Source organism: Pimephales promelas, chromosome 4 (genome assembly GCF_988280905.1).
Source record: "Pimephales promelas chromosome 4, fPimPro1.hap1.1, whole genome shotgun sequence".
Classification (NCBI taxonomy): domain Eukaryota; kingdom Metazoa; phylum Chordata; class Actinopteri; order Cypriniformes; family Leuciscidae; genus Pimephales; species Pimephales promelas.
The window spans coordinates 48,000,485-48,071,707 of record NC_142772.1 but is presented as its reverse complement, the minus strand read 5'-3'; the positions used below and the strand labels follow the sequence as shown (position 1 = coordinate 48,071,707).

Below are 71,223 nucleotides of genomic sequence, written 5' to 3'. Positions count from 1 at the left end.
GACCCGTGTGTCACTTTAATAACTCCAGATCGGCGAGTAATTGTGTGTCGCTTGATTTGTGTGCAGGAGAGACGGTGGACCTCAGTGAGAACGAGGCCGTCGCTCTGGCTGAGCCTGTGATTCGTCCGCTGAGAGAGAAGATGGTCTACATGTCTGTGGGAGACGGTCATCATACACAGACTGATGGTGAGAGACTCGCACTGATTATCTAACGCATCTGGGTGTATACAACTGTATATACAATTGAACAGTAGAAATGTGGCATCAGGTCTGACGTCTATACCGAGGCTGATATAATTGCAAGCATTGAATATATGAGGTGTTGTTAAAGGCACACTATGCAGGATTTCCGTTTTTGTCAAACTGTGACCCCTAGAGTCGCTGTGGAGTACTTGTACTGTCGTAAATAGCACTCACGCAGAGATGTCTCTGCACTCACGGCCTGATCCCCTCTATTTTACTATTTTACTAGTTTTTTTTTTTTTTTTAATTTTTATTTCAGTTTTAGTAACTCAACAAACTGAAACAAAAAAACTGACATCACTTTTTGTTTATTATTTCAGTATTTTTTTTTTCACTGATTTATCCAAAAATAGGCATTTATACATGATTATTTAATACAATTTTGTATTAAAATCTATTTTATTTAAAGGTGCCATATACAATAATTGAGGTAACAATATACGAAAAATGAGCTACACGCATCAAAAGAATGAGAAGAAATAAGTGCAAAGATGTCATTAAAAAACTGACAAGTTATAGTGCTGCCGAGATATTAACCTGAATTAGCATGCTAAATTACTAGCCCCGGCCCGGCAGGTATCGTAATACCAGTTCCGGCCATGGGAGGCGGTATGCGGACGGGCAACGTTAGCACCAGCCAAACTGCAATACGCGAGTGAGTCGCGCTCGCGCCGGCTTGTGTGTGTACTTGAACCTGATGTCAGTCGAGTGGAAATACAGCCAATTACTACATTTCAGTTCAGGGAAGAGTTCAAAAAATGATTGGTCGACATTATGCATGAGGAATACATTTTGGTAAGTTGTAGCATACTGTATCTTTCACCAGTGTTCGTGTTCTTTTTCCAGCTAGTAGAGACGATCGGTTCACGTGCGCTAGGGATCTGTAGTGTAACATGTACAAGCGCCAAAACGGTATTTATTCTTTGAATTGCGTAATATAATTGACAGAATCTGAGAGCTTAACTAACCTGCTTGCTAAGTGTCAATTGCGTGTGTCTCACGGTGAATTCACGGCGCTAGCTTGATCAACATCAGCGAATGCTGTCTGTCAAATTAATTCACTAACAATAAAAGTGTAATATGAACAAAATGAATACCATAAACTTCAAATAATTGCCCAAGCTTTTATTTTCCCATACCGTCGAAATGCACCAGCTTGTTTTTGAGATCTATGAGGCGGTCTTCATCATTTAGTGTTGAGATTCATAGTGTTTAGTTTAGTTCACTCTAGTGTTTAGTTCATTGAGTCTCTGATCTCTAAAAATCTCCAAATGTTCCACGTGAAACTGCGGTCTTCCAACCTTTTACTATCATGTCAAATGATTTGAATAACATGCGCGATGGTAGGAGCACAAGTCATTTTTTGGAGGTATACTGCCCCCATCTGTTATGGAATATGGAGTAGGATTTGATTTATGATGTTAGATGGCACCTTTAAAGGCACACTATGTAGAAATTCCGTTTTTGTCAAACAGTGACCCATAGAGGCGTTGTGGAGTACTTGTACTGTTGTAAATAACTTGTGTAACTTTTGGCTAAAAGTTACACGGTGTGCCTTTAATATAATATTTTAAGTACTTACATTTCCAGCATAAATAACTATATTGTGATGTTTAGCATTACTGGTGTAAAGTAATTCACACTGAGCTTTAAGATTTTAGCTATGCCGCCCATCTCTTCATGTGTGCAAAAGCTCAAATAGCCTCTTAGTTTCATCTCAAAACGCTTCGTTCTTTCTGTTCTGCAAATGTCAAATTATGCAACTTTCTGGGAACTTGTCGAACCCGTCATTATTGTCCCTGTTTGATTTACTAAGCTACAAATTCAATATGTTTTCAATGATGAAACTTTGATTTGAAAGATTGAATTGGCGTGAAACATTCTACTTATATGGATGATGTCTCTGCCAACATTATGATTTAAATTTTGACACTGTTATTGAATATTTCGGTGTGTTTTTGTTTGGTTGTGTGTGTGTGTGTGTGCAGGAGGCTCTAAGCTCTCGGATGAGGTGTACATGGAGGTGGTGGTTGGAGGAGAGGAGCCGGTTCCTCATGACCGGCCGTATGATGGCACCGCCCTGAGCAAGGACTTCATGCCTGTGGCGTGGGCAGCGGCATACGGTCAGGACACGCGACGCTTCCTCATTTCACAAACACAGATCATGTAGGAAAACAGGAACTTAAACAAGCCAGTGTCTGTTGACTACCAACAACACCAGGAATTATGAAATGTAGGGCTGGCTATTGACTCATGATTTAAATATATATCAGGTACAGAACATGTAAATTTTTCAATCTTTGGTATAATTCTATAATATTAAAGTTTAAAATGAACAACACAAGTCGAAACTACTAAATTCAATTGCCATGTATTTTTAGATATTATAATAATAAGAAAGAGTCAAATAAAAAAGTCAAAAGTCATTTAAATTGCATATTTACAACAATATTTATATTGTCTTTATGATAATAACTTTTTTATGATATATTCTATTTTTTTTTAAATATATATCAGGTACAGAACATGCCAATTTTTCAATCTTTGGTATAATTCTATAATATTAAAGTTTAAAATGGACAACACAAGTCGAAACTACTAAATTCAATTGCCATTTATTTTTAGATATTATAATAATAAGAAAGAGTCAAATAAAAAAGTCAAAGTCATTTAAATTGCATATTTACAACAATATTTATATTGTCTTTATAATAATCACTTTTTTATGATATATTCTATTTTTTAAATATATATCAGGTACAGAACATGTTCATTTTTCTCTATGGAAAATAATCTCGACTAATGCTGTAAACTATACATATATTTGGGATAATTCTATAATATTAAAGTTTAAAATGGACAACACAAGTCCAAACTACTAAATTCAATTGCCATTTATTTTTAGATTTAATAATAATAATAAGAAGAAGAAATAAGAAAGTAATTTAAATTGCATATTTACAACAAAATTTATATTGTCTTTATAATAATATTTTTTTCTGATATATTCTTCTAATTTTTAAATATAAACATTTAAACATTAACTTTCATGACATTTATTCAAACATACATTAAATAAAGAGGATAATAAACAGGTAAAGTGTCACACCACCAATACGTCATTTATTGTTTGGATTTTGTAATAAAACTGATGGAATTTGCAATACTTTTTTCATATCAACAAAGCAACAAGAATATTTTGATTTATTGGGTGGCATGCGCTTAGAAATAATGTTTTCGGAAGTTATGTTCGCACATAAAGATTAATTAAAATTTGAAATTGATATTGTCAACCCAGCAGTGATGAAATGTCAAAATAGCCTTTCTTTAATGTGCTGGACAAACACTAGAAACCTTCATGTCAAATGTGATGGAAGTGCTGGTTAATCTGAGTTTAATTATGCATTTCATGTTTGAAAGTAGAAACCGTGTTGCAGAAACACACTTCCTGTGCTCTCATGTTGTGTTTGATTATAGTGGTTGACTGATATGAGCATTTAACGTTGTGATCTTGCATTCATTAGGATGTCATCGAGTCATAAATCATTTTTGGATATGCTGATGTCATAAGCAGGTGCGGACGAGGGCTGTGAGAACCGTAACGGTGCAGCGAGCGCGTTATTGCACATCGACGAGTCGGACGCACTGGACAAACTCAACCGGCAACACGGCAAGAAGAGACGAGCCGAACCCCGACAGGTCCAGACAGGTATTAGCGCACACACACACACCTGCCACTGGACTGCTTACAGGAGGAGTTCACATCAGAATGAAAATATACTGATATGACTGATATACAGAATGAAAATATACTTAAAAAGTCTAAAATTTCAAAATCACAATTTAAGGCCTTAAAAAGTCTTAAATTTGCTGAAGTATTGTGTCCTAGGTCTTAAATCTTTTTAAATGGGTCTTAATTTTCCTATGTCCATGTAAATCTCATTGAAATGCTCCTGCAGCGCTTTGGAATGATTTTTAAAAAAAATTATATTACGTAGTTGTAGTTCTTAATTTGCTGTATTATGACTACAAAATAGACCAACATGCAACAGCCAATCAGTTTTCAGTTTTGTGTTATTGGTGGGTATCTCAGATACCACAGACAGACATAATACGGATTTTATTCGGCTATGGGGACGTGGAAGTTTAGCCATAATTTACAAAAATGTACAAAATCACGGGACCGTTTGTACTGATTTTTGCTGAATGTTCAGTTTGAATAAATTAAATTACTTTGCAAATAATTTTGAGACTCGTTACATGTTTCCTTTGTACGTTTTTTTTTTTTGTCATGATATAGGTCTTAAATTTCATTCATAATGGTCTTAAGTCTTAAATTTGACTTTGTGAAACCTGCAGAAACCCTGTAACTGTACACTACGGATGGGTAACGATTAATCGCGATTAATCGCATCCAAAATAAAAGTCTGTGTTTACATAATATATGTGTGTGTAGTGTGTATAATTAATTTGTATATATAAATACCCACACATGCATGTATATATTTAAGAAAAATGTGTTATTAATATATCAAATATTTATATTTGTATATAATATTAATTGTGAATAAATATATATAAAATATATACATGCACATATTTCTTAAATGTGTTATTAATATATCAAATATTTATATTTATATATAATATTAATTGTGAATAAATATATATAAAATATATGCACATATTTCTTAAATATATACATGCATGTGTGGATATTTATATATACAAATTAATTATACACACTACACACACATATATTATGTAAACACACACTTATTTTGGATGCGATTAATCTTTGCGCATCCCAACTGTACACTTGAAAATACATCGAAGTAACCTCTGATAACAGATCACTCTATGTAAAGCTGCTTTGAAACGATGCGAATTGTGAAAACCGCTATACAAATAAATGTGAATTGAATTGAATTTAATATATTTGATTTCAATTAACATAAATGCTTCTTTTTATAGTTTTAGTTCAATCTGCATAATGTGAGCTACAAAACAAATTTTCCTTCATCCTCTCACTGTCCGCATCTCTCGTTCCTCCCCAGCGATCATCATCGGCCCGTACGGACAGCCTCTGACGGTCTACCCCTGCATGCTGTGCGGTAAGAAGTTCAAATCGCGCGGCTTCCTGAAGCGACACACTCGCAACCACCACCAGGACGTGTTGAGTCGCAAAAAGTACCAGTGCACGGACTGCGACTTCACCACCAACAAAAAAGCCAGTCTGCACAACCACATGGAGGTCCACGCGCTCAGCAACAAAGCGCCGTTCGAATGCGAGACCTGCGGGAAAGAGTTTCACCAGCAGGCGGCGCTGTTCTCGCACCGTCTCCAGCACCACCACCGCGAACAGAAAACGCCCACGGCGATCGCGTCGCCTTCTCCTCCTGCCGCCACGGCCAAGACGCACAAGTGCAAGTTTTGCGATTACGAGACTGCCGAGCAAGGGCTGCTCAATCGCCACCTGCTGGCCGTTCACAGTAAGAGCTTCCCGCACATATGCGTGGAATGCGGGAAAGGTTTCCGCCACCCGTCGGAGCTCAAAAAACACATGCGCACGCACACCGGCGAGAAGCCGTACTCGTGCATGTACTGCGATTACAAATCCGCCGATTCGTCCAACCTAAAAACGCACGTGAAAACGAAGCACAGCCGCGAGCTTCCGTTTCGCTGCGAGCGCTGCGGTCAGACGTTCGCCGAGGAGGACGAGCTGACGCAACACGCCGCGACGCACGAGGACGCCCGCGGACACCAGTGCAACCACTGCGACCATCGCAGCTCCAACTCCAGCGACCTGAAACGGCACGTCATTTCCGTGCACACTAAAGACTACCCGCACAAGTGCGCCATCTGCGGGAAAGGCTTCCACCGGCCGTCCGAGCTTAAGAAACACTCCGCGTCGCACAAAGCCAAGAAACTGCACCAGTGCCGCCACTGCAACTTTAAGATCGCGGACCCGTTCGTACTCAGCCGGCACATCTTATCCGTTCACACGAAGGAGCAGCAGCAACAACAGACGTCGCAACAACCGACTCCGCCCACTTCCGAGTCGTCGCCACCACCACAAGCCCCGCCCACAGAAAAGAGCCCCCCCAAGAGGACTATAGGGGCGGCGCAGTTAGCGGCGCCCTCGGTAAAGAAAGCCATCGGCTCCAAGGGTCCGCGGGAAAGGCGTGTGTATCAGTGTCAGTATTGCGACTACAGCACGGGAGACGCGTCTGGCTTCAAAAGACACGTTATTTCCATCCACACGAAAGACTATCCTCACCGCTGTCAGTACTGCTCCAAGGGCTTCCGGAGGCCTTCGGAGAAAAACCAGCACATTATGAGACACCATAAAGACATGGTGCCGGGAGAATGAACACCTTCCTCCGCTCACTTCCGTAAAGACACTAAACAACCATTGATTTGAAATCCCTCATGCTAGAAACTCTTGCAAAGACCTTTCATGCATAGCAGCGCGCGCACGTGTGTGTGTGTTGTGTCTGTATGCGAGAGCGTGCATATGAACATGCTTTATGCTAAATGATCACATGGTTTGCAGTCTTAAAGGAATAGTTCACCTGAAAATCGAAGGGGTCGTCATTCACTCGCCCTCATGTTGTGCAAAACCGTTTTTTTAGCTAATTAAAAAAAGAGAATATATTTTTTTGCATTTTATATTGGCCTAATATTTAATTTAGTACATTATTATGATATTTTATTTATGCTTTTCGGTAACACTTTACAATAACGTTCGTTAGTTAAAGAGTAACTAAACACCAGTGTTGTAGTCGAGACCACCTCACTCGGTCCGAGTCGAGGCAAGACCAGAGAGAGTCGAGTCCGAGTCGAGACCGAGTCCATAGAGAGTCGAGTCCGAGACCAGAGACGGTCGAGTCCGAGTCGAGACCGAGACCAGTGAGGGTTGATTACCTAATTTACTTTTATTTACTTAGAGAAACCCTTTTTTTTACTGAATTTACTTAGAGTTTAACAAATATGATCAGTTTCGGGTAAAAAGGCCGCATAGTAGGTGGTGTTAAAAGTAATTTTATTACAATTTGTCATGCGCAGTTGCGCACTAGAAAATCACCAATCACTGGGCGTGTCAATCAATTTAAATAAATATTTTATTAACATACATTAATAATCATGAAAAATATTTTGAATTGAACTCGAGTGGACTCGGGAATAAGTCCGAGTCCTAAAAAAAAAATGTTCGAGTACGAGTCAATTCCGAGTCCAAATGCACACGAGTCCATGACAAGACCAAGACCATTAAAATATGGTCTCGAGGCTACAACACTGCTAAACACTAAACCAACTTTTTTTAGTTAATGATCTGTAAGAATGGATCTTTATTAAAACCAGTCATTGATTCGAGTAACTTTTTTGACATTTGTTTATAAAGTGTTCTATTTCTACAATATATGGCGTAAAAACGTCTTTGCTCAGTGCTGCCCTCTTCAGGTTGAACGTGGCTACTGCAGTTGAATTTTCCTATTGGATGTTCCGCACTTCGTGACGCACGCAGGTTTCAGCTCACCACGCCCTTGGCAGTATAAAAACTATCTTGTGTCGTCAAAACCACTTTAGGGAGTCAGGAATTGGAATTGTGAGTATTGAAAACGATCAGGATAGAGTATTTTAGCGTCTATTTCGTCCCCTCCATCTCCGCTTTTCAAATATTGCCAGTGGGTGGAGCCAGGCTCTGACCAGGGGTTTAGTTACCCTTTAACTAACCATGAGCAATACTGTATTTGTTAATCTTTGTTAATGTTAGTTAATACAAATAAAGCTGCTCATTGTTAGTTCACAGTGCATTAACTAATGTTAACAAGATTTTAATAGTGTTAGTAAATGTTTAAATTAACATGAACAAAGATTAAAGGAGAACTCCGGCGAACAATGAACATTTGGTCTAACAAAACATCGGTACCTAGTCAATCGTTATCTGATATTTGTTTTCATGATAATCGAATTTAAAGAGTTTTATCTCTAAAAACTGTTTAGCGTATAATGCTAGCAATGGGGGTTTTGACTAAGTAAAAAGAAATCGCTAGTTTATACCACTAACAAGGCTCAAAATAGCCCCACACTAACACAGTAACATAATGAGGGTCCATACACGCAAAACGAAGCATTGAGAACTTTGTAAGACAGTTCACTTCGCTATCTAACGTAGTTAATGTTAACTAATGAACCTTATTGTAAAGTGTTACCAATGTTTCTTATCATAAATGCTCTAAAAAGCACCATAATAATAGTCTTTATGCACTATATTCCAGATCTTGTCAAGTCGTGAAACATTTTTTGTGAGGACAACCCCAAATTTAAGGTGTTATACACTTACATTTTCCTCTCTTCTCTAGGAAATAAAACCGCATGCGATTTGAGGGTGAGTATTAGTAAATAATGACATTTTTGTTTTGGGTGGACTATTCCTTTAACTTTAACCGTTTTATGTTTGATGAAACTAATGTGTACGTCCAGCCTCTGGGATCAGGTGCATATTCCTGAAGCATTTTTGAGTCTTGCGTTCACGCTGAAATCGAAATGCTTTTTGAGTATAGGACCATGTGATGGATTTCTCACTCAATCTTGCACTTTACTAGCATGTCCGTCTGCTTGATACCTGCTTAAAAACGTGGACACCAGGAAATGTTTTTAATGTTCGGAAAAACGTTGGAAATTACCAGGCACTCTTATTTTGCAATGTTAGTATGATCAGGACAGGGTAATGGGGAATGTGTGGTCTCACAAATCTGTAATGATAGCAGGAAGCGTTCATCATGATTGATCTGGTGGAGAATCAAACGACTACATCTGTAACAACTAATGTGTTTGAAAGGAATAGTTCACCCTAAAAGTGAAGTCGTCATTTACTCACAATCACTTTCATGTTTTTCCCATTTTCATTATAGTCACAAGCTCATAAAAAGGCACCGTTGGATGTATACGCATTGGCAAAAGCGTCAGTATATGATGACCTGGGATGAGAATGCGTTGAGTATTTGCTAAAAAATGGAGGCTTTCATGTGATTTAAAGGGACAGTTCAACCAAAAAATTTAAATTGTTGTCATTTACTAAAGTTGTTCCACACCCGCATTAAGTTCTTTCTTCTATTTAACATAAAAAATGGTATTTTGAAGAATTTTTGTAATAAAGTAGTTTTTGGTCCCCATTGACTTCTATAGTGTAGAAAAAAAATACAATAGAAGTCAATGGGGACCAAAAAAAAAAGTCTCTTAATACAGAAAAATGTTATTAATACAGACATTAAAACAGGTTTGGAACAAGTTGGGAGTGAGTAAATGACAATATTTTAGTTTTTTTTTGTGAACTATCCCTTTAACTTTTGCTCTGTTTCTTAGAAGTCACATATATTGGAATAATTGTAACAACATAAGTCATATTTACGACTTTTATTGCTTTTTTTTTGTCCGTTTGGAGCTTTTCAGTTACTATATATATATATGGTAGGAAAATCTTGACATTTTCAAATCGTTTTAAATCTCTTTGAAAATACACGGTAATATAATTTTTCTTTTAGGTGAACTATTCCTTTAAGGTTTATGCAGAACTAGTTGTCTACTGCTGCATTTCTTTTTAATTTAGTTTTAACTTGCTGGATCAAGTCTATTCACCTCCAGAACAAAGTTGTTTTAAACACAGTTCTCTGCCTTCACTTTGCTATCATTGTTGGTCATTTTGAGCGCATGCTGAACTCGCGTCAGAACAGCGCGAGACTGCAGCAATGCATTTTGGGTATGTGAGACCATATACTCCCTTTTTGATTTAAAGAAAGCTTGAATTCTATGGTAACAGAGGACAGATTTTAATCATGCAAGGGTAAATGTTTTCTCATGTTGTGAGTTGATTTAAATGCATTTCATTTGGATGTATGGGACCACAGAACTTACTAAACATGTTGACTTAATGGGACGCTTGGGTCATTTTTAACCCAACAATCAAGAGATAAACAAAACACAATGGTAGTATTTTCTGATTTGTGTTTAAATTAGCACAAAAGTATTGTATTTCAGTAAGTATTTTTAGATTACAGTTATGATATCACCATTAAAATGCATTATAAGCATAGGAATTAAATAAGAATAAATGTTGAAAATGGTGTTTTCATTACTGTACAATAAAATATAAAAGTATTTTACTGCAATGCCATTACTACCGTTATATAATATATGAGTACAAATATTTTCAAGTGTCTCAATGCAAAACTTAATAGATTGGAAATATAATTTATTATTTTAATCTCTTGTTTTTGGGGTGAAATTTGACTTGAGAATTTGTGTATTTTACTTTTTTTATTTTTTAGAGAGAGATATTCAGCCATATGAATTCTGATCACTATATAAGGTTCAGTTTGCCAATCATGTCTTGCAAAAGCATTTTTAATGACCGTATATCGGGCCAAGCGTTCCCTCATCAGTGTACACAACATGCAGTAAAGATTAGAAATGATCATATTTCTGTGTGTGTGTGTATTATAGAGGGATAGCAGAGTTTCCTGGTTTATTCTCAAAGCAATGCATCAGATATGTTTGCGGTCGTCATTAATAACCTCTCACCTTTAACCCTTCGAGTGACCGTTCCAAGTCGTGTTCATGTGCGGTCAATGCAAATACACACAGTATAGCCTCCTGATACCTACTAATAGTCTTAATAGTCGACGTCAGACCTCTCTCAAGCTGGCGTCCCCTTACAGTTACTAAGGCAAACTAAAAACTGGAATTGACAAGGCAAATCATGTTGGAAATGCTCTGTTTTGTGTGTGTATGTGACGTTAATTGAAACAAGAATTTGGATCAAAATTCCACCAACCTGTGATGGATGATGTCATACCCAGCTTTGCATGTGATTGGCTAGAGGTTTCCAAAGGAACTCGAAAAAGCCTCTGTTTGTGTCCGAACCGCACCATTAGTAACGACGAGGGCCACACCTTCTTCTCGCTCAAACGATGCCATTGGTCGGGAAGGGAATCGGTCGCTGCGCTCGCTGACCGAAGCACTTCCTCCTAACGTTCCCGGGCCTCTTCCTCTCCCTGTGATCATTTTTATACTGCAGATATTTATTTGGTCACCGTTTAAACTTTGTTGTATAGTTAAATGTAAGTAGGAATCTATGGGACTATAACTTATTGTTTTGTACACAGATCTGTAAAGAGAGAGTGTAGATGTAAACACTTTGGAAAGAGGAGTTCAGAACTTTGTGTTGTCATGGATGTATCTTCACATTTGTTTAAAAATGATAAAAAAAAAGGAAATAAAAGGCAAAGTATTTTCCTGCATTCTCTGTTTATTGTGGAAGTGTGATTCAGGGTCTTTTTATAAATGCTTCCCATTTACATTTATTCATGTGGGAGATGGTTTTAGTCAAAGCTATTTACTGTGAAGTGATTTATTATTTATGCATTAATATGAATTTGGTACCAGTCAAATATTTTGGACACACCATGACGAGACGAGCTGGTATAGACAACTTTGAAAAACAAAAATGATGTGCATTTTTGTTCATTATATAATTTTCATACTTCCATATGTAATTATTTTTTTTCAGTATTTCATTCGATTAGATTTTTTTAAGTCGGTTTAATGTCATTTAATTTGAAATGACTTAAAAATCCAAGTTAATTGTACTTAATTTTTTTTTTACAGTATCATAATATCACACGCTCTTAAAAATAAAGGGTCCAAATGGGTGTTTTTAATTTTCATACTTCCATGTGTAATTATTTTTTTCAGTATTTCATTCGAGTAGATTTTTTAAGTCAGTTTAATGTCATTTAATTTGAAATGACTTAAAAGTTGCTTTAAATTAAGTACAGTCAACTTAGATGTTTAAGTCATTTCAAATTAAATGACATTAAACTGACAAAAAAATGAGTAACACTGTAAAACTGGCTAAAAAACTGACTAAAAAAATCAGTAACATTGTAAAAAAAACCAAATAAAAAATATCTAGGTTGAGTGTACTTAATTTAAGGCAGCTTTTTAAAAATAATTTAAATTTTTTTCCCAGTGTAACTTATTTTAAAAGTAATCATAATATCACACGCTCTTAAAAATAAAGGTTCTAAATGGGTGTTTTTAATTTTCACACTTTCATGTGTTATTTCATTTTTTCAGTATTTCATTTAGTTTGAATGAGTAGAATCAGACTGCTCTTGTTTTTGATCTTCTCTACCCTTTTCTTCAGTTTATGCCTCAACAGTTTTAAGAGCACCCGTACATATGCTGTTTTTACTGTGCCATTGCAATTTCCTTATATAATCAATAAGTTATGAAAAAGTATGTTTTTACATTGCTTTAACTCAACAAGATTCAACTAATTTTTTTAGTCAGTTTAATGTCATTTAATTTGAAATGACGTAAAAATCCAAGTTGATTGTACTTAATTTAAGACAACTTTTTATTATTATTTTTTATACAGTGTAACTGATTTTAAAAGTAATCATAATATCACACGCTCTTAAAAATAAAGGCTCCAAATGGTGTTTTTTCGCAGTGATTTCATAGAAGCATTTTAGGCTCCAATAAATAACCTTTTATAGTGAATTTTCTTAAAAAAAAACATTTTTTTTTTTTTAAAGTGAAGAACATTAAAAAAGCCACATTACAGAGATTCAAAAAAGATTTTATTGGTCCAAACTCATGAAGAAAAGACCTTTAAGAAGGATAAAGGGACGAGTGTAACACTAGAGGGCACACTAAATGTTTCACTACAGTCATGAGTCTGTCAGGAATCAGGATCTTCAATTCAGCAGATCAAGGGCACTCATCTAGAGAGAAAAGATGGTCAGGTCAGGTCTGAAGAGGTTATTCATCTGATGCATGCTTTCTAAACACACAATGTTTTACCATTCTTAGGCAGGATGGAGATGTTCTCCGGCAGAATGCCTTGCTCCAGAGAAAACGCATTGAACTTGTCCAAGATATCCTGTCTCAGGTCGGATGTTCGGCCTACAAAAACAGTACAAGCACATCGAGATGTCAAAAACTGTATTAACTAAAGCCAGAATCAATGCAAAACTTGGTAAATAGTTTTCGTTTTTTGATCTTGTTTTTTTTACAGTAGCCTACACATTACAGGCTAAAATTTAAGTTAGATTAGAAAGGGCATTCATAATCCATTTACCTCTGTAACATGATGTTCAACAACAAACATTTTACAATAATACTTTTAAGGCATATGATTTATTAATCTTAGTTCATGTTAATTTCAGTATTTACCAATATAAAATCAAGTTATACCTGTTAAATTGTCTTGAGCTAACATGAACTAACAAAAAAAAAAAGGACAACTAAATGTTAAAAGATAAGAAATAAGCCGGTAAGAAATGTATTGCTCATTGTTAGTTAATGCACTATGATGGGACCTTGTTTAGAGTTATTACATTTTTAAATAAATTGATGAAAGAATAACATAGCCAATTGACAGTAGAGGAATGGGGAAGTAAAGAGATTCAGTTTACTGCAAGTGTGTTGCTCAAGGGCACAATGGTTCAGGAAATGTATTTTACTTCTGTACACCACGTGAGTCACAATACCTTTTTTTTTTTTAAATCTCATATCAGAAGGGCTTTTCACACTCGATCCAGTTAACCCTGGGTCATTATGTATGTAATTGTAAACCACATGTAAACAGGGTTATCCATCTTGCTTCTCGTTTCACAAAGCTCATAATTTACCCAGTGTTAACAATTAATGGGTATTAATAGGGTGACGTACAATAGGGTTGTGCCGATAGACGATAGTATCGTGTATCGACGATAGTCTGACATATCGCCGATGGCAGATGCCTTTGACGATATCAATACGATAATTGGCTCGTTTTTTACCATAATGTATTAAATTATTATTATTAGGCCTATTATTATTATTATAAAGCTAGTATTGTTATTAAATTAATATTAGGAACTACAATTAATTTGCCTTGCCTAAATTTGCAACGACATCACCTCATAACAATTGCAACAACACACGCACTAATGAGGACTCCTCTAAGAGAATGTTTTTAAAACAGACTAAAAAACATCCCACATCAAAATATAATTGCAAGGTGATCCATTCACAAGTTATCAAGTGCTCGTTTTAACAGACGCAAAATTCAATTTCCTACAGATCCAAGATGAAAACGGCATCGTTGTTCGTCAGTAGGCTATTTGTTTCCGTAACACATTAACAAAACGTTTAATGACACCAACACTAAAAACAATACAATTACTAAATAGTATTAATTATAATATCACTAAAATAGTATTATTAGTTACCGTTATCATCGTCGTCTCTGAGGGAACGCGGCGTTAATGCAGATGCCGAAAGCAGTCCGTTTTTACTTTCACTTTCAGAGATAGAGCGCGTTTACATGCGACGACGTTCTTAACCTGATTATGTTGAATAAACTTGACAATGCATGTGATCATGTAAACGTTTCCTTAATTATCTGAGTCAAGTCATAAGTATAAGTATAAACCGATCGACTCAGCTAGACGTTTGGCCCTTGCTCTTGTTTCTCCCGGCATTTAAAACACATTAACCCGCGTACTTCGTGCTTAATGAAGTGCGCATGTGAAGTGCGCAGAGAGCGCACTGGTAGGGGGACACATATCGCAAACTCCGACTTTTTCTGACCCAAGAAATTATTAAAACGTGTTTTCATCTCGTGCAGAAATAGGCCCTAGTCAAAATGCTGCATGTAACGGCATGAGAATAGGCTAATGTGTCCGTAAATTTCCCGTTGACAAACAAAAGGATTAGGATCTCTTTTTTTTTACCTCACTATACCAGGAAATAACCTGATCCTATTAATAAACACTCCACCTTTGCTAGCAAAATAGAAAAAAAGATTCTCGTATATAAAACGAAGTAGGCTAATAAAACAAGCAAATGAATGAGTAGGCTAAATAATCAAGTTAATAATCAAATAAGTTAGCCCCGCCCCCTCACGATAATATCGTGTATCGCCGATCTCACAGGCTGACGATAGGACGATATGAAAATGGAGCATATCGCCCAACACTAACGTACAATCCTAAACTCAGGGTTAACGACCTCATTTACTTATTTGCGTTTTCAGTCAGTGTGTCATTGATTGGAAGAGAGAGCACGCGACCTGCACTGACAATGCGCGTTCTCAATATTATTACACACTTTGTCGATCAAGTGTCTTTTCTGAATGGACTTCTGGAACTACAAAGGTAAGAACGAAGCGGTCTGTTCGTGTTTTCCACCACCGTTTTATATTTTCCCCTTTCAAGCACTGATACGAATCGTTTATTCACCAGAGAAACAAGCGCGCCGCCATCTTTAGTATTTTGTTAATTTCCGTTAACTTCCGTTTTTGGTAGCATCGCCGTTGAAGAGTAATTCGCTTGTAAAGTGGATTTAATTAAAGATATAATGAGCATTGCTAGCTATAGTTTGAAGTGGATGTCACATTAAATGTCAGTAGACCAGGGAGATTTGAAAATGTGCGGTTCATTCACAAATCCGTAAGATCTTAACGACATGTTGTGGAAATACAAACCGGAAGACAGAACACGACGAGTAACGTTACAGTGATGGAAAAGTGGCGGGGCTACATATCTACTATGTTTCATTGACTTTCTAAAGAATGTGATGTGAATATGATCATATCGCACTGCACACATTTGCCATCTAGATGCAGGGTTAACACTACAAAAGCGACACTAAACCTGGGGTTTTATAAACAGAACATGGTTTCATAATCTTTTACCCAAGGTTTAAAGTGGGGTACCTGAGATTAAGCACAGTGTGAAAAGCCCAAGAAAAAAATCTGAATTCACAGCTTGCAACAAATTCAAGTTAATGTGAATGTGTGTTACCGTAGAGCTTGTTGAGCACTGTGGAGGATCCAGCCTTGGTCTTCACAGTGTGGATCAAAGCAAACTCATCATACTTCACATCAACAATGGTCATTTGATTTTCAGTCTCCCAACCTGTGGAAGAAACATCATTTCTCATTTGAGTCCTGTATAAACCACTACACTGTGTTTCATCATGTCTATCAGGTCTTCCTTACGGTCACTGCGGAAGCTGAATATTCCAGGAACATCAGACTTCTGAGCGAGATGGTTCATCTTCCAGCATGTGCCATCAGATCTGGGAAGACAGGACAAGAGGGTAAAATATTTACATGTGCAAGCAAGAGAAAGTTTTGTTAATAGTTTCTTATTTTTAGTGATCAGTTCGTCTTACTTGAGACTGGAATAAGCCATCTCCAGATCTCCTTCATTGGTCGGTGTCAGCATGGCGATGCCCATCTTCATGTGCGCCTTACGGGTGACAAACCACTCTGCATTGGTGGCAAACCCAATCAGGTACCATTTCCCAGCCACCTATATGAAGGACACACACGCATCAACAACATTTCCCTTTTGGTGCAGTTTTGACTGAAAAATTTTACATTTGTTTTTTCTTCTTCATTGGAATGGGACAAATGTTGGACACTTGCTATATGAACACACTCACACACACAAAATCATGGGCGTGATTTGAACAGGTTAAATGGTCCTTAATGAAATAGTCACATTTGTGCTCTTCATGGTTAAAAATATCAGGCTCAAATTTTGAAAACAACTTTGATTTTCTCACAATTTAAGAAAGTTGTGATAAAATAAATTTCATATAAATATTTAAGATAGTATTTATTTCACATTTTTCATAACAATAAACGTAAAATTCTGTATTTTTTCAAAACTTGTGTTGTCTTTGAAAAGAGATCAAACTTAAGTCTGCGCTCTAAACATTCAAGATTTACGACAGTTTAAGTTTCATTTTCTGGTATATGCTCAAAAAGTGAATTAATGGATTATAAATACAGCGTAAATATAATTTAGTACCACAAAATCCACCAAAAATACCAAATATTAAATAAAAAAACATTATGGAACTAAAATATAGCAGATTAATTCCATTGAAATAAAATTAATGCAACATGCAAAGAGCACTAGAGGGTTAAGGATATTCTGGTCTCTTAATCATTCCAAATCTGCGGGATACATGTTCTAGATACATTCCTCAGTCTTACCCTCTCGATGTCGAAATCTGTCTGTGGTGTGACCTCAGAACTAACAGCAAGGGCGCAGAGCAAAACTCCCAGCAATCCCAGTACGGTGGTTGGCATGGCTACGGCAGAGCTCAGTCCGGAGTGTGTGTGTGTGTGTGAATCTGGGCCTCGAGGAGCGAATTCTGAGCGGAGTCCCTCGACACACTCTTATATAGCGCAGCCCCCCGTTATATAAACACACGCCCCTTACACACACACTCGCTTCCGGTTGGCTATCTTTGTGGAGACTCTCCAAACTGTATATTCTGCCCCCTTACACTAAACCGACCCATAAACTTTCGCATTTTTACAACAAAAAAAAAACAAAAAAACAACTAATTTTGTGTGACTTATAAGCTTGTTTCCTCAGTTTAGGTCCATTTGTCCCCATGAGTCTGTGTGCATTCAGGTTTAAGTCCCCACCGGGATAGAAAACATGTACAAACACACACACACACACCAGAATGCACTTCAAAATATGGTACATAACACAAAACGCACACATCTAAATGAGCACATACCCTTTTATTAATATTATTTGTAGAGTACAGATATCCCAGAGTACAGATATGCTGACCCACAATACACTTGTAGGTCTGTGCCGTTCACCAAGCACACACACACACACACACACACACACACACATAAATCTCAATGTCATCCATTCAGTTCTCACTTTTCAGTGCACACAAACACACACACAGAGGCATATATAATGTTGAGTTTAGGGCCCTTTCTTGTAAACAGACACACACACACACACACAGATGCGTATATAATGTTGCGTTTAGGGCCCCTTCTCTTTTAACAGCTTTGTTATATAACAGTTGGCACAGAGGTTTGCAAGGGGGTGTGCTGCTTACTTTCTTAACCAGAGGCTACACACACACACACACACACACACACTCACTCACACTATACATGAAGAGTTCAGATGCAAAAGCCTCTAAATGCCATTTGAAATTTTCTTCTTTAGTGATGATTTTTATCAAACTTGTATATTTTATTTCATTAATTTCACTTAAATAACAATTAATAGGTAATTATCATTGCCATTTAAGTGAAGTTACTGAACTTAAATATACAAGCTTGATAAAAATCATCATTAAAGAAGAAAATTTCAAATGGCATTTAGAGGCTTTTGCATCTGAACTCTTCACATACAGTGGGGTCCAAATGAGATTACTATTGAAAATCTTTCTTTTCTTTGTTTCCTTTCTTTCTTTTCTTTGTTTCCTTTCTTTCTTTTCTTTCTTTCTTTCTTTCTTTCTTTCTTTCTTTCTTTCTTTCTTTCTTTCTTTCTTTCTTTCTTTCTTTCTTTCTTTCTTTCTTTCTTTCTTTCTTTCTTTCTTTCTTTCTTTCTTTCTTTCTTTCTTTCTTTCTTTCTTTCTTTCTTTCTTTCTTTCTTTCTTTCTTTCTTTCTTTCTTTCTTTCTTTCTTTCTTTCTTTCTTTCTTTTCTTTTCTTTTCTTTTCTTTTCTTCCTGATGATCAGGTTCTCCAGCATATTTTGGGATGTTTCAAAGTATCTTCAGTGTACAACATTATAAATGTCTTCACTGTCATTTTTATCATTTAATATGTTCCATGCGTAGTTCAAAGGTAGAAAACAGCCGCCAATAATTAGAAGAAAATAAAAAAAAAAACATCACAGCAAAACACACAAACAGGGTGATAAAACACAAAGAGCTTCTGTATCTCTCTCTCTCTCTCTCTGGGCCGTTCTGGAACAGGGAACAATGTCAGCATTTTACATTGAAAACACAATGTTTACAGTGTATACCTCGGAGTCACTCACTTGCACGACAGAAACACACATTTAATAACACACTATCAACTCTATCAGCTGCAAAAGCATTTGGACTGTTGTTTTTGCAGTAATTATGAAGTTAATAGTGCAATTAGTGTGAGTTTTAAATGAATGGTATTTACATCCTTAACTATGAAAATCCCAGCAGGAGACTTTATAGGTTTACCCCGTATAAAGAGACCTGGGGGATTTGTTCTTTACAGCTGTTTGTTATTATAGACGTGAGATACGCCTATACGTTTAGCCTATAGGAGACGGAAACGCCTTCGCTACGAACTATCACAACATTTTTCTAAGAAACTGCAATTACCAAACAGTGCGTGTCTGTAACTGTTTTTAATATACTGACACATTCAGCTTGAGATGGAGATAAACCAGAACAAGTGACTGTTTGTTTGCAGGTATTAAAGGGTTAGTTCACCCAAAAAATGAAAATGATGTCATTAATGACTCTCCCTCATGTCGTCCCAAGCCTGTTCATCTTCATAACACAGTTTAAGATATTTTAGATTTAGTCCGAGAGCTTTCTGTCCCTCCGTTGGTACCGTATACTGTCCTTGTCCAGAAAGGAAATAAAGACATCATCAAAGTAGTCATGTGACATCAGTGGGTTAGTTACAGTGTTTTGAAGCATCGGAAATACATTTCGTTCCAAAAATAACAAAAACTACGACTTTATTCTGCATTGTATTCGTTTGGACTTCCACCGGTCCATCCGAAAACAAGGATAATATCAGGAGCGCATTACATGTAGTCACGCAGCGCTGATGTTGTTAACATTAACAATTTGAGAACAAAGTATAATTTGCACAGTTCTGCATGACGATAAGCGATCGTTAGATTTAATCAGCACGATTTAAGGCCATTGCACACTTTGAGTCCAAAAATAGTTTTTTTGGTGGCTCTGAATTGTCAAAACATCATTCAAACTGCCTGCTACGAATGCGAAAAACGCAGAAAATCGAATCCGAATCGTGTTTGTTTTTTATTTTTTATGACGGACGAAAGTTTCGTAGGCAGTGTGCAAGCGTGATTGACATAACGTGAGGTCGTATTTATTTTTTAACGTACAAAAATTTCTGATGCGAATTTCGTACTCGGTGTACAAGGGCCTTTACTGCAATGTTTTTGTTCCCTTAGTCGGTCATAACAAAAGTGGATGTTTTTTTGATTATATTTTTCCGGTGAAAACAATTATATTGGTCATACTTCCAAAAAGACTAATCTGTGATTTGTGAATGCCAGTATCCACACCGGCGGCGACTGACACACACACTCTCCTCAAACATTGTGCCGAGGCACAACTCACGTAAAGTTGATAATTGCGTAAATGACTGCAATTGCAGATTTCGAACAGAGATGGCGACAAAGAGCAAAAACTACAGACTGCAGCTTTAACGTTAATTTTAGCATTTACTAATACATTTTTAAAATCAATAGTTGTATCAGTTACACTTGATGTATAATGCATTATAAAGGTATTAATAATGCAAGTTCAAATGCATTATTTATTTCCATAAATAATTGTAACCAAAGTTAAAATTCACTATAGTATTTGCAGATGCCAGTTGTCATGTGTTTTAATGCATTGTAGCAATGAATAGACAAGTATATAATGTATTACAATTATTCATGAGACCATGCATTACGAATTAATGCATTAAAATACTTTTATAATGCATTTTATATAAAAAGGCTTCAAGTTAAGTTTTATCGGATTTAATATATTTGAGCTGACAATGAATATCTTTGCTTTTACTAACTAACCTTAAGAAAGATTAATGAATACTGTAGCAAGTGTGCTCTCATGTATTAAGTTAGCGCATGTGTATTGTTTTCAGTATATAAATTTCACATGGGATCATTTTTATATTAAACTAAAAAGAGCTTGAGTCTTTAAAACCATCCTGTTGCCTTTCCCGATTACCAAAGGAGAGGTCAGATGTTAGTGTTGGTAGTTTGCATGAGACTGGCTCCTGATGGCAAGCATGCATATATATCACAGTCCACTGACACACATTGAAAGCCATGAGTTTCCCACAGCCTCGAGAATGTGACGCTGGTACATAGCCTTTTTCAGATCATCTAGAGAAAGAACAACATACCACATTTTTCGGCAACACTTCACATTACAACCCGCAAACAACTGCGTAAGTAATCCGAGATTACAGTGTATGTCTATGTAATTATAGTGTACTTCCGTGTAGGTGTAAGGTGTATATGTTAAATTTACAACCTACAGATGTAAAAATTACACTGTAACTACATTGCACATGAACATATTTTGCCAGAAATGTGATGATAACTTTTATATACAATATACGTACAATTTTTGCCTGGAATATATTACCAGAATAGGTACCTGTTTTAAAATAATTACATTATAAATAATTTGCATACAGTACATCTGGTGGTACCCCTTTATTACCCAAAACTTAACATGTTGTTCCCAGTAAACTATAATTAAAGCTGCAAGCAGCATTTATCGGTGTTCAAGCAGTTCAGGCCTTTAAGCACAAAAGCATCAAAAAGGCATTCAATTTTATTTAACATGCATTTATCCACGGACATAATAGATGTAAAACACCATTTACAATCAATACAGGCAATTTAACATTGGAAATACATGGTTTTAAAGCTTTTTAACAGTTATAGTGCCACCTATGGCCCGATCTCCATGAAACTGTGCTTGCTTCTTCGGCATGTTATGAGACATATGCCCATTAATTTTTGTGAAATTCTGAGTTTTCCTTTAGGATTTATATGATTTTGGGTGCATTTTGTCCCACCCCTTTTGTAAACGACCCTGTTACAGCCAACCAAATGCAAAATTTAAACTTTTTTTTTCGATAATTATTTATCTAGAGAGTCCAGAGAATAGGCCTAGACTGGTTTGGTCCCGATTGGGCAAAAAAACAGGGACAAGTTTGCAAAAGTGGGTTTTGGACAAAAACCTAAATAAAATGTTTTCTCCAAATGGAAATCCGAGATATACATCTTGTCCGTCTTGAGCCAGGGATTACAGTGGTGTAAAAACATTGAAGCTAAGTCAAACGGTCTAAGAGTTATGAGCAATTTAGTACTTTTGGTTGCTGTAGCGCCACCTATGGGCCAATCGGGCTCATACTCTGATAGGTTCTCCTCAATTTGAGGCCCTACCATTTGACAAAGTTTCAGAGCTCCAGCCCTTACGGTTTTGGCTGCATGATGCATTTTAGGGGATTTTACGGGTGCACTAATGTGCATTAATTCATGCTTAACTAATACACAGATAATCATGAGTTAATGTATAACTCATGAAGACCTAAACCATTAATTGATGATTACTGCATCAGCAACTAATATAGAGTCTATATGATTAATAGATTAAGTAATACATGAATTGCTATTAATTCAATGTGTCATTGTGTATTAATTCCTTAATAACATATTTTCTTAACTAATAGTGTAAATTAATGTGTTAATTACACAATTAGTCAAAGCTATGCACTTCAACTTCCAGTTGTCTGCTTTAATTAATCATTAGCTAATGATTTGCAAAGGTATCATTATGTTATGACTTTACTTGATGGGGCACATCATTATTAACTAGTCATTTAGTAATTGTAGTAATTTGCACATGAATTTGCACTAACAATGAAGTAATTAATCATGTATTAATGCATATTAGTGTACCGGTCATATTTTCTGGAAGTTGAAATACAAGGCTTTGGCTCATTCTGGTAATTAACATATTAATTAATACTATTAGTTAAAAAAATGAAATTATTATGGAATTATTCTAGCTTCTCCAAATGAGTTATTATGGAATTAATCCACAATTACATATTTTTTACCGATTTCTCCACTAACTTGTTTCAAGAATCATTATTTTATTACCCCATATACGCGTATATATTCCTTAAATAACATGTTAACTGGCCTATAATGGATAATCCACAACAAGTGCCAACAGTAATAGTGCATGAGGTGGAGGCAACCCAGATAGCATGAACTTTTGGGCCAAATGTGACAAATAGCTGACATGGCTGAGCACATGTGGGCCAACATTTCACCATATATGTTTAACAGACCTGCGTGAGTGCATTCAAATCGCTTTTTTACAACATGGCCATTTGCCAGCATTGACAATTTAACATTAAAGCATTATGTTAAATTGTTTTGAGTGTGATTAATCAAGATTTTCTTTTAGACACATGTCAGCTCAAGTTCCTTTTTATTTTAAGCTTAATATGCATTATGGTTTCAAGCTGTGTGCCAGTTTTTTGCCATCTAGTACTTTCTCTCAGAATTTGTGCAACTATATCACAAATATCTTTATGCAAAGGTTTTAAAAATATGAATTATCTTAGACTTTCAAGAAATCACATTGGGTTAGGTATCTTATCAAAACATATTTTAGTCCCAAAATAGCAGGAATAACCAGACATTAAAGAAAAACTCTAAAGGGGGTGTAGTATAAATAAATTAACTCCTTTTGGCTTTATAAAAATGTAACATAATAGTAAAACATGTAAAGGTTTAGAAGTGTGACTCAGTGAGGCGAGGTAATGCTTCACGTGTGATTAATCATGCGTCTTTCAGAAGCTCCCGTGACAATGTTCCTGTTGCTTTTATGCTTAAAAAGCATTTTATAGTTGCTATAGCTGAATGCAAACTTAACATAGAACGACAGAACGAAATAGATAGATGGATAGAAAGAGACAGAACGAAAAGGATGTACTCCATTATGATTTATGCAGCTGTATTGCAAAGTTTTTAATTGTGATTATTATTTGAGACTAATTTTCAGGAATAGACACAAAACTGTCTGTCTTTTTGCTTTGAAGACTCAAAGATTTTCTAGCTTCTCCAAATATATATGTATATATACATACATACAGTAGTTGTACTGTGTGCTGGTGATGTTATTATTACTGGCCAGTGTTGGGTGTAACTAATTACTAACTGTAATTTAATTACTTTTCCCTTGAAAATGTAAAGTAAGGGGTTACTCTTCATTTATCTGTAATTTAATTACAGTTACTTCTGATGTAATTGAGGTAAATACTGTGTATAGATCAATCCGATCTCACAGCGATTCGTATGCGTTTTATGAGGTGTTTAAATATTTCGACCGCACTCGTACAAATTCGTATGAATTATTGTAAAATATGTATGAAAAAAGTGTGAAATGTAATGAGATCAGACATAAAACAATAGTGGGTTTAACATCAAAATGTATTGTCTGATGCTAAAAAGTATATTTTTATAATGTAACCTTTTTAAGGATAATTCATGCAATTTTATAGTATTTATTTGAAAGAATTAAAACAGATTCATGTCTATCCTTGAGTCATTTAGCTGGTTGAGATTGATATGGGATTTTGAAAGTAATTAAAAGTAATTAAATACTTTTTTAGAGAGAGTAATTAGTACAGTAATCTAATTACACTGTTGAAGAGGTAATTAGTAACTAGTAATTAATTACTTTTTTGGAATAACTTACCCAACACTGTTACTGGCACATTCTTTTGGAGGAGTAAATAAAAACACACTTGAAATGTGAAATTTCCCTTTATTTCAGAAGCAGCATCTTTTATAAAAACAGATCTGGAATGATGACTCGTACAGTATTCATGTGCAATTCTTTCACCTCAATACAACTTTTGTGAAACTGGACAAAGATCGAATAAAACTCATCCAAATAATATAAGGCACAGTATTGGGTTCATTTTAATATACATTTGGATAATAGTTTTGTAACAGCATTTAGTAGATCACATTAACCTATATAGTATGTGAAGAGAGGGAATGAGACACCAGATTTAAAAGTATTCAATGGGATCCTGCTGAGATTTTGAGGTCTGAATCCCGTGCAGGTCTAGTTTTTCTCCAGCGTGAGGCAGTGATTTATGAACCCTCAGATGGACGAAGTCTCCTCCCACATCCACCTGAAGAGGGTGATAGGACACTTTAAATACACTTTCAGCACATATCACTCACACAATATGCAGGCTGAAACATGACAAAACCAGTTTACCTTGATAAAAAAGTTGGTCCCGGCCACAAGCTGTGTGGTGTAAGATTTGGCAATGAAAACGGTAAACTTCTTCCCAGCCTTATTTTCTGCAGCCGACTTGACCTGAAGCAAAAGATGCAGATTTAATGCAAATGTGGTTAATTGAAAATCTGGTCTGAAAATTTGCTTCATATATATATATATATATATATATATATATATTATATATATATATATATATATATATATATATATATATATATATATATATATATATATATCTTTTGATCCTTTTGAATCATGCTTGTGATATTCAATTCCCCCATGTATTAAATATTAAAGTAAAAACCAACTGAAAAAGCGTTTTTACAAATGAATTACTGCGACACACCCATCAACAGATTAGTAATATAATTGTGTTTAGGTTTGAATACAGATTAATGAATCTAGACTATGACATATAAACTAACTTTGTACTTTGTACTATTGTCACTTCATTTTTAGAAAATACAATTATTTTTTCCCCCTCTTTTGATGCATGAACAATACTATTGGCATACTTGTGATATTCACTCTTACATATTCTAATGCAACATTTATTAAACCAAAAAAAAAGAAAAGTAGTAAAAACTAAGTGAAAAAAACTACAGGGAGTATGTGATGAACCGTGCCACACCCATCTCAAACCAACACCTACTGAAAATGAGTCATTCATTCAGTGCTGAATCAGGATTTATTGATATAGCAATTCTCATGAGTCTAGACTATGACATGTACATACATTTGTATTAACTTTGCACTATACTCAGTTCATTTTCATAAAAACATATTTTGTTTTTCCCCCTCTTTTGATCCAGAAATGCTCTTGACATGCTTGTGATATTCACTCTTCCATTATAATTTAAAGTAGTGAAACCAACTGAAAAAGCCTCTTTCACACAGAGTATATGATGAATTACTGTGACACACCCATCTCAAACCAATGGATTAGTTTGTGTTCAGGTGTGAACAGAGAAATACATTAATTTGTCAACTTTGAAGTGAGGTCAGAACAAAGTGTAAATAGTGAATTTTAATAAAAATATAATTTATTTTCCCCCTTTTGATACAGACATGCTCTTGATATGCATGTAACATTCACTCTTACATTATTATATATTCTTATGCTACATTAAAAAATAAAAATAGTAAACTCTTTCACACAGAGTATATGATGAATTACCGTGCCACACCCATCTTAGACCAACACCTACTGAAGATTAGTGGAGCTGAATCAGTTTTTATTGCGTTTGGTGGGAATATAGAGATTCACATGAGTCTAGAGACTGAGTATATAATTCTTTTTTTTTGGTTAACTTTGCACTATTGTCAACGTATATCAGGTTAAGGCAAAATTGAGAGTTGAATAATTGTCTCTTTGACGATAACACATCACACAATGCAAGTTAATTTAATATATAATGAAATATACAAGTTAAATATTAAGCTGGTTGACTGATTATAGTTGTATATTATTTTTTATTTATTTTAATATTGTACGTACATATAGCAAAATAACGTATAAACTTCTGAATACGGTACTACTAATAAATAGCTAATACGAACTAATAAATAAACATCACGTGCACTCCTACGTCAGCTGATTTACGCCATCAAAACAAAAGTAAAACAATCTCACCTCATCACAGATCTTCTGCACTTCTGGAGTGGCTTTCTTCTCCTCGGAAGGCCCTCCAATAACCTTTTTGGTGGCCATTGCAATAATGTGACGTTGGTCGTTGTCGAGATGTAAAAAAGTGCGTGTTTAAACTTTAGACAGTCAAATTCGCAGAAATCACTGATACTGCTACAGTATTTATGCTGCTTAGATCATATGACTATGAGCCATCATCACTGGAACATACCATGTGTTCAGAGGCGGGGGAGGATAAAAAAAAACTATTTTATAAAATGAGGCTAAAACCGTAACTTAATAGCTAAATCATATATAAAGCTAATATTGTTAGTTTTTAACGTTTAATATATTTATGAAATATTACACTGGATCTCTAATGTTTCTTTCCACTTTTCTTTTTAGTTTAATCTGAGGGAGGACGATCCCAAAAATGAGCAGGAAAAAAAAAAACAATTGGGGGCGGGACTTAGTAGCCCAGGCGTTCGCTCTGATTGGTCAAGTCCAATGGAATTTACAACTTTTACAATTTTACCTCACAATGTAAACGTTCCAGTTTGACATGCTATTAAAATTCCTTAGCGAGTTAACCTAAAGAGTTAAATATTTGTCCAGGCTAGTGCAGAAGTACAAATATAAGCGACAGAAATGAATGTGGCTTTTGAGCCATTGAGCGCCACCTGGTGGAAAAAGACATTTCATGTTTCACAATAAACGCTGTCTCTCAGATCCGAGTATTATTCGCCTCAGTCGTAGATGATACATGGTCAAACTTAATTATTTCTGTACACGAGCACGCATCGATCTTTATTAGACAAGATAGGGATGAATACAGTAAAGCGCGTGAGTTCAGGTGTGCGCGCTCTCGTGGCGCTCCTGCTTCTGTCTGTGTCAGCGAATCGGTGTGATAACGGAGCTGACAACTGCGATAAATGGACTGAAACTTCTAACAACCAACCTCTAAATACAGGTAAAGAGTTTTCTCATCAAGTTAATAATCACTGGGCTATATTCGAAGCAAAATTATTTCGTGTTTATTACATGTAGGATACAGCATGCGAGTTTGCACGTAGGGTCAGTGACTCATGGGTCACCAATAAAGGCTTAATGTTGCATCATTAACAATCTTTGTAATAACAAGTCTGATCTATGCTATAAGAAAAAGGCATGCCTCATGTGACTGCTAGAAATTATGGATCTCTGTATCCATGGAAATCAGCATCTCATCACTTTCAATCATTTTGCATTAAATATCGAGAATTCCAGATAGTTGCATATTAAAGTTCATGCACTTGTGGGCCTTTAAGAGGGACATATAGAATATAAATGCTCTGAAGTTTATACAAACACTTTAAACTGGTATTTCAGAAGGTACTGCTGGCAACATACAGTAATAAAATGGCAATATCCTATTAATAACAATATCATATTAATGCGCTATACGCTTTTATTTTTGAAGAAAACAAATGAAGAGTTCAGATGCAAAAGCATCTAAGTGCCATTTGAAATTTTATTCTAAAATGATCATTTTTATCAAGCTTGTATATTTAAGTTCAGTAATTTCACTTAAATGGCAATGAAGATTACCTATTTATTAATTGTTATTTAAGTGAAATTACTGAACTTAAATATACAAGCTTGATAAAAATGGTCATTTTAGAAGAAAATTTCAAATGGCATTTAGAGGCTTTTGCATCTGAACTCTTCAAATAGTTAGTAAAAACCAACTTAACAAGCCAGTTTCCCACCGTGAGTGAGTATATTGGTTTAGTTGTGACACACGTGATGATAATGAAGTCCGAATCAACATTATGTGTGTGGAAATCTAGATTCCCGTGAGTTTACACACATTTTTTGATAGCTCTGCACAGTTTATCAGGGCCACAGGGCAAAATAAGGATTTTAAGAATTGATTCTGGGGAGTCACAATATTGATTTAAATATAAATCGATTTCTCTTTATTGGTTTAAATGAGCTGAATTTTCTTTTTTCTAAGACATTATTAGACGCATTTACACTCACAATGGCCTGAATGATAAACCATCACCACTAGAATTAAGTTTAGATCTAAATAAACTCTCCCGTAAAGTATTTAGAAACAACACACACTGCCATTCAAAAGTTGTGGATTCAGCAAGATTTATTGTTTCAATAGCTTTTTAAAGAAATCAGTACCTTTTAAGAAAGCATCAAAAGTGACAATAAAAGAGACGTATAATGTTTAAAATATTTCTAATAGTTATTTCAAACTTTCTATTAAATTAATATATCCTAAAAAAATGATCACAGTTTCCAGACAAATATCAAACAGCACAACTGTTTTTATTACTGATAATAATAATCAGAAATGTTTCTTGAGTAGCAAATTTTCATATTATCATGATTTCTGAAGGGTCATGTGACTCTGAAAACTGGATTAATGATGCTGAAAATTCAGCTTTGACGACAGGAATAGGTAGAAAATTAATTGCAATAATATCATAATATTACTGTTTTTACAGTGTTATTAATCAAATGAATACTTGGTGAGCAGAGGCTTCTTTCAAAAAATATATATTTACCAACCACCCCCAACAAAATGTGTTCGGTTTGAAATAAACAATAGATAGTTTTGGCAAATCACTTGAACCTTTTTAGAGCTGCTATAGTTCATATATCTGGATTTATCAATAACCAAAATATCAGATACCCAGTGATGAGTGTAATGACTGTATCAGATAGAACAAACCTAAAGGATTAGTTTGCTTTTAAAAAATCTTTTGCTGATAATTTACTCACCCCCATGTCATCCAAGATGTCCACGTCTTTCTTTCTTCAGTCGAAAAGATATTAAGATTTTTGATGAAAACATTCCAGGATTTTCTCCATATAATGGACTTCAATGGGGTCCAAACGGTTCAAGGTCCAAATGAGAGTTTCAGTGCAGCTTCAAGGGGCTTTAAACGACACCAGATGATGAATAAGGGTCTTATCAAGCGAAACAATCAGTCATTTAAAAAATAAATAAAAACTTTAAGTTTTATAAGCTCAAATGCTCGCCTTGCTCTGTTCTGTGATGCGCGTTCGTGACTCTCCTGTTCGAACTCGTTTATCAAAACGAACGAATCTTTTTTCGAGTCATTTCGGTCTTTGAATGAACGAAATGACTCGAAAAAAAAGATTCGTTAAAATGGTAGGGGTCCACGATATGAAGAAAAATCCTGGAATGTTTTCATCAAAAACCTTAATTTCTTTTCGACTGAAGAAAGAAAGACGTGGACATCTTGGATGACATGGGGGCGAGTAAATTATTACCAAAGGTTATTTTAAAAGTGAATAATCCTTTAATACATCTTCTTGATATGAATGATCAGCAGTAGATGTGTGTTTCAGATGGTGTGGTGACGTACGAGCAGCTGAAGCTCATGATGTCCTCTGGAAGCGTCCAGCTCGTCGATGTCCGCGAGCCGCATGAGCTGGAAGCAGGGTTTATTCCAGGAGCAACCAACATTGTTTGTAAGTCACACAGTTCAGCTCTACACATACACACTTACTTTATGAGTGACATTTCTTTTGTTGATGTAGTGAGCGAGGTGGAGCAGGCCCTCGGACTGAACCCAGATCAGTTTAGAGAGCGCTACGGCGTCACAAAGCCTCACAAAGAAGACTCAGACTTAGTGCTGTACTGTGTGAGAGGCCTACGCAGCCTCACCGCGCTGGAGACCGCTAGAGCTCTGGGATACACAAGGTACACACACACACACATTTACTTAGCTATCTAAATGGGGACATTCCATAGATGTAATGGTTTTTATACTGTACAAACTGTATATTCCCCCCCTTTACACTAACCCAACCCCTTATTCAACTTTATGCACAAAAAAACAAACAAAAAATACCTTGAATTACTTTATTTTTATACCAGATTTACAAACGGACTGGTCACTTGGTCCCTTCTGGGTACAAATTTGCCCCAAAATACAGTTAAACAGGCAGGCACACACATACAAACTTTAAACTTGGAACAATTTGTTGAAACTTTAGACAAAAAACAAACAAAAATAGTTTGCAAAGATTTTCGGATCATATTTGCTACATCAGGCATCTATAGCTCATTGTTGCGCCCCGTCTGGGGAAAAGGGTGTAACATGAAAGACATGACAATGCCGAAATAACTAATAAAACGTTCTTAGCTTTATCACCCTTTCCTAAATCTAACAAAAAGAAAATACAATGCACCAACACAATGGTGTTAATAATGGGAGAAACAAAACTTTTTGAAACTTTGAATCCATTTTAAATCGCCACACACTGTTGTCCCCTGCTGGCCAGAACAGTGTAAATGCAGTGAAAACTCAACACGCAAAAAAAAAAAAACACCTTTTAGGCTACAAAACAATTGCAGATGTTTTATTGAAGGTAATCTATTAGATGCAAAAATCATCATATGCCATTAAATATGAAGTGTCTTTATAATATGTGTCATTTTATTAAATTGTCGGGCTTGTTTTATGGAGAGTTTGGTTAAAAAGCATCAGTAATCAATAAGGGATAAACTAATCTGTTCAAAGTTTACAGAGATTATAGAAATTTCAAAAAGTATGACGTAATGAAGCCTCATTTATTGAAATGATTTTGGCAGCTTGATAGACTTCGATTCACTGGTTCAAAACAAATGATTCGCAAAGGTTTTGAATCTTCATGAAGCGCGTTTCAAAAGTGCTAACACCAGATGCCGTATGGGTCATACAAGTTTGACCCATGCTTTTTTGCTTAAAGGTGAAGACCCAACTTTATGTATGTTTTGTAAAATTCCTTTATCTGTCAAACATTTTTACTTCTTTGTATAAATGAATATTTATACAACGTTACTTCGTATATATTTATACAACGTATACAACTTCGTTACTTCTTTGAAGGACATATTTAATGAGATTAAGCCTGAAAAGGTTCTGGATTTCTGACATTATCATATGTTAATTAAAAAAAAATATATTGTATAATATGACTTCTTGTTTATATTTGTTTTGTTTTTGTTGTATTTATATGATATTTGTATTTTTGTAAATTAATTTTTTGCCATGAAAATAGCTCTGACTGCTGACATGGCATGAAATAAAATAATCTGAATCTGAATCAAAAGTGCTAAATTGCCTCGCCAGAAAAGTTCACAATAAACCAATCAGACTCCTTACTTTACTATCCTAAATATTTACAATATATTTACAGGGCCAAGTGTTATTGAGAAATTGAGAGGGCAATCTGAAATCAGTGTCAGAAAATAAGCAAAAGACACCAAACACAAACAATCATTACTCACAGTCTCTACACACACACACAAACTCTGCCTCCAATGCAACTCTCCCTGCTCAAAACACAAGCGGTCTCTACAGGAAGTGATGATGAAATAAAATAAACTAAAAAAAATAATAAAAATACTGTGCACCAAACAGGACACAGCATCAATCAGCCTGCAGGAGCCAATCAGACGACATACTACAAAGAAAACCTTTTCATAACACTCATGATATAGTGAGAATATGGATCTCACACTTAAAGAGAGAATAAAACCTATTTAGCAATTGCTGCTGAAATTCTCATTTTTCTGCAGTTGCTGATATTTATATGGTCAAAAAGAAAGATGAAATTCTGATGCTTGTAATGTAAATCAATGAGATCTTCGTAACAGTACAGCAGATGCTTATATAAGATGCATCAGTTCTCTCTATATCTGCCAATAATACGTCTTAGTAAGATGATAATTAAATGCTTTTGAAAAAATTTTATGATCAAAGCCCTGTAGTTTTAAAACATAATTCAACGCAATACAAATATGACTGAGAGATGAACAAATAAACTTTCCTTAAAAGCCTAATGATCATATTTGAGTGTGAGACTCACATTTTCACATGATTGTTCTAATATTGAATGGATTATCAAGTTACTGTAACCTACAGTGCAGTAATTGTTCATCAAGTTATTATTTATATATTTTGGACAATTTTACTAAAAGGCCTTTGTTAAAAAAAGCTAAAAATAGTAAACTATCAATCAGACCACACCACAGAAGGAATATAGAAGATCGAGTTTTGTTCATGTTATTATATTTTGCATATTAAAATTTGATGTTATATGGTTTATTTAACAGGGTTTCCCTCTTTATATGGTGTCCCCTTATATAAAACGGTTGTATGAATATAATGCATTTGAACAATTATGACTTTTGACTTTGTTTTTCTTCATTTGATCATTGAAAACCTGGCTATATCAGGGAATAATGGCCTGATCAATTATGCTTTGCTCTAAATTGTTTAATTGTCTTGAAAAAGCTCTGTAAATATTGCCATTAATACTTTTTTATGATTTAAATCCTCATCCCATAATCAGAAAAACCTAAGCAAGTCATGATCATTCATCGTATTCATCCTCCCTGACTCACAAACGACAAAAGTCAGGCATCCGTGTCTCTGTGTGTCTCTCAGGGCCCGTCATTACGCCGGAGGATTCAGCGAGTGGCTTCAGCGGGAAGGTCTGTCAACACAAAACTCGACATCAGAGGAATGAAGCTTATTTCAGCTCTGTGATGGACCTACAAGACCATGATTATGAATTTATACGGCACTTGACTGTTAAAATTACAGCACAGACCAAAAATGTATTCATAAAATCTCACAGATGTGTCTATATATTTTGCAAAGACTCAATAATTTTGTTTAAAACAGTTTTTACTCAATAAAAATGTTTATGATACAGTTTTGAAGTTTTATGCCATGTGATTTTGTCACCATAAATGAACCCACACTCTTAGAAGAAATGGTTCTATTTAGAACCAGAAATGGTTCCATCCCCCGCTTCATATATGGAACTCCAAAATGGTTCTATATAGCACCATTTTTTTTTTTGGTAAAAGGTTCTATTGGCCAAGAACGGAACCCTTTTTTTAAAGAGTGTATTGAACCTTTTAGGGGTTCCAAATACGTAGCGCTGACAGAACCTTTCAAGGTTCTATATAGAACCTTTTCTTCTAAGAGTGCAGCTACACATTCGATCAGTGGTTCTCAAAGTGTGGGACGCAGGCTCCCTCTAGTGTTACAGAGGAATCACTGAATTTCGCACATATGATCAAACCGGTGCAAATAGAATGGTCATATAATGTTTATTTTAAGTTTCAGACATTTAAATTCACATAAGTACTAAAAAAAAACTATACATTTAGAATTTGTAAAATACACACTACGGAAGTGGCAATAATAATAATATAACAGAATTGGCTTAAAATGGTCAAATAGTCGTTACATGTGTAAAATGTAATGGCATTTTATAGATATTCTGGTAGCTTTAACACTTTAAAGGTAAAAAGACAATAGATTTTCAGATTAGCATCACCACATCATCAACATAAACTAAGATATAAATCTACAATAAAGAGGCCAAATGTAATGTGCAAATTTATCTGGAATCATGTTGCCATTATTAATGTTTATTGTTGTTGAATAATTTTTAATAGTTTTGTATTTAGTTTGTGTTAGCAAAATATTTTAAAAGTCTTTGAAGCCTTCTTTTATGTGCTTGGTCTATTTGAGACATAATGGTCTTTATTCACATGTCAGGCGTTCATAACACTCTCCTCTGACACTTTAGCTGCACACGCAATACAAGGTGTAAATAATTATATTCTGGTGGTGGTTACAGTGCCTTGTAGTCTCTCTGAGGAAAAATTTGGTTCATTCATTGCTATAGGAGAGGGTGAATTTTATAAACTCGTTAAATCATCTTAACCGACAACATGTATGTTAGACCCTACACTCTCAGAAAAAAAGGTACAAAAGCCGTCACTGGGGCTGTACCTTTTCAAAAGGTATACTTTTGTACCCAAAGGCTGCATATTGGTACCTTACATGATATTAGCACCTAAAATTAACACCTAAAATGTACATATTAGTACCTAAATGTACATATTACCACCTAAAATGTACATATTAGCTCATGATGAAATGTACATATTACCACCTAAAATGTACACATTAGCACCTAAAATTTACTTAACAACTAAAATGTACTTATTAGCACCTAAAATCTACATATTAGCACCTAACATGTACATATTACCACCTAATGGACATATTAGCACCTAAAATGTACATATCAGCACCTAAAATGTAAATATTAACACTTAAAATGGACATATTAGCACCTAAAATGTACATATTAACACTTAAAATGGACATATTAACACCTAAAATGTACTTATTAGCACCAAAAATGGACAAAAGTTTACCTTTTGAAAAGGTACAGCCCCAGTGACAGCTTTTGTACCTTTTTTCTGAGAGTGTATACCGACTGAACTATTGAAAGAGATGCTTCCAGAGGTCACAGATCCTCTTCTTAATATCATTAATTTATCTTTCTCATTAGGATACGTACCAAAAACCTCTAAGCTGGCTATGATTAAACCGCTTGTTAAAAAAAAGGTTGAATAAATACATAGTGTGCCTTTAATTGTCTAAATTTGTATTTTGTGAGAGTTATCAGAAATTTCAACGGGGGAAATGCAAGGTTACAATTTTATTAAAATGTTTCATTTAGATTTCTCACACTGTACTATATAGAAGTTTATTAGTGTGATTTTTTTTATTTTTTTTTTAACTATACGGTAAATGTTACAAACCTGTCCTAATAAATCTATTGCAAAATGCAAGTTAAATTGATACCATCACCTTGTGTTTGTAAGTTCCCTTTCCTGTTGTCGTGTCTCAGCGGGTGAAGACTCATGCTGAGCATGTTGAACACCTACTACTTTATTACTAAGACCATTTATCTTGGGGTTCCTGTCTCAGCGCAGGAAGCTCTGCCCATCCGGTGCTTGTATCTCTCATTTACATGCTTTGTGTTTCTCAATAAAGAATCTTGCTGAGGACGCAACCAAGTCTCCTGGTCTTCGCTTCTGAGTTTCCTACACTTTAGAAGAGGAAAAGTTCACAACAGATGGCAATGAATGTGTCATGCAGTGACTTGATGCAATTGACAAATGTATATAGCAGGTGTTTGCCTGAACAATTGAAGATAGTGATATCCTTTTGAGATGAAACCTTTCGAGAAGTTCGTGCGTATTATACGCCATGCGAAAAACGAAAAACGCGTACCATATACACGCAAAAACTGTTTTTGGCGTGTAAATTGCACGAGAAATGACATTCGTGCTATAGATACGACAGCGGGGTTAGTTGTAACACACTGTTACAACTAAGCCGCCAAGTGTACAATGATAATCAAATGAAAGCACAGGGAGCCACACAACTTTATTCATTCATTCGAGTATTCATTTATACATTTAACTTTGTTGGACTTTCACAAACAAGGTTGGAATTTAAAATGTTTCAAATTTAGTTTACTATGCTTTGATCACTTGTTTATTTATTAAAAATATGCCCTGTTTTTAAATGCAATAAACCCTTTATATTTTGATTTTAAGCTCATTTGTATTAATATTATGGTTATAATGATAATCGAATGTAGAGTTTAATCTCTAAAAACTGTTTAGGCGTATAATGCTAGTAATGGGGGCATTGACTAAGTAAAAAGAAATCGCTAGTTTATACCACTAACAAGGCTCAAAATAGCCCCAGACTATTTCCTAATATGGCTCCTGTCTGTACACGAAGTGAACTGTCTTCATAAAGTATCTTCTTATTATACTGTCTGTACACTTACAAAGTTCTCAATGCTTCGTTTTGCATGTATGGAGCCTCATTATGTTACTGCGTTAGTGTGGGGCTATTTTGAGCCTTGTTAGTGGTATAAACTAGCGGTTTCTTTTTGCTTACTCAATGCCCCCATTACTAGCATTATACGCTAAACCGTTTTTAGAGATAAAACTCTTTACATTCGATTATCCTGAAAACAAATCTCAGAGAACGATTGACTAGAGTTGTTTTATTAGACCAAATGTTCATTGTTCGCCGGAGTTCTCCTTTAACTCTAACTTCACGCTGTGTAGTGTGTTGGTAGCATAAGAAGACAAGGAGGCCGTCTTGACGAAGAGTTTATACACTGCACACAGCTAACCACCTGCACCGATCTCACCGAGTCACTCTCACATTCTTTCCCACTCCTTCGCGGGAGTAAAAAACGAAAGAAAGGGGGGCGCGCCTCGTACATACGCACTCCCTGAAACTCCTTCACACACACACTGAACTTTCCTGAACAGACACATCCCACAACACTTTTGTTATGACATGTGACACAAAAAGACATGTGACATACTCCCAACATATTTTTTACTTTCATTTCCAGTCAAAGGGAGATTTTTTTTCCCTTGGTGTGGTGGTGATGGCGCAGTGGATAAGACACCTTTGGTGTGCGTGTGAGAGACCCGAGTTCGAATCGCGGCAGAATTGTTCATAAGCTTCTAATGACTTAGCTTCTGAACTCTTCCGTTGCATTGTGTGGGCAGTAACGTTATAGGCACTGAATACAATAAACAGGTGAGTGACTCTGTCAGGGTATGTGAAAGGTGGAAGTGCTTCGGGTCTTTCGTCCATTCTGTTGCTGGTTGTACGGGTCCTTTTACTAAACATATTTAGATATACGGGAAACCGCAATGGAAGACGATTTCGATGTATGCAAATATCTTTAGTAAAAGGCAAAACAATCTCCATGTAAACATTGCGTGATGTAGACGCGCGAGAGATCACTTCCGGCGGCGGTTCAGTTCGGTAACGGTTCAGTTGGACAACTGATTCAGATCAGTTCACCTGAACTGATCTGAATCAGTTGTCCAACTGAACCGTTACCGAACTGAACCGCCGCCAGTATAATAAATACTGTTTGCTTTCTAACACAAACCGTGTTCGTGTCTTAGGCCATCAATGTGTAGGCTACTTACATTCACGAGTCATTAAATCATGTTTAATCTGGACTTCTCTGTGCATGCTCTTTGAGGTGGTGACCATAGACCTCCATTAGGCCTATATGACAACGCGTTCTCATCCCAAAGCGCCATATAGGAGGACGCTTTTGCAAGTTTAGATATTGTGTTGGGTAAGGGTTAGACCACTAGGGGGCGCCTTCTGCCCAAATATATCTGCGTCTCATAGGCTATCACGTTAAAGGGTGCCATGTGCGTTGGATATTTACGCTTTTGCAAAAGCGTCCTATATGGCGCTTTGGGATGAGAACGGGCTCATATGACTGACAGACTAGAACGGTTTGACCGAAAAATGTCAAAATTGAAAATACTGTGGAAACAAGACACCTACATCTTGAGTGCCCTTGAGGTAATCAAAAATTAATTTCAAAGTGAACAATCACTTTAACGAAAGTGTCAAGTTTGTAACTTTGTGGGCGGATCTTGGCGCTGTTGTATTTAACGGCGGGATAAATGACTCTTGCGCCCGACGCAAGTTAAAAAGTCTGAAGTAGCCTCATTATTCATAGTGTGGTTTGGGTGTGTAACGGGAAACAAAGTTGCATTTGCCAGTTAACATGTACATCACGGAGGAAGAACTGTTTCTGAGGGAACTTTAAAAAAAATCTATTTTAAAAATATATAACATTATTATATTTTATTTTATTTCTATGAATGCTGCGTTCGTCACCGTCAATGATTCACACTGATAATACTGAATCCTGGAAAAACATTGACAATAGGCTAATAATAAATGCTTCCCCAGATAGCAAACTGACATTGAATCAAGGTGGAAATATGACATCGAAACAACGTTGATCTGACATTGTTTTGCTCATCGAATTAACGTTGAACCAACGTCAGACGCGTCATTCTTTCAAAACTAACGGAAAATCAACTTGAAATCAACGCGTTGTTTCAACGTTATGAAAGCAAACCAATTTTCGATTTCATTTAGCTTTGAAGAATGCCGTGTCTGACGTTGGTTCAACGTTAATTCGATGAGCAAATCAACGTTGTTTCAATGTCATGAGAGACGTCGTTTCCACGTTGAGTCAATGTCAGTTTGCTGTCTGGGTCTGGATCAGCAAATCAGCGTATTGCAGTATGATTTCTGAAACGTTTTTCAAATGATAACATTTGATAACTTTTGAAAATAAAGCTTCCAAAATGTTTTTACAGTAATGCCAGATAGAAGAACTATTTTTGTTCAGTCAGCAGCTTTTAAAAGAACCTTCTTTTAGAGTGAAGAACATTTGTAAAAATCTAAATAACATTTTTTCCTATAAATAACTTCTTGTTAGAAAGGTTCATGGATGTTAAAGTAACTTCATGAATCATCGATGTCAATTAAGAAGATTTATTTAGAAGAGTGAAGCGCTCCTGTTGACACAGAGATCATGCAAACCAGATTTGTATTTAATAATGATATTTAAGGAGAATTCATGATCAGATGATCAGCACACACACTGTATCTGTACACAAAAAGCAGTTTTTAATGTTTTTTATTTCTTACTAAATGTATGATCTGTAGAACATATTGATTCTTTAAAAAAAATAATAATAATCATCAATTCTTTGAAGACTAGAGAAATGATGCTGAACTTTCAGCTTTTATCACAGGAATATTTTACATTTTACCAAATATTCAAATAGAAAACATGTTATCTCAGATTCTCTAAACTGTTAAACATTGCTCTGTATTTTGTATTTAACTAAATAAAGAAAAACATTATGCTTTTGTGATTCCATTTTTAAAGGGATAGTTCATTCAAAAATAACAATTCAGTCACACTCATGTTGTTTCAAAGTTGTGTGACTCGAGACACCAATATCGGTTCAAATGGTTCCCAGTGTTCTTCAGATTATCTTCCTTTCTATTTCACAGAAGAAAACAGTTTTTCTGAATATTACACAACAGCCCAAAGTAAAACTCCACCTATTCATTCAGTCTCTTTTATGTGTGTACATGGAATTACAATGACGACGATGATGTCATGAGATTTTGGCAGCATAAATAGTGGATCAGAATCAATCTGTGAGACACACTGCCTGATAATACAGTTTATTATCCAGCTTTGAACACCGGCACAATGACTGATGCGAAGCCGAGACCTGGAGGATGGAGTGAAGAGGCGCCTGTCACTGACGAGGTGAAGAAGATCTGCATTGAAGTAAGAGACAGAAAATCACTCATATAGTAAATGTGGTTTTGTTTAAACACAGCCTAGTAAAATGATCTATTTTGATGCTGTAAAATGTGTTATTTTTTATGTGTACTGTTTTACTTTTCACTTAAAGTCCCAAAACATTTCATATGAGTTTTCTGATATAAGTACCTCACTAGATACCAATAAACTAAATCTTTTTAAAGTATAATTTAGATGAATATAAGATGTGTGTGTGTTTATTCAGGCAGGGAAGCAGGCTGGAGTCCAGTTTAATGTTTGCGTTCCTGAAACCTTTAAGTATCAGATTGTGGCAGGAAAAAACTATCTGGTCAAGGTAAATGAGTGTTTGGTATTGTTTCACAGAAATACTTTTAGCAAAATATGTGTTTCTAATATCAACAAGTGAATTGTGGCAGACAGTGTGTCCTAAACGGGTGTGATGTGTCATTTTTCTGTCCCATTGAAAGATAAAATACGTCACTGTATAAAGTTTCTCTGCCTTAGTATAAGAGAAAACTTTGCTCAACTGTATAGCGTTCCTGGACATGCATCTCTGCAATGGTAACGGTAGCAGAACTCCTGGAAATATGTTTGCTGTGTCATGGAAAATGAATGCGATTGGTCGCTATCAATATGAACAGAGTTTTACATGGATTTCTCTCTCTCTCAGGTGAAGGTCTCAGAGGATAATAAGTACCTTCATGTGAATATATATCAAGCTCTCCCTGTCGATGGAGGGGATCTGTCTGTGACTGGAGTCCAGTACCCTAAACCCCGCACTGACCCTCTGGTCCCCTTCTGAACACTTCTTCTAACCGCATGCAGAAAATAGTCTGATATAATAACAGACACACAATGATCTGCCATACTGTATAGAGGAACTATTGAAAACTGTTTCATTCCTCAATAAACTCAATATTCAAACCCTCAGTGCCTGTGTCAGTGTGTTTATATGAACAACAACAAATTCACTTCACTTTACTACAATTGTTTTATGCTGAAATAATATTAACAAAAACTGTTTCTAAGTCTTAAAAACAAAAAGTACAATAAAATACTGTAAAATGACACTCATTTTTCAAATTTTATGATTTAATTGACTGTCTTGCATGACTGTATATATAACATTTTTTAGGGCTGTAAAGTAAATGAATGTAATTGTAAACATTTCTCAATATGAGTTGATTATTACAGTTTTTCTCATATGAGACACTAAATGCAACTGGGATCCGCTTGATCTTAATCATCACATTATTAGCACAGCAAAAATCTTCTCTTGAAAATGTTTTACTTTTCATTTGTTTCACACATTTATCACATCCTTTGTCAAAACAGTTACCACAGATCTCATTGAAAGACACCAAACTATTGGATTCACTGTGTCGAACAAAAGGAAAACATCTATTCACAGCTGATAGAAAGTACTTGCATAATTATAAATCTCTATGCACCTGTGTGAAACTCGTTTGCACAACTCTTATGTATGTATGTCATAAATGTCATAATTTGGGACAATGTAGCTTTCCACCACTCTCGGCTTGTAAAAGAATGGTTTGCAGCACAGCCTCGTATTATGATGCAATTCCTCCCTGCATAGCCTACTTGCCTTTTCTGAACCCAATCGAGGAGTTACATTTACATTTAGGCTAGTCATTTAGCGGACGCTTTTATCCAAAGCGATTTACAACTGAGGACTAAACCAAGCGAGTCATTGTGAAGAGGCAAAAACAACTCCATATACAAAGACATTGCACGGGGTATCATGAGCTATATAAGCAAGGATTTAAAAGAAAATTAAAAAAAATATGTTAAAGCTGCTGTCCGTAACTTTTTTAAGTTAAAATAATCCAAAATAATTATAAAAAAAAATATTCAAGTTCAATATAGATTATAGGCCAAAAGTCGAATGAACGAGTACTTATGTCCTTTTGATTTCTTACAGGTTAGGCCGTTGTTGGCCGGAGTACGCTAGCATTCTGCTATTGTGTGACGTCATCACATTTTTGAACGGATTTTTAGAACAGATAAGTGAACTTAAAAATGCAATTTTCAGCTGAGTGTATTATCTTAGCCCTCCCTTTTGAATGCAACTTTCAAATTACTTGACAAAAAATTACATCCTGAGAAAAGTGTATTTCTGGGGGTGAAACACCATTGACCCCCGCATGGACAGAGACATGTTACTGCAGCCAGTCCAGAACCCGGAAGTAACCAGCCAGTGCCAATTCTCTTCAATTAGACATTCTGCTTGAAATAATAATATTAATTCCAGTGGTACTGGTGGGTTTCCGGGGGAAATTCGAGCATGTCTTTGCGTCATTACGTCACACCCGTACACGTCAGGGGATGTAGAGATGTATAGGCTTTTCTCGCAGCACTTTACATAATTAAACTCATGGCATCCAGAAAGATCCAAACAACAATCATCAGTGTCAACTGGAGATTCAGCAGTTATAAAACACAAAAGACTTTGGATTTAAGGTGTCTAGAGAAAGAGAAAGAAAACGTCTCATGCGAACACAAGGATTTAAACATCGGCGGGGCTTTTGAAAAGTACGCGAACTCCGTGTTTTGAAGGGATTCAAAACGGAAGAAGAGACGGCTTTTTTTCTGCTGAACAAGTAAGACATTTCAATAGTTACATTTTTTTTAAGTCACACAGTTATGGTTTCCTTTGTTGTGCCTTTCTCGATTTGCTATTATGGAGAATATGAATTCTGAACAACACAGGTAACCATAAAACACATTAAATTAGTCACGCAATGCTGATGTTGTTGACATGAACAATTTGAAAACAAAGTAGGCTATAATTTGCACGTAAATCGCGTGATTAAATCTAACAAAGTTTATCATGTCAAATGCTTTTTTCCCACTTAGTTGATCAGAACAAAAGTGGATGTCACTTGTTCAGAAGACATTTTCCGGTTAAAATTCTTATGTTGGTCAAACTTTCAAAAAGTGAATGTGTGATTGATTCTGTAATGTGTCACAGTATCCACACAGTGCGGTGACTGACAGCAGCACCACTCGCATCAAAACACTGTGTTCATCCACTGTTTCATGCGATTTACAACCCACGTAATGATGATATTTCTGCAAATAACTGCAATTGGCTTTATGCACAGCTGCACTACTACTTCCTGAACTGAAGCCAGCTCCTTGTTTCCTGTCTGCCATTATTGGACAAATTGATTAATTCAGGTGTGCCTGACCTCAGTAGGCACGGCAACAATAATCAGACACACCTGAATTAATCAAGCTTGGCCAATAATGGCAGACAGGAGGTTGCTTAAGTCAAAGAACGTACAGTATATTGACAAGAAGTGAAAGCCAATAGAACGTTCCATTGCAACACCAGCGCCCAGCAGCAGCCCTACGCTTCCGCCATTTCGGGGTGAAAGCGACTCGGCAGTCATATAATATATATTTAGTCCAGTGCAGACATCATTTTTAGGTTGAAATAATTAGGCTAGGTGATGATTTAACTCCCATAGCAGTAAAAAAAAAAAAAAGTTGCTACTTAACCGGGCTTTTAACCCCACATAACTTGAGACATGGAAGTTCGAGAATTTAATTCATTAGGCTATATTACTCTCCATATTAAGTGTGATAGGTAAGAATAAAGTGATATCAGTTCATAAAGTTATAATAACATAGACCGTTTCCCAACGTTACTTACAAAAATAAGTTATCAATGAAAAAAATTGTATTGACCTATGTGTGGTTCTTATAATATGAAGGTGGAGGCCTGAATTCTTTCAATGTCCGGTGTTCTGCTTTGTGTTTTATAATGTATTGCGGACTTTTGTGGTTTTCACAATGAGGTAGGATGGACGGGTGGCAATGGGAAAGGGTTGATGTGTATGTGTGTGGATGTGTTAGAGTGTCGACTATGGTGTTTTTTTTTTGTGTTTTTTTTTTTTTTTGCGTGTTGCACATACTTTGAGCGAATCTAGCTAGGGGCTGGAGGGTGGGTTTGGGTTGGGTAGGATATGGGGAGGAGAAGAGATACTGGCATCTGAACAAGCAATATTGTGTGCTTCTGTTATACTGGTAATGATGGTCAGCCTTTTTCTCTCCTGTGAAAATGTTTCCCTCTCTAGTGTGTAAAGGATGATTGTAAGAAATTGAATAAATAATTGATCACAAAAAAAAAAAAAAAAAAAAAAAAATCAAATCAAACATCGAATGGGAGCTCCAGTCACACTTATCTGTCATTAAACAAATAATAAAAAAAGATAAATTCAAATGCTTCATTTTGTTTCATTTTTTTAAAGGGTATTAAAAGGAATTATTAAATTATGTATTCATTAAATTATGTAATTATTAAATTAAGTATTAAATTATGTGAATAAATGAGGTGAAAGGCAAAAAAAAAATCAATGAAAAAAATTAATTCAGCAATAAATGTTGTAACTTACTAAAATGTAAATGTTTGACAATATATAACAGCAAAAGAATAACTTTACAGTAAACAGTTTTTTTTGCAGTACCCTATCTTATATTAACAAAAAAACACAGCTAATGTCCAAAGTGGCAATTAGTTATAGGATAACGGACACAGCGCATCAATGATCATCATGTTTGTAGCATGATCCAGGGGATTAAAACGTCCAAAATATATTTCAGGCCTAGTGGAGTTGGTAACTAATAATAGTAGTAAAAGTGTAAAGTTGCATACAATGGAAATACTCACTAATGCAAGAAAAAACTACCTCAAAAAACTGTTATCTGTGCTGTTGTCCAGTAACTCCAGTTGGAATTTTCACCCCGATATGGCGGCCGCGCTACCGAAGCGCCATCTAGTGGCTGTTACCAAAAAAGCAGTCAGAGTTTCGCCTCTTGTTCTTCTATGCTCTTTGCTTAAGTTCAGGAAGTAGTGCAGCTGTGTGTGCATAAAGCCAATTGCAGATTTCTAACAGAGATGGTGACAAAGCTTTAAGTGCTCACGGAAGAGATGAGTTTTTAGTTGAACTGTGTGTATAATTGACTGTCACAATTACCTTTTCTGATTCTCATTGTTTTCATTGGAATTCGAAACAAATTACATACCAGTTCATATCTAACTTCTGTTGTCTGTTGTTTCTCACTACAACCTGCTACCTCCTTTTCAAACTTAAAAATCTTCTGCTAAATCTATCTGCACCAACAGAATTAATTTAAGTAATTCATTGTTAAATACTGCAGACACCCTTTACATGTTCTAACAAAGATATAAGACAAGTATTTAACGAACAAAAGAAAGTTACTCCAAGAGGGAAATTTTAATTCCATTTTAAGAGACGTTAATTGAAGGAAAGCATGGCTGCTCCCTTACAAATTTTGTTTTTCTAAAAAAGTAAGATAAATTCACCTGAAGATCTTACACAAAATATATCCAACTAATATGTGGCTTTCTAATTTTATGGATATTGGGAAAGAATGTTCCTTTTGTAACAACTGTGAGGAGTTTTTAAATCATCTGTTTGCCAGAGTGTAAAATCATTTTGGAAAGATTGTTAACATCATTTTTTCAGTTAAAATTAATCTGACGATAACACTGAATGTGAAAGAAATTATTTGCAATATTCACAATTTTATAAATTTATCATCTTTAATGGCAAGTTTTTCATTCTGTAGATGGTCAAAATCTCAGCCTTTAGGTTTTCTCTAACAAACTCACTCTTAAGTCTCTTAAAATTGTAAGATATTATGAATCTGTATTTGTCGTCTTGTGAATGTCTCTGTCTCTTTTATTTATTATTTTTCTTTTATTTAATTATCTTTGTGTTTGTTACTCAGTCCTGTTTTTTTTCTATGTAATGTTATTTACATGTGCGAGAAAAAAAAGTCCTACCAGGCGTTTGTTTAGTCCTTAAAAAACGATTTCTTTAAAAGCAAATATCTCCCTTTGCTTTGAACTTTGAGAGTTGTAATGTTGCATGTTTTTTTAAGAAAAGTTAGAAAAGTGAAATCATAACCAACCCCCCCCCCCCTTAAAACGTCATGTAGTCAATTAAATCATAAAATTTGAAAAATTAATGTAATTTTACAGTATTTTATTGTACTTTTTGTTTTTAAGATTTAGAATGAGTTTGAATTAACAGTTTTTGTTAATATTATTTCAGCATAAAACAATTGTAGTAAAGTGAAGTGAATTTGTTGTTGTTCATATAAACACACTGACACGGCACTGAGGGTCTGAATATTGAGTTTATTGAGGAATGAAACTGTTTTCAATAGTTCCTCTTTACAGTATGGCAGATCATTGTGTGTCTGTTATTATATCAGACTATTTTCTGCATGAGGTTAGAAGAAGTGTTCAGAAGGGGACCAGAGGGTCAGTGTGGAGTTTAGGGTACCGGACTCCAGTCACAGTCGTTTTACTTTCCTTACAGGGGAGAGCTTGATATATCATCACATGAAGGTACTTATCTTCTGAGACCTTCACCTGAGAGAGAGAGAGAGAGAGTGAGAGAGGGAGAGAGAGAGAGAGAGAGAGAGAGAGAGAGAGAGAGAGAGGAATCCATGTAGATTTATAATTTATCTCTTCCATGTAAAACTGTTCACATTGATACTGTTCACAGTGACCAAAACATTCATTTTCCAACTAATTTCTATGACACTGCAAACATATGAGTTCTGCTAGTTTCCATAGCAGACTAGATTTGAGTGTGCAGCAACACTACAATTGAGTTGAGAATAGTTTTCTCTTATACAAAGGCAGAGAAACTTTATACAGTGACGTATTTTATCTTTCAATGGGACAGAAAAATGACACATCACACCCGTTTAGGACACACTGTCTGCCACAATTCACTTGTTGATATTAGAAACACACACATTTTGCCGAAAGTATTTCTGTGAAACAATACAATACACTCATTTACCTTGACCAGATAGTTCGATCCTGGCTCAATCTGATACTTAAAGGTTTCAGGAACGCAAACATCAAAATGGACTCCAGCCTGCTTCCCTGCCTGAACAAACACACACACACACATACATCTTATATTCATCTAAATTATACTTTAAAAAGATTTCGTTTATTGGTCTCTAGTGAGGTACTTATATCAGAAAACTCATATGAAATGTTTTGTGACTTTAAGTGAAAAGTAAAACAGTACACATAAAAATAACACATTTACAGCATCAAAATAGATCATTTTACTAGGCTGTGTTTTAACAAAAACACATTTACTGTATATGAGTGATTTTATGTCTCTTACTTCAATGCAGATCTTCTTCACCTCTTCAGTGACAGGCTCCTCTTCGCTCCATAAAATAACAATTTGCTGTGCATCAGTCATTGTGCCGGTGATCAAAGCTGGATAATAAACTGTATTATAAGGCAGTGTGTCTCACAGATTGATTCTGATCCACTATTGCATCACCACTCGTTCGCTGTTGGTTGAGAGAGATGTCAATCATTATCTGCTTCGTGACGTCATCTTTCCCCCGCAGCCTATCAAGTTCACCACTCGAGTTTAAAGGGAAGCGGAGAAGAACGCATGTCAGCCTTGTTTCTTCTGTCGCTTGTATGTTTGTTATTTTCTGTTACAGACATTGTCCTCTTTTTGTTCTTTCTGACATGGTGGCGTGTTCTGAGGTTACCAAGTGTAATGTGTCCTGCCTATGACGGCGTGTTCTGATATTACCAAGTGTAATTTGGACAGGTAAAATGTCATGTGACGTACACATAGCAACACCTAACAAACTCGATGTATACCACACCAGCAGGTAAGAGAGTGAATGCCACCTTTATGTGTTTTGTATAACAATATCTTGTTATGTGTCGTTTCTTACCATTTTTGCCATTCTAAGGGTGCGTAACATTTAATGGGGGCTGGTCCGGGGTAGGGGTTTACGATATTGACAAAAATGGGATATTGCGATATCAATATTAATTTCGATATTTTTAAATGGATGTAAAACTACAAAAGTTATAGGAAAACACATAAAAAAAGATTAATAAATAAAACAAGTTCTTACAACATAAGGTTTATTTCAACTGACAGCCATATTGGACTGGTACAACATGAATATAAAAATAATAACCACAGACATGTTTTACTAGTTGTGTAGGCCTACACTACAGTGTAAAAGACAATAAATAAGCAAGTCCACAGAACACACTATATGCAACATAAACGCCACTAAATGCTTTTTCTTTGACCGGATAGATCGTGAAAAGACCAGTTGTAAATGCCCTGTGAAACGCATTTGTAACGCATTTGAATCTAATCGCTCAAACCACTTCAGGAGGTGTCTGAGCCGCATTCCAGACGAAACTGGACAAATGTAAAATCAAATGCATCTCGTTATTTAATAAACCACATATGTAAAATGTACTCCTTCCAGAAACGCTAAAAATGAGAACGTTACAGGCTTGTCATGTTATGGCCAGATATGACGACGCGCGCGACTGCAACACGCATCACCGCAGATCAGCTGAGCATCTCTTCAAAGTGAAAGTAAGTCGCAGACGCTTTTCATACAGTTATTTCATTAAAAGTAAATGAACGATCTTATTTTACCTGATGATCATATGCAGCTCATAACTGTTGCTTTCGGTGAGGTACGTGCACTCCATTAAATCTACAGCGCGGGAATTGAAGATCGTATTTTGATAAATCAGATATCCGATCAATGAAAACGCATGAAGTTGCCAGGTGGCCTGATGTTATGACGCACTGTAGTGGCGTCATGCCCATTCAAAGTGAGGTGGCACGTGCCCCCTCAGATTTTTCCTCCCTGATAATTTTTTTAAAATTCTTTTAAAATTTCTTTTAATTTTTTCCCTGATTCCTTTATTCCTATTATGCTCCACAATTACCAGAGCCTATAACGACTCAAATAGCCTATATTCTTTTTCTTGATGTGTAATAATAAATCGGTCAGCATTAGCCCGCCCGTTTTTCCTAATATGGTGTATCAAATCTACACCCGTAGAGCTTTACGCTTTAGAATCTTTATGTTCCGGCGGTACAAGCAGCTCGCACGTTGAACTGGCAATGTTTTACGAGTGGTAAGTTGGAAATGCAACAAATCGGCATTGAATTAGTTATCGGATGATATTAAAAGGTAGTGGGATTATTTATGGTTGACCTGGACATTTTAACTTGATCAAAAGTTATGGAATTGATATTAGCTGCGAATTCAGAGCATTAACAATGTTATGTCAGTGTAACGTTATCAATAGCTAGCCTAGTCTAACCGTAGCCTAAACTAGTTGGCTAACGTTACTGCCTGCCATACAAAACTCTTGCAACTTGCGCTCCCACCCTCGCACATATTATTAATCAAAATAAATCAACACGGTGGTAAAACTTCGGAAGATGAAAGTTTAATGTGGAGCATTCTGTGTTTTCCCCCTTATTTACCGCTGGGTGTGAATTGTGCTAAATAAGTTGCCTTATCTTCTCTGAGAAGCGTTCTGGACATTCAGCTGACATAAACATGACATCCTAGGATATCACACAACGCGCATAACACGTCCAATTCGCGAACTAATGACTCCTTTGAACCGATTCATTTTAATGAATGGTTAAAACAACTGATCTTTCCAACAGTGAACTCGGGAGACGTCTGAATCGGTGTATAACTAATCAGTAACACTTTACAATAATGTTCTATTTATTACTTGAATTACATAAAAGTACAGTTTGCTTAGGCTACTCAAGCTTAAGATTTTTTTTTTTAAAAAGCACATGACTACATTTTTCCACACAATGCTATCAAGAATCAATAAGAGAATCGTTAAAGAATCTGATTCTGATTCTAAAGAATCGGATCGATAAACAGAATGTCATTGGCATTATTATTGTTAAAATCTTATCAATTCCATCCATATGGTAAGACAGTAAAATTATAATCTAATGTTAAAGAACATACATGTTTTTTAATAGTTTTTTTGAGAGTTAAAAGATTAAACATTTTGCTAACATGAGGTCTTTGTGTCACTGTCAGCCTTTTTACATCAGTGCAAAACGCAGATTAAGACCACTATTCATCAGCATGCACTGATTTATCCCATGGCATGTAGAAAAGAAAAAAAAGGTGCAACAAAATCATATGCTCAAATAAACGGGGTAGTGTTACTGAAATCTGTCAAACTTCTTTCAAAGTCCTTCATCACATATTGATATTAAAATAACTTAATTTCAGAGAACCACAAAGTCAGACCTTAGCCCCTTTATATACCTTTAATGTAAGATCGTTCTTAGGTCACATACCTATTTAAAATCATAACATAAAAACTGCAATGGTACTGTTTTTAAAAACATGTGTAGAAGGCCTAAGTGTACAGTAAGTGTGTGTGTAAATGTGCTTTAATGAATTAGACTTCAAAAGCTTTTGAATTTGAGCTTACAGTTATTTCATCAACCTGTCTTTTACATAAACTTACAAAAAAGATACTTTAACTTAGTCCTCAGATAGAGGAGGGTTGCTGCTAGCTCCGTTAAGGTAGCCTATTTCTGTCCCTCCCAAACTGCATTGGAATGGTATGTTTAGGAGCCAGAATTTAAAAAAATTTCAGGGGGAGAAAACCCCTGACCCCCCGTCCCCCCCCCCTAACATTATCAACTCATCAGGAAACAATTGCAACATCTCAGATTGTGCCCCCCCAGAATTTTGGCTTGCATGACGCCCCTGACTGTGGGAAATCTGTTGCATGAAAAGTTAAACCTCTCCTTGATTTCATGTTGTTTATGGAGAAGGAGAATCAGAAAATGAATCGGGGGAGAAATGAAACGGTGACGGACGCATCACCTAGATAGCAACATTGTTTCGGCCCAGATCCGGCCCACATCTGGCACTTGTGGGATGCGGATCTGGCCCACATGCAGTGTGGAATGACGGCCCTTGGGTGGGCCACTCCTGTTTGCCAGATCTGGGCCACAAGCAGACCATAGCAATGCCACATGTCAGCCAAGAGCAGCAAAGAAATAAACCACAACTGGACTTTATCTGAGCCACAAAATCTGTGTATATTAAACATGGAGTCATCTCAACCTTAATAAGCCTGTTAACAAACAGAATCACTGAAGGAAAGAAGAGAATAGAAAAAGAGACGAGCAGAACAAGAACTACAGACACAGTCTTAGATGAAATCACCTGAAGAGAAAAGAAGACATTAAATCTGAAGATCTCAGCAGAGGAGGATTAAACAACACCAGCTTCACTTATTACTAACCCTGACTGACTTTATTTCGGTCAGACTTCTACAGAAGATTTTATTGAGAATTAACAGAGGTTTAACTCTGTTTCATTTGAAGTCACCATAACATCAGAATCTCTGAAGGAGAAAATCGTAATTGGTTACCATTATGGAGATCAGTGTTTGCTTTAGTTGGGCTCTTGAGCCTTACGTCATTAATTTTAGAATTTGCTCGGCTATTGTACTTTTGTTATAACAGCCAAATGAACAAAGAGCAAAGGTGATATGATGGTGTTCACTGTTCGACATGGCCATTGTTTCACGATCATTTGACCTGAGTAGAGCCCAATTCATGAGATAAATTTACTTTATCGTTTATTGTTACAACACTGGCCTTGAAAATAGTGATGGGAAGTTCGGATCATTTTACTGATTCGGATCTTTGAGTCTCGTTCAGTAAAATGAACGAATCTTTTATCGAGTCATTTCGTTCATTTCAGTCATTTCATAATTATATAATTTAAATGTCATGTTAAATATCCCAAAACGTCTAGTACTTACGAAAATCTTAATTACATTTGTAAAAATAACATAAATAATGCAGCCAAAGCCAAAAGCAACTGAAACGTTAGCTATTAATTAGTTGCTGGGTCTCAAGTTCAAGCTATTGCAGTCTGACCCTGTTATAGTTCACCTCACCTCCTGATCCGAGACGTTCTTTGCTTTGCAACTTCATATTTATCAGGTTTGTTCTCCTCCTCTCATGTCTCGAGACGTTAGCTGTTGACTCGTCAGTGTCTGACTCTGATCTGTGCTGTCTGCTGGCCGTGCCATGCGATATAGCAGGACCGGAAAGATTAAAGATTAGTTAATCTCTCGAGTTCGGGTTCGGCCGGGTCCGAGTCTTTCGTTCTTCCTGTCAGTCCCATAGAGTCTATGCTGTCAGCACCGGAAAGAGAAATGATTAGTTCATCTCTCGAGTTCGGGTTCGGCGGGTCCGAGTCTTTCGTTCTTCCCGTCAGTCCCATTAAGTCTATGCTTTCAGTACCGGAAAGGGGAATGATTAGTTCATTTGAGTCTTCGGGTTTGAGTCCGTCGTTCTTTTCTCACGTGGCCACGGGTCTCGCATTAAATACAACATTAGATTCGTATTATTGACTGCGTCTGAATATTGTGTTATATAGGCATTAAAATACAAAATATGTTCAATAAACATTATAAACAAAGGTTCCATTATTCCTTATTATTGTCCCTGTCCGTCTCTTTTCTATATTATGCATCTGTGGTGTGTTTTATTATATATATTGTACATTAATTAACTACTATTATATTATACATCATCTACGTGCTTGTTTGTAAAAGGTTTGTGAATTCGTTTGTAAAAAGTTTGTGAATTTGGGTATTCAATACGGTGACAATTCACGTGACTAAAGAACGAAGGGAAGGACTCAAACCCGAAGACTCAAATGAACTAATCATTCCTCTTTCCGGTGGTCTGAAAGCATAGACTCTATGGGACTGACAGGAAGAACGAAAGACTCGGACCCGCCGAACCCGAACTCGAGAGATGAACTAATCATTTCTCTTTCCGGTGCTGACAGCATAGACTCTATGGGACTGACAGGAAGAACGAAAGACTCGGACTCGCCCCGAACTCGAGACTCGAGAGATAAACTAATCATTTCTGTTTCCAGTACAGATTCAGAATCCATATGTTGCGCAATGCGCATGCGCGGGTAACACAACATGAACGAATCACTCCCTGAGACAACTCGATGGTCCCGAGTCATATTAAAGATTCGTTCAAAATGAACGAATCGTTCATGAACGACACATCACTACTTGAAAATCATAATGTTCTTACTTTTACAATGTAGTCCAAATAATTTCTTAAAACTTAATTTTAAAAGACATCATGAATCAGCCTGTGAATCTCAATAATGGTGGCAATTATAAAGCATTTTGCAGTGTATTCTGGATGCCACCAATCAAACCACATTCATGGCTCCGATCATGCATTGCTGCATGAATAAATAATTCGCTTTTTTGTCACCATTGTTGAGATTCAAAGGCTAATTCTTGATGTCTGTATGTGCTTATCTGAAATATTTTTAAGTTTTTTTTTTTTGGTAATTGATTTGATAATTTGGATTTAATAGAAAATGCATATTCCACAACACCAGTGCTGCATTAATATCCATAAGATACAAAGCTTAACTCTGAAATTATATGCTCACTGATTCAGGCCAATTATTGATTATGTAATAACACAATCAACATTGTCAAATCATCTTTTCCATATGTTCATTTGGCTGTTATAATAGAAATACAATAGCCAAACATATTCTAAAATAAATGACTTAAGGCTCAAGAGCCCAACTAAAGCAAACACTGATCTCCATAATGGTAACCAATTACGATTTTCTCCTTCAGAGATTCTGATGTTACGGTGACTTCAAATGAAACACAGAGTTAAACCTCTGTTAATTCTCAATAAAATTTTACAATTTTACATTTGACAGTATTTTATGGTATTTTTTGTTTTTAAGATTTAGAATGAGTTTGAATTTTTAACAGTTTTTGTGATGTTATGGAAATTTTAATCATTAGTGAAGATTACTAGGTCATCTGAGCCATTGAACCTATTCCATGAGTAATATATAGATGTGTAAGTGGTTGTGGGTGACGTTTCAGGAACATATGGGACAGGACCTCTGAGCTTAGGGATGGCCAGTTTTGGCCTGTTTATTTCAGTACCAGTTTGTGTCCTTAAGTAGAGACTAAACAGCAGTAAGGGCCTTATCTGGGTGGGTGAAAGGTACAGCTTGAAAAGACTGTAAGAGCTGTCTCATGTCTGCCTGAAGGGGTCTCACTCACTCCACAGTGTAACTGCTGTGTTGGCGACTGGGCCTATTCTTGCAAGAATAAAAACTTCTCTTTCTTTATTAATTTTTCATCAAAATTTGAGTGTCTCTTACGAAGTGATGATGTTTGACAGGATTTTTGCCACAACAGTGATTATTATTTCAGCATAAAACAATTGTAGTGAAGTGAAGTGAATTTGTTGTTGTTAAACACACTGACACGGAACTGAGGGTCTGAATATTGAGTTTATTGAGGAATTAAACATTAAACAAACATTGTGTGTCTGTTATTATATCAGACTATTTTCTGCATGCGGTTAGAAGTGTTCAGAAGGGGACCAGAGGGTCAGTGTGGAGTTTAGGGTACCGGACTCCAAGCACAGTCAGTTTCCCTCCATCGCCGGAGGGAGCTTGATTTATCATCATGTGAATGTGCTTATCGTCTGAGACCCTCACCTGAGAGAGAGAGAGAGAGAGAGAGAGAGAGAGGAATCCATGTAAAACTCTGTTCATATTGATAGTGACCAAAACACATTCATTTTGACACAGCAAACATATTTCCACGAGTTCTGTTACCGTTACTATTGCAGAGATGAGTGTCCACCAACACTATACACAGTTGAGAAAAGTTTTCTCTTATTCAAATGCAGAGAAACTTTATACCGTGACGTATTTTATCTTTCAATGGGACAGAAAAATGACACATCACACCCGTTTAGGACACACTGTCTGCCACAATTCACTTGTTGATTTTAGAAACACACACATTTTGCCGAAAGTATTTCTGTGAAACAATACAATACACTCATTTACCTTGACCAGATAGTTTTTTCCTGGCTCAGTCTTTTGCCTAAAGGTTTCAGGAACGCAAACATCAAAATGGACTCCAGCCTGCTTCCCTGCCTGAATAAACACACACACACACATCTTATATTCATCTAAATTATACTTTAAAAAGATTTCGTTTATTGGTCTCTAGTGAGGTACTTATATCAGAAAACTCATATGAAATGCTTTGTGACTTTAAGTGAAAAGTAAAACAGTACACATAAAAAATAACACATTTACAGCATCAAAATAGATCATTTTACAAGGCTGAGTTTTAACAAAAACACGTTTACTACATGAGAGATTTTCTGTCTCTTACTTTAAAGCAGATGTCCTCCACCTCGTCAGTGACAGGCTTCTCTGGGCTCCATCCTCCATTCACTGCTGTAGTCATTGTGCCGGTGATCAAAGCTGGATAATAAACTGTATTATCAGGCAGTGTGTCTCTCAGATTGATTCTGATCCACTATTTATGCTGCCAAAATCTCATGACATCATCATTATCGTTGTCATTGTAATTCCATGTAATCTCATAAAAGAGACTGAATGAATAGGTGGAGTTTTACTTTGGGCTGTTGTGTAATATTCAGAAAAACGGTTTTCTTCTTTGAAATAGAAAAGAAGATATTCTGAAGAACACTGGGAACCAGTTGAACCGATATTGGTGTCTCGAGTCACACAACTTTGAAACAACATGAGTGTGACCGAATTGTTATTTTTAAATGAGCTATCCCTTTAAAAATGAGCATAATGTTTTTTCTTTATTTAGTTAAATACAAAATACAGAGCAACGTTTAACAATTCACAGAGTCTGAGATAACATGTTTTCTATTTGAATATTTTATCAAATGTAATTTATTCCTGTGCTACAGTTTTTCTGAATTGCTAAAACACTGAACCCCATTTACTGAACCAAATTCTCAATAGCCTAAACCAATTAGTCAAATAAATCACTCTTTCTGTAAAACATTAAACAGGTTCAGATGGTTACAACACTGTTTGCAAATCTCATGCACTCTTTTTTCAAAACTCTAAACACATTCTCACTCACTAAAACACATTTCACACTGTGATGCACTTTTAAATGCTAAACACAGGCAGGCGAAAGTTAAACTCAACTACAACACAGTTGTCACCGTTTACACACAACGACTCAGAATTGTTCACACTTATTTCTAATGATGTGACCAAACCAACTGTATATAATACAAGTCAGTTCAGAGTCCCACAATTTACTCAAAATGTTGCACTGAATGTTGATACCAACAATGGATGGAAACAAAATAAGAGGGAGAGAAGGAAGTGCTTGTATTCGCCTGTCTGCTTCGCAGTGAAAACCTCCTCTGCTGTAAGCCCTGTGTTTGTAGACCCCGCCAGCGAAGAATGTTACAGTAAAGTACACTCAGAAGAGTTGTACGACTGCAAAATCACGGTCAGTGAGAGAGACTGATTCTGCTTCAGCATCATGTGTTCATGTTGGTCCGGCCGGAAGAGTTTCTCCTCATCACACACACTGTTATCTCTGAGGGAAAGCCTTCACGTGGATATGTTACGCACTTTATGGTGTGTAATGCCATGGTATGTTATGGTAATTTATTTATATAGTACAATTAAATTTACTTTGTCCAATGTGCTTTACAATAATAATAAAAATCATCATAAAACAAACAACAATTCAACAACAGTACAGTCTCCCCGATCTACTATGTCTATTTATATATTTAAATAGAATACTATAAGATAATGTTTCACCCATTTAAAATGATGAGATAGAGTGGAATAATGATTTATCATGTGTTAAATACCTTATCCAAGTTTTTAGCTTGGATTTAAAGACAAATAACGAAGAGGCCACTCTAATAGAAATGGGTTAGTCATTCCATAGTCTGGGACAATCTACAGAAAGGGCACAGTCCCCCTAGACCTTAGTTTTGACAGGGATAGATAGGAGTCTCCGATTTAATGACCGTAGTGATCTAGACGGATGATGCTCAGTCAATAGAGCAGACAAATAGGGTGGAGCCAAACTATTCAGAGATTTATACACAAAAATTAAAAGTTTATACTCCACTCTATAACACACGGGCAACCAGTGTAAAAAGGAGGGTAAAATTGGCGTGATATGATTCGGTTTTTTTGCACCCGTCAGAAGTCGAGCTGCCGCATTTTGTACTAATTGAAGTCGTGACATTGCTGAGTGGCTAGTCCCAACATAACGAGAGTTGCAGTAATCTAATAAAATAAATGCATGTATTACTTTTTCGAAATTTTTAAAAGAGAGAAATGTCTGTTTTGATTAATCTTAGCTGAAAAAAAGGCAAGATTTCCCTACTGAATTTACTACACCCAAATACTACACCCAAATTTCTCACCCACGGCTTCACAAAAGAGGACACACCACCAAAATGAACTTTAGGTACACTGTTAAACCTTACCAGGTTTTTTACAGTAAAATACTGGCAACGCTGTTGCCAGTTATTTATTTACTGTAGAAATGCACTAAAACTCAAGATACAATTTATTAGTTTTAGTGCATTTTTTACAGTAAATAACGGGCAACTGGTTTACTGTAAAAATGCACTAAAACTAATTTACTGTCAGTTATTTACTGTAAAAATGGACTAAAACTCGAGTTAACTAACTTCACTTTCAGAAACCGACTTAAAAGAATCAGCTAAATTTATAATGCATTAATAATGAGAGCAAAGTATTATTGTGAACTTATTTAATTAGAAACCACAAAATATTACTTTTGTAAATAAAGAGATTTCCACCGGATCAACAACTACACAGTCAGTGCCTTTTAAATAAAGCAACATACAGCGTATCATCAATGTTTGTAGATCTACTCCTGGACTAAACTGGACTGATCTTCTCCTGACACAGGCTCTACTCTTCAGCACAATGGTGACCCCAAAAACAAGATTTTACAGTAAACTACTGGCGACAGTGTTGCCAGTATAAACCTGTTTTATAACTTACAGTTTTTTGCTGTTAAAATACATTTTGTGGGAGTGTCTTTTTATCTTCCACTGTTAACCCTTTCTACCCCACAAGAAAATGCAGACTACAAAGAGTAAAAAGTAACATTGATGCAGTGTTGCAGTGAGATAATTAAGGGAATATGTAAGTGATTGTTGAGCATTAGTGATGAACACCTGCTGTTAACAAGCAGAATCACTGAAGGAAAGAGGAACAACAAGAACAGAAAATAGAGAAACACAAGAACTACAACTTCAGCCATTACACATTATTACACTTATTATTAACAAGTATGGCTTTATTTCTGTCATACATCTATAGAAGATGTTGTTGAGATGTTTAATTGAAAATGTTTGGTTTGAAGTTACCATTATAGAGATCAGTGTTTGCTTTAGTTGGTATGCTGATGCTATAACATGAGTGTTTCTTTTGACAATTGAGTTGTGTTTTTGCAAGTCACACTTGTGCAGACACACAGTTTATTAATGATTGGATTTGTCAAAATATGAAAATCATCATATTGCCTGTTCATTTACTAAAGAATTCATCTTCACTCATTCTGAGTTTAATCCAAACCAAAGTGTTACATTACCACCACCGTGAAACCACAACAATAAATTATGACTGATTTTTTTAACATATCATACATAAACCAAAAGAAACAGCGTTACACAGTCTTGTAGAAACACTAATATATCAAAATTTAGCACATTAATCTCAACAATGGTGGCAATATTTTTTTTTATTCATGCAGCAGTGCATGCTGGGAGTTTTATACTATCCTGGAACCCATCATGCACTGCTGCATGAAACTTTTGATTGTTACCATTTTTGAGATGAATATTATAATTGTTGATGTCTGTGTGTGTCTGACTCAAGCATGATACTATTTTAATGTTTTATATGATTTCAATATTATTCAGAAGACATGACTAACCAACATATTGATTTCATATTGTAGATTCACAGATTTATTTTATACTTATACTACTTTTAATTTAATGTAAATTTCATATTTAATACCCATATATTCAAAGAGTATATACAGGAAAGAACTGAAAATCAGACATATCCAGAATGAATGTGATATCATCCCAATAACCAATAACACCAGATCTATTTCCTCTTGACTTTTTCATGCTATAACAAATGTGTTTTAAAATTCACTGTTACAGCAGTCGGAGAGAGATAAATGTAACAAGTCCAGCGACAAGAGATCAACTAAAGCAAACACTGATCTCCATTATGGTGACAACAAACTTTATTATTAATTAAATCTCTGTTAATTCTCAACAAGAACTTTTGTACATGTATGAAATAAATAATGTTAAACTGGTTTGTAAACTGTTTTCACACTCAGTGTTGCTGGAAGTCAGTTGTAGATCTTGTTTCTCTTTTTCAGTTCTTGTTTTTCTGTCCTTCAGTGATTCTGCTTATCAGGTGTTCGTCAGTGTCTCTCAATTCACTCACTTCTTTTCATTCAAGTGGACTATATTAGTGAACTAATGTAGGGATAGTGAATGAGGGTATAGGGTGTTATTATGAACACAGTCTCTGAGTGTCGACTTTGAGAGCTGTTAATTCACAGTATATTCCTGTAGGCTAGTTTTGTTTTCTACAGCAGTGTTTCCCAACCCTGTTCCTGGCGGCACACCAACACTGCACGTATTCTTTGTCTCCCTAATCAAACACACCTGATTCAACTCATCAGCTCATTAACCCATCTGATTATGAGCTGATGAGTTGAATCAGGTGTGTTGGTGTGCCGCCAGGAACAGGGTTGGGAAAAACTGTTCTACAGTATATTACTGTTTTAATGGAAAATGGTATGATAGTGTCAGAATTTGGCCTTTTGCCAGTATTTTACTGTAAAAAACCTGGTAAGGTCTAACAGTGCAGGCAAAACAGCTCAGATGATTTATCATATTACAAAACGGAACATGACATGATTTTACATATTAGGCTAAATTTGAAAAATGTGAACTGTTGCAGATAGTTCTTAACTTGAAAAATTCGTTACCTTTTCAAAATATTCCATCAAACTGGATAATTTGAGGTTCGTGCACTATAATATTTTCAGTTCCGTTCGTTTGATCGTTGTCTCAAGGAAACGCCCTTAATAGGGGAAATATCCTGGAACAATTTCTCACGGGAACTGAATATTACACAACAGGGGCATAAGTATCAAGTCAAGTCAAGTCACATTTATTTATATAGCACTTTTTACAATACAGATTGTATCAAAGCAGCTTCACAGTGATAACATGAAAGTAATACAACACAGATCAAAAATATTGTTGAATATTTAATGTCCCCAACTAAGCGAGCCCAAAGCAAGACAACAGTGGAAGGAACCAAAACTCCATCAGGTGATTGGATGGAGAAAAAAACCTTGGGAGAACCCAGGCAAAAATGCATGAGAATTCACCACTCCGCCCCGCCAACCCGATCTCACGGCAATTCGTTATAATTTTACTTATTTTACTTTATCGTAGCGTAGGATAATACTGTGCCAGTTTGTTTAATTTTTACATTAATTATTTATTCTACTGAAACAACAACATAGTCATGTGTGTGTAAACAATTTCTACAAAATGAAGTGATGATAATGAAATGAAATGGAGCTGTAAGGTTCAGGTGAGACTCAAACACTCACAGCTTTGAAAAAAGTTCTGCTTTCAAAACAAGCTTTTCCTGATAAAACGCTTTCCCAACGATTTCTATTTCTGATAAATGCTGTTCTTTTGTAATTTCAAAGAATCAATGAATCCTGGTGAAAAAATGTAGGCCTACACGCTGTTTTCAACATTGACAGTAATAATAAATGCGTCTCGATCAGCAAATCAGCAGATTAGAATGATTTCTGAAACATTTCTCAAATTATAACATTTTACAACTCTTAAAAATAAAGCTTTCAAAATGCTTTTAACAGTAATGCCAGAAAGAAGAACTATTTCGGTAAAGTCAACTGCTTTTAAAAGAACCTTCTTTTAGAGTGAAGAACATAAAAATGGATGTTAAAGTTTCTTCATGAATCATCGATGCTAAAGAAGAGTGAAGCGCTTCCGTTGACACAGAGATCATGCAAACCAGTGTAAAACCTGGCTCGATTGGCCCAAATACGGCATCCAATCAGCAAGAGAAGGTTACTCTGCGTATTTCTTGCCTTTCCTTCACGCAACACAACAAGATTAAATACAATGTATTTTCTTATATGTATCGACTCGTTTATTCATCTGACTCCATAAAATGAATAGGCTTTAATGATATCCGTGAATCATTAAACGTAAGTGCATGTTTGATTATCCAATTCGACACTGATTTTTAGTTTATCCTTAATCAGGATACAATATCGCTCTGCAGTACTTATCTCAAAGCCCGCACGGCACACCCCCGTCAGTTCCAATAACCAATTCAGAGGTAATTTGACTTGATATCTAAGATCTGCCGTATTCACACGTACAATCAGAGATATCTTTACAAGTCCCCTTGAATGCCTTCTCTAGAACTTAAATCAATGTATTACTATGGTAGGGACGAAAATGACCACCATGAAAGAAAACAGTTAATCAACTCAACTTCTCTTAAAATGGTTTCGGTCAACACCCGCGGCCTGAAAACCACGCACGTTTATCCAAAATAATCATTAACTCAAAACAGTGAATATGGGCACACCCAAAACTAGGTTGATTAAAACAGCGTTTGCTGATTCTAGTCGGAAATAACTTGCCCCCTCATTCAAGTACACTTTAAAAGGTATCGGATGTTAGCCGTCGCTAATCTGACGCGAAAGATGTGGAAATATTCGAATCCAATGATCTAGGAAAAAATAACTTCTCAGAGTCACTCGGAATAAAATCAAATGTTTACAATTTATTGAACAGGTAATTTGAAGCAATGATTTAAGTCCAATTCAAAACATAGAAGATCAGTTAAGCATTTCATTTCAAAGATTCCGAAATCACAAGATTTGTAGAAAATATTACCTGTCAATAGAATTACACACAGCGATTGTGCGGGTAGTCAACCTACAGACTCACCCCAACCTTTCTGTTCCTTTTCCTTATAAACCCAGATAATTCAATTATCACCAACTGATGAGGTCTGTCTTTATAATTAGATTATGGTTACCAAATGATGAGGTCTGTCTGATTTTACATACAGGAGGTAGTCTGGATGAAGCTGTTAAGGGACCAATCACCTTCTCATGTTCTATAACTTCTTTCAGCTTTTCATCATAACCGGGAAAAAGTGACCATTTTACCAGGCGCACTGTGACACTTCAAAAACACCAAACATGAATAGTTACATTTAGTACACACATCACATTGCATAAGTTTTTGGTGTATTTCAGGTGAGGAGGAGAGGGGGGTGTGGGGGAGATAGTGTGTGTGTGTGAAGTGTGAACTGTTCTGTGTGCTGTGCCTCCAAAGTTTCTGTTACATGTGCAAAGGTCAGTTACACATTCAATAGACATTTCAAGTGTTGATTCTCATGTGAGTCTTTCGCCACATCGAGTGGTCGACCATACTGGTACCAGCCTTACACCAGATTATATTTGATAATGATATTTAAGCGAGTTTTCATAATCAGATGATCAGCACACACACTGTATCTGTTAATCACAAAAAGCAGTTTTTAATGTTTTTATTAGGGCTGTGCAAAAGTTAATTGCGATTAATCGCATCCAAAATAAAAGTCTGTTTTACATAATATATTTGTGTGTGCTGTATATAATTATTTTGTATATATAAATACCTATGCATGCATGTATATATTTAAGAATTATTTGCGCTTAAATTCTGTATATATATAAAAATACATAATCTATATTATATAAATATAAATATTTTATATAGGAATAACACATTTTCTTAAACATATACATGTATGTGTGTGTATTTATATATACAAAATAATTATATACAGCACACACAAATATACTATGTAAACACAGACTTTTATTTTGGATGCGATTAATCGCAATTAACTTTTGCACAGCCCTAGTTTTTATTTCTCACTCTATAAATATAAGGTCTATAGAAGATACTGATTCTTTAAGGTTTGCTTAAAGTTTGCTTACATTTTTTTATTCATCAATTCTTTGACGACTGGAGTAATGATGCTGAACTTTTAGCTTTTATCAGGAATAATTAACATTTTTTTTTTAAATATTCAAATAGAAAACATGTTATCTCACATTCTCTAAACTGTTAAACGTTGCTCTGTATTTTGTATTTAACTAAATAAAGAAAACATTATGTTTTTGTGGGTCATTTTTAAAGGGATAGTTCATTCAAAAATAACAATTCTGTCACACTCGTTTCAAAGTTGTGTGACTCGAGACACCAATATCGGTTCAACTGGTTCCCAATGTTCTTCAGAATATCTTCTTTTCTATTCCACAGAATAAAACAGTTTTTCTGAATATTACACAACAGCCCAAAGTAAAACTCCACCTATTCATTCAGTCTCTTTTATGCAGTGGCATGCGACATCATCCATTTTTTGCATTTGCATTGTATGGTCTGAAAATTTAATTGGGAAGCGTTACACAGACCTATTAAGAACTGTTGAATGAGGGGGTAAATAGGCTAACACTTGTTTGGCAATCACTCTTCAAGTGCTGACAGATAAATGGTTTGGTTCACCCCAAAAAAGAAAAAGAAAAAAAAAAAGAATCTGTCATCATTCACTCCCTGAAAATACTTATTTTCTTCTGCGGAACACAAAATAAGATAGGCCTATTCTGAAGAACATTAAGAACCAGTTGAACCAATATGATTTAATTCCGTTGGACAAAAACATAATTGAACACATTTTTTAAAATATGTTCCACAGAAGAATGAATCACACAACTTGTTATTTTTTTAAACGACTATCCCTTTAAAACGAAGCCACAGAAGCATCCCTATAAAAAGTTATGTACAGATACAGGCTATGTGTGCTAATCATTTGATTTGGCATTGTCATTGAAATCTTATTATCAAATACAAATCCCGTTTGCATGATCTCTCTGTCAACAGAATGCTACTCAAAAAAAAAAAAAAAAAAGTGTAATTAAACATGGTACCCGGAGTGGGGAGCAATGGATGTCATTAAACCACCGGGGCCGTTAGTTGTGTGGAAATGTGGAAGCAAATTGGAGGACTTTCAAACAACAGTTCGAGTTGTATGTTGTCGCTTTCGGACAAGGAGCTGCTGTGGACGAATATTGAGGATAAGCTTTTGATTACTTTCTTACAGACCTCAAGATAAGCTAGGCAAAGGCTTGTAATTTTAATGAATTGAGAGATTCTATGATTCGTGATCAGATTGTTTTCGGTATCTATGATAAGAAACTGAGAGAAAGAATGTTACAATGTTAAAGATTCCTGCTGAAAACATTAGAACAGAACAAAAAAATTCTAGCTGGGATTGCTTTTTTGAAATACAATTAAAATAGCTGGAAATACAATTAAAATAGCTGGAGCAATTGTTTTGTGTTCAGGTGCTCTTTTTTGAAGAAAAACTGCTGCAATATTACAAAAAAAAAAAAAAGATTCAGTGCATGCATAATAATTTGTTTATGAACTAAGCCTATCTTCATGAAAAAGGTTGAAGTCAAATCACGTGGTCTGGCTCTGGCGCATCCAGCCGCTTCGCTTCTCAAACATTAGAAAAGTTATATCTGTAATTATTTTGACTAAGCAGAATGAAAGTTACAGATATCTCAAATTTCAGATATCTCTAATCAAAATTATAATTATAATAAATAATAAATTATAACAATAATTTCAAGATATCTATAGCTTGATAATAGATATCTACAATTCAATTATGACTCTCCCTAACTCCAGTTTGAGATCTACAAGGCCATTTTGACTATAGTCATAATTCCAGTTACAGATATCTACAACGTTATTTCGCCTAGTCAAAACTTAATTTAAGATATCTGAAATGGAACATGTAGATATCTTGAATTGGGGTTAATGAAAGATTATGTCTAAGATAAAGATGATTAAAGATAAAGAGTTACTATATGGCAAGCCGTTTTAACGTAATCATTTTAACCTACTAGTCTCTATTTTCATGCTACTGGTACTTATTTTTTAGATACTAGTATCTATTCCATTAAGTACAAGTACTTATTCAGTTGCTATTAGTGCTTATTCTTTAGATACAAGTACTTATTCATTAGATACTAGTATTTATTCTTTGGATACTTATTCCTTGGGTACTATACCTTTTTAAAGATACTAGTACTTATTCATTAGATACTAGTATATTTATTAGATACTAGTGCTTTATTTATTAGTTTCTAGTGCTTATTCTTTAGATACTACTTATTCACTAGATACTAGTACCTATTAAATAGATACTAGTACTTATTCATTAGATACTAGTGATAGATAGACATTAGACATTAGATATAGTGAGTGACTAACAAATTTAATTTTTGCCATTGGCTTCTACGAGGATCTGTCATTCAGATATCAACTATTCAGTTCTGACTAGTATGTATTCCAATTGTGACTAGTAAATATATATTAGATACTAGTAGGTATTCATTAGGTACTAGTACTTATTTTTTAGATACTACCTATTAAATAAATAGTACTTATTAATTAGCTACTAGTACTTATTCAGTAGTGTTACGACCTGTGATTTGGTTTGTTTTATTGCTTTGTTCTTTTTTTTATTTTCTTTCTTTTCTACCCCTATTTCTTTCTTGTTGCTCTAATTCAAACAGGTGAACTAATCCGGGGTTGTAAGCCGCCATTGGTTGTCCAGCCGGGGCGTGGTCTTTATAAGGACGCTGCTGGCATTCATCAGGGAGCTCATTGTTGGTTCGGCCGCACGTGGTAAGATCAATGTATTTTCTTTTGATATTGGATTAGGTTATTAATTTCCCCTCTTTTCTTTTATATTCGTTTTGTTTGTTATTTTGGCCTTTTGGACATCCTGAAGATTTGCTCTTTATTTCACTTGTTATTCCTTAATAAATTCTTTACATTTTGCTTAAGGTTTGTGTTTGAGGTTTTGATTCTCGACCGGAGTGATACGTTCTGGGATTCCATTTCCACAACCCAATGGTTTTATTACGCCTCGTAGGTGACTTATATTCCCCTAGACGCGGGACGTAATAAATACTTATTCATTACTAGTACCTATTTATTAGATACTATTATTCATTAGATACTACTACCTAATTATTAGATACTTTTGCCCCCCCCCCCAAAAGAACATTGTATAATCTGTTATCATCAACAACATTCCAAAAACATCCTCAAAATATTACAGTTAAAACATTCTTAAAACATTATTTGAACATTACATTCAAATGTTTTCTTTAAAACATGTACCTTGTATGGCTTTACAAGTTTTAACCAAACTTGTAGGGAATGTTAGCCAAAGTTCTGAGAATGTTGCCTGCATGCAAAATGTGAAATTGAAAGAATAAATTAAATAAATAATGTTTTTTTGTGGCCATAATGTGCCAGAAGCTATATAAAAAGTCTAAGGTTTCTTTACATCCTTAGCTTTATTTATCCTTAGCTTTAATGATCACATTATTATAATTATAATTATCAATTATAATTTGTTTTTCAACACTCACAGGAAAATTCAGGTATGTAGTAGTAGAGCAGTTTTTTCATATTGTTTATTTTAAATGCTCCTTTGCATTCATGCAATGTGTTGCTTAGTGTATCTTCATTTACATGTGAAATTGTTGATGCATTACTGATTTGATGTTCTTCATTTCTATTTCATGTCAATCGTTGGCTACAGAAATAATTCATTTAACTAAGAGGGAATATGTGATGTCCTTACATTAATGCACCACTAAATGGCACTCACGCTTCTTGAGTTGGATACATGTGAAGTAAGAGGAGAAAGAGAGAGAGAGAGAGAGAGAGAGAGAGAGAGAGAGAGAGAGAGAGAGAGAGAGAGAGAGAGAGAGAGAGAATGTGCTTGCATGTTCTCCCGCTTGTGGATAATAGTTATTAATAGTTTCATAAGAGGAATATACTTGCTTGCGCTTCTTGTCATGAGAACTTAACAATATAGGCCTACATGAAATTAGGGGAGAATAAGATAATTAAATAAGGATCAAACTGAGCATCTATTTGTGAGAGAAGGTTAAAAGACTATACAATAAATACTAATTCAATATAGGCCTATTGTATGTACTGTATTTAAAAATACTATTATTTAATCTAAAAAAAACCTCACTTTAACCCTCACATGCCTAATGATCTTCAAAGAAAACATGTTGAGTAATTGCTGATTTCTGCCGTTATACCCTCTTTTCTTTGTTTTCTAATTTCACCGAAAGAATCTGTAAAATATTACTTAATATTTTATGTAAAATTACTCCTAACTCTTTAAAATTATAGACAATTTTTCTTTTAAATTACATAAAACTGATGTAAAACCAAAATACAAGCAAGTATCTGTAAATTGAATAGTGGACTTTTAGCTGTATAATGGCAAAACGGTAAAAATTCAGTCCATTACCTGTAAAATTACACTTTTTTTACAGTGCAGTAAATAACTGTAAACTGCCATTCTAGTACTGAACTCTGTTTAGGCGTATCAGACATTTCTAATTGTCCACCCATTTCAAATGTGTCTAAAATCATTAAGTGATAAAGCGTTATTCATTTATTACAGTTGCTAATGTGTTTTAGAATGACTGGAGATCTGGACCAATCAGCATCCAGGAACACAACTATCAGTTTAATAATAATGAGCACTTGTGCTGTTTGCCATATGATACCAAATGACCAGGACAAAACCTTATTTTATTTACGCACTTTATTAATATATTGGAACAGAAACAATAACTGACAAGAATACAATATTTGTCAAAGTAGCTAATATGATATTTTGCTGATTTTCTTATTAATGATCAGCTGTAAATAAAGGTCAATCATGAAGAAACAGATTGAAACATGCAGAAATATGTTCAACATTAAACAGAAATGAAGCACCAACTTTATCAACCTCTGATTATCTTATAATGGCACACAAATTTAGCAGAAAAAGTAATAAATGAAGTTCCTAAACATAAATGAGCCAATCTAATCTTTTAATTAACAGCCTGAATAGATAAGCAGCCGCTTATTTGATTACTTCAATCAAAGAGAACATTTTCAATTAAAACAAAAGGTGTTCAAATGCAATTTTTGGAGTCTCAAATATTTTATTTGCATTCAAAAATGATTTTCTATATTTGAAAATGTTTATCTTTTCATTGAAGTGACTTTTGTATTGATTCTGTTGTTTGTTTGTTTGAAGCAACTTCTTTTTTGATTGAATGATAAAGACACAAATGTCCTACCCATTATACGGTCCAATCAAAAAACAATGTTACTTTAATTAAAAAGGTTGCTTTAAACAAAAAAAAAAAAACGGACTTCTATCAAAGAAAACATTTTCAATCAAAGAAAAGCAGTGTTCAAATGTATTTTTTGAGTCTCAAATATATTTTTGGATTCAAATACTTTTTTTCTTTGATTGAAAAGTTTTTTTTTCATTGAAGTGAAGGTTTTTTTAATTGAAAATATTTTTTTTGATTGAATAATAAAGACACAAATCTACCTTCATAAATTATCAACACTATCATCCCTTACAAATGTTTTATTTAACTGAATACATCGCAATACGCTAAAACGCTTGCGCAGGATACTTTACTTCCTGTAAGGCTCCAGCTTGTAATGACTCTCCCTGCCTCTAGTTGGTGCTGAGCCGTAATGATTCTCCCAACCACTAGGTGGCCCTGCTTCTGTAAATAGTAGTTGTTGCCACTCATTATTATTTGATTCATCCCACCTGTGGGGTTCATTAGCTTGTTTGCATTGACCTATTTAAGCATGTCTCTTTCTCACAGTTGTGTTCAGTCTTGAGCCTACCATGCCTGTATTTTTCCTTGCCAAGAAAGCTAAGTCTGTTGTATTTGCCTAACATTTTGTTTCTTTGATTTATTCTCTGGAAGCTCGGCTTCCTTTTTTGTTGTACCTTTTTACTTGGATTCTTCAGACACTTTTTGTTCAATCAATTAAGCATTCAAGTTGTTCTTCTGCCCTTGGGTCCATCTGCTGTACAACATCCACAATAGCTCAGAGGTAACAAAGCAGCTCAGTTGTCTAGAAGACCAGGGTTCGATTCCAGCCTCAGACACCCATCACACTTCCTGAACAAGCGCGCGCCCGAATCCGTATTGCTTTCACATTCACGCGAACCGCGGCACGGTTCGGAAGCAACCGAACTCAGACCACCTCCTCCAGATAGAGTCCCATGACAGCATTCACGTGACATTAGCGATTTTTCATGTCTCGTTCTGAACTAAACTGCCAGTGTGAAAGCCCCTTAAAATGGCATATGATCAACCACAAGCAACAATTTTGCCCCTAAAAAGCATCAAAAGTTAAATTTCACGTTCAAGTCAAGTCAAATTTATTTATATAGCGCTTTTTAGAAAACATTGTATCAAAGCAGCTTTACAATGATAACATAAAAGTAATACAACACAGATCAATAATATTGTTGAATATCAATGAAGGAACCAAAACTCCATCACTGACAGAGTGGAGAACAAAACCTTGGGAGAACCCAGGCCCAGTTCTCCTCTGGACAACGAAGGAACAGTGATTACAAAACAAATTGGATCGAAAAATTAGGAGAATTTGTCCATTTCCATCTGTTTGGAAGTCGAAATAATCACGCCGGTTTGGAGACGAGATGTTGAGGTCTCCAATGGCTGTCGTGTCGATGAGGCCGGTACTTAAGGATGAGTCGGGATGGGTCCAGGCGAAGGTCCACCATAGAGGGTCCCTTGGGATAAACAGAGAAACTAATATTAGCGTAGATGCCATCCTTCTTTTGATGTACCAAGTACATCAGGATTTACGAGCTCGCAGAAGTACTGCAGAGCTAAACCATTTAGTTCTTTATAAGTAATCAGCAATATTTTTAAATGTATACGATGGTTATAGGCAGCCAATGCAGGGTGGACAGAACCAGGCTATCATACTTCCTGGTTCTGGTAAAAACTCGAGCGGCTGTGTTTTGAACCAGCTGGGGTTTGTTTATTAAGCGTGTGGGGCAACCACCCAGTAGAGAATTACAATAATCTAGCCTTGATGTCATGAACGCATGAACTAATTGTTTCGCATTTTGTCAATGAGAGCATATGGCGTAATTTAGATATATTTTTAAGATGGAAAAATGCGGTTCTACAGATACTAAACACATGACTTTCAAATGAGAGATTGGTATCAAAGTAAAATCAGTGATGCCATTCATGTCTGTGTTCTTCCTTGTTTCTGTTATCTCAGTTACGAAATGCCCTCACGGTGCTATATAGTAACTGATTACAAGTTGTAGTGGCTATTTGTCCATGAACTTAAACAAACTAATAATTTCACACTTCTCAAATGGCCACTGAGGATACGTCATGGGTTAGGCTTTACGCAGGTTTAGAGATGTCCAAGTGAACTAATGTCCATAACAGAATTGAGTTTGAGGGGGTTTATTTACACATATAAGCAAGTTCACAGACATTTTCTGCTGCCTCTCTCAAGCTGGTAAAAACCATATGCCTTCGCAGCCTCAGGTCCCTCCCACTTTGACCTACTAATGCAAATTAACATAGCACCATGTGACCAATTAACAACAATACAAGTAAACAAAAAAGCATAAATACAAAATAAAGCAAAATTAACAAGAAATGAATGGAAATAAATTAGGCTATAACTTAACTTAAGCTAAACAAAATAGAAAATAGATCCAACAACCCAGCCCCTAATTGTAACGGTACTTTACCCACAATTAACCTTAGCTTTAGCACTGCGGTAGGCAAGTTCGGTCCTAGAGAGCCGTGTCCTGCAGAATTTAGTTCCAACCCTAATCAAACACACCTGAAAAAGCTAATCAATGTCTTCAGGATTAGTTTTTTTTTCAGTGTTGGAGCCAAACTCTGCAGTACAGCGGCTCTCTATAGGATCGAACTAGCACAAAGGAGCTATTTCCTAATTGTAGCCTAAGCATTAAGCCAAAATCTTCACATCTTCGGATTCTCCAAACCTGAAAGAAACAAAATGATGGAAGACAGAGATAGGAGAAAGAATGAGCTTCATAGTCAATTGTTGGCCTCCAAGAGAAGACAGAGCTATTGGTCTGTCCAGAATGCTGATATCCGTTTGGACCTTCACAGAGTGAACCAGTCCTCTGGAGTCAGCTGTGGTGCTTGAACTCTGCCCATCATCCATGAGCCTCTGGAGCTGTGGAATCAGTGATTATGACAATATCTCCTGGAATAAAGTTTGTTTATTTTTTTGCTTTGTCCATTTTTGCCTTTGTGACGATCCCAAAACTGTTGTAATTATCTTTTTTGAATATGTTATTGTTTTTTTTTTGTTTTCCTTTTTGTTTTGTTTTTAAAGTAACATTCAGAAGAATTTTATTTTAATGTGATTCCTTTTAAATAAAGAGAAGTGTGCAATGCTACTCCTGACCGTTAGGGGCAGAGTCGAGCGATGGGTGTTTACCCTTAAGTGAC

General features: G+C 35.5%; 7 protein-coding genes across 10 annotated transcripts in view; 3 read left to right on the top strand and 4 right to left on the bottom strand.

The window, feature by feature from the left end:
* LOC120471721 (zinc finger Y-chromosomal protein 1) overlaps window positions 1-11,546 on the top strand; it is a 17,034-nt gene extending 5,488 nt beyond the window's left edge. For both annotated transcript variants that reach the window (XM_039661621.2, XM_089130636.1), the window contains exons 5-8: window positions 67-186; window positions 2,232-2,366; window positions 3,818-3,952; window positions 5,301-11,546. In XM_039661621.2, coding sequence (XP_039517555.2) covers window positions 67-186; window positions 2,232-2,366; window positions 3,818-3,952; window positions 5,301-6,616 — 1,706 coding nt within the window. In that variant the 3' untranslated portion in view covers window positions 6,617-11,546. The remainder of the gene's footprint in view (window positions 1-66; window positions 187-2,231; window positions 2,367-3,817; window positions 3,953-5,300) is intronic.
* A 1,330-nt stretch (window positions 11,547-12,876) lies between these two features.
* On the bottom strand, window positions 12,877-17,480 carry LOC120471715 (lipocalin). Of its 2 annotated transcripts, XM_039661616.2 has the most exons (6): window positions 17,309-17,480; window positions 16,477-16,616; window positions 16,301-16,380; window positions 16,104-16,217; window positions 13,117-13,218; window positions 12,877-13,037 (listed from the first exon to the last, which is right to left on the bottom strand). In XM_039661616.2, the coding sequence occupies exons 1-6, from the start codon at window positions 17,402-17,404 to the stop codon at window positions 13,024-13,026; spliced, it is 546 nt and encodes a 181-aa protein (XP_039517550.2). In that variant the 5' UTR covers window positions 17,405-17,480; the 3' UTR covers window positions 12,877-13,023. The 2 variants fall into 2 exon arrangements, with proteins under 2 accessions (XP_039517550.2, XP_088986761.1); XM_089130635.1 differs by lacking the exon at window positions 12,877-13,037 and having other exon boundaries at window positions 13,097-13,218; window positions 17,309-17,462.
* A 7,191-nt stretch (window positions 17,481-24,671) lies between these two features.
* cst14b.1 (cystatin 14b, tandem duplicate 1) lies at window positions 24,672-26,990 on the bottom strand. The gene is made up of 3 exons (XM_039661619.2): window positions 26,814-26,990; window positions 25,157-25,258; window positions 24,672-25,067 (listed from the first exon to the last, which is right to left on the bottom strand). Exons 1-3 carry the CDS (start codon window positions 26,889-26,891, stop codon window positions 24,942-24,944), a joined length of 306 nt encoding a protein of 101 aa, XP_039517553.2. The 5' UTR covers window positions 26,892-26,990; the 3' UTR covers window positions 24,672-24,941.
* A 430-nt stretch (window positions 26,991-27,420) lies between these two features.
* On the top strand, window positions 27,421-33,541 carry LOC120471716 (thiosulfate:glutathione sulfurtransferase). The gene is made up of 4 exons (XM_039661617.2): window positions 27,421-27,777; window positions 30,180-30,302; window positions 30,372-30,534; window positions 33,269-33,541. Exons 1-4 carry the CDS (start codon window positions 27,633-27,635, stop codon window positions 33,348-33,350), a joined length of 513 nt encoding a protein of 170 aa, XP_039517551.2. The 5' UTR covers window positions 27,421-27,632; the 3' UTR covers window positions 33,351-33,541.
* A 3,551-nt stretch (window positions 33,542-37,092) lies between these two features.
* On the top strand, window positions 37,093-40,793 carry LOC120471712 (cystatin-A). 2 transcript variants are annotated; one of them, XM_039661613.2, is made up of 4 exons: window positions 37,093-37,270; window positions 39,769-39,866; window positions 40,108-40,197; window positions 40,534-40,793. In XM_039661613.2, exons 2-4 carry the CDS (start codon window positions 39,786-39,788, stop codon window positions 40,663-40,665), a joined length of 303 nt encoding a protein of 100 aa, XP_039517547.2. In that variant the 5' UTR covers window positions 37,093-37,270; window positions 39,769-39,785; the 3' UTR covers window positions 40,666-40,793. The 2 variants fall into 2 exon arrangements, with proteins under 2 accessions (XP_039517547.2, XP_088985866.1); XM_089129740.1 differs by lacking the exon at window positions 37,093-37,270 and having other exon boundaries at window positions 39,457-39,866.
* Window positions 40,794-46,036: 5,243 nt separating this feature from the next.
* On the bottom strand, window positions 46,037-48,490 carry LOC120471713 (cystatin-B). Its single transcript, XM_089130633.1, has 4 exons — window positions 48,380-48,490; window positions 47,072-47,246; window positions 46,733-46,822; window positions 46,037-46,293 (listed from the first exon to the last, which is right to left on the bottom strand). The coding sequence occupies exons 2-4, from the start codon at window positions 47,150-47,152 to the stop codon at window positions 46,165-46,167; spliced, it is 300 nt and encodes a 99-aa protein (XP_088986759.1). The 5' UTR covers window positions 47,153-47,246; window positions 48,380-48,490; the 3' UTR covers window positions 46,037-46,164.
* A 5,620-nt stretch (window positions 48,491-54,110) lies between these two features.
* Window positions 54,111-55,157, bottom strand: LOC120471709 (cystatin-B). The gene is made up of 3 exons (XM_089130634.1): window positions 55,015-55,157; window positions 54,681-54,770; window positions 54,111-54,323 (listed from the first exon to the last, which is right to left on the bottom strand). Exons 1-3 carry the CDS (start codon window positions 55,087-55,089, stop codon window positions 54,195-54,197), a joined length of 294 nt encoding a protein of 97 aa, XP_088986760.1. The 5' UTR covers window positions 55,090-55,157; the 3' UTR covers window positions 54,111-54,194.
* Window positions 55,158-71,223: the final 16,066 nt, after the last annotated feature.

What these genes read in the sequence shown, in the direction of transcription:
- LOC120471715 (XM_089130635.1), bottom strand. Translation starts at nt 17,404, where the DNA reads ATGCCAACCACCGTACTGGGATTGCTGGGAGTTTTGCTCTGCGCCCTT. An exon ending in ATTCAGCTTCCGCAGTGACC is followed by an intron (nt 16,218 to 16,300) that starts GTAAGGAAGACC and finishes TTTCTTCCACAG; the next exon opens with GTTGGGAGACTGAAAATCAA. An exon ending in AGTGCTCAACAAGCTCTACG is followed by an intron (nt 13,219 to 16,103) that starts GTAACACACATT and finishes CTGTTTTTGTAG; the next exon opens with GCCGAACATCCGACCTGAGA.
- cst14b.1 (XM_039661619.2), bottom strand. Translation starts at nt 26,891, where the DNA reads ATGGCCACCAAAAAGGTTATTGGAGGGCCTTCCGAGGAGAAGAAAGCC. An exon ending in TGCAGAAGATCTGTGATGAG is followed by an intron (nt 25,259 to 26,813) that starts GTGAGATTGTTT and finishes CTTTTGCTTCAG; the next exon opens with GTCAAGTCGGCTGCAGAAAA. An exon ending in GGACCAACTTTTTTATCAAG is followed by an intron (nt 25,068 to 25,156) that starts GTAAACTGGTTT and finishes CACCCTCTTCAG; the next exon opens with GTGGATGTGGGAGGAGACTT.
- LOC120471716 (XM_039661617.2), top strand. Translation starts at nt 27,633, where the DNA reads ATGAATACAGTAAAGCGCGTGAGTTCAGGTGTGCGCGCTCTCGTGGCG. An exon ending in CAACCAACCTCTAAATACAG is followed by an intron (nt 27,778 to 30,179) that starts GTAAAGAGTTTT and finishes TGTGTGTTTCAG; the next exon opens with ATGGTGTGGTGACGTACGAG. An exon ending in AGGAGCAACCAACATTGTTT is followed by an intron (nt 30,303 to 30,371) that starts GTAAGTCACACA and finishes TTGTTGATGTAG; the next exon opens with TGAGCGAGGTGGAGCAGGCC.
- LOC120471712 (XM_039661613.2), top strand. Translation starts at nt 39,786, where the DNA reads ATGACTGATGCGAAGCCGAGACCTGGAGGATGGAGTGAAGAGGCGCCT. An exon ending in TGAAGAAGATCTGCATTGAA is followed by an intron (nt 39,867 to 40,107) that starts GTAAGAGACAGA and finishes GTGTTTATTCAG; the next exon opens with GCAGGGAAGCAGGCTGGAGT. An exon ending in GAAAAAACTATCTGGTCAAG is followed by an intron (nt 40,198 to 40,533) that starts GTAAATGAGTGT and finishes TCTCTCTCTCAG; the next exon opens with GTGAAGGTCTCAGAGGATAA.
- LOC120471713 (XM_089130633.1), bottom strand. Translation starts at nt 47,152, where the DNA reads ATGACTGATGCACAGCAAATTGTTATTTTATGGAGCGAAGAGGAGCCT. An exon ending in TGAAGAAGATCTGCATTGAA is followed by an intron (nt 46,823 to 47,071) that starts GTAAGAGACATA and finishes GTGTTTGTTCAG; the next exon opens with GCAGGGAAGCAGGCTGGAGT. An exon ending in GATCGAACTATCTGGTCAAG is followed by an intron (nt 46,294 to 46,732) that starts GTAAATGAGTGT and finishes TCTCTCTCTCAG; the next exon opens with GTGAAGGTCTCAGAAGATAA.
- LOC120471709 (XM_089130634.1), bottom strand. Translation starts at nt 55,089, where the DNA reads ATGACTACAGCAGTGAATGGAGGATGGAGCCCAGAGAAGCCTGTCACT. An exon ending in TGGAGGACATCTGCTTTAAA is followed by an intron (nt 54,771 to 55,014) that starts GTAAGAGACAGA and finishes GTGTTTATTCAG; the next exon opens with GCAGGGAAGCAGGCTGGAGT. An exon ending in GAAAAAACTATCTGGTCAAG is followed by an intron (nt 54,324 to 54,680) that starts GTAAATGAGTGT and finishes TCTCTCTCTCAG; the next exon opens with GTGAGGGTCTCAGACGATAA.